At 39.3% G+C, this 60,948-nt stretch overlaps 1 protein-coding gene across 1 annotated transcript; it reads left to right on the top strand.

Annotated features, from left to right (window-relative positions):
• Positions 1-2,621: 2,621 nt before the first annotated feature.
• Positions 2,622-23,466, top strand: LOC139741875 (coiled-coil domain-containing protein 39-like). Its single transcript, XM_071652450.1, has 21 exons — positions 2,622-2,808; positions 3,350-3,469; positions 4,030-4,176; positions 5,048-5,206; positions 5,683-5,775; positions 6,036-6,164; positions 6,791-6,982; positions 7,354-7,457; positions 8,091-8,277; positions 8,855-8,995; positions 9,562-9,726; positions 10,582-10,719; positions 12,208-12,324; positions 13,515-13,654; positions 14,370-14,445; positions 16,079-16,238; positions 17,616-17,794; positions 19,134-19,265; positions 21,850-21,966; positions 22,328-22,419; positions 23,271-23,466. The coding sequence occupies exons 1-21, from the start codon at positions 2,716-2,718 to the stop codon at positions 23,464-23,466; spliced, it is 2,877 nt and encodes a 958-aa protein (XP_071508551.1). The 5' UTR covers positions 2,622-2,715.
• Positions 23,467-60,948: the final 37,482 nt, after the last annotated feature.

Here is a 60,948-nt window from a genome sequence, read left to right as displayed (position 1 = left end):
ATATAAACGAAGTCTGGATATTACAGAATTTTGTGTACAAACAGTAATATCTGCAAAGTTGTGAGGAGATAATGACCAACTCACTCATTTGCATATTCCATTGCAGGGGAAGATCCAGGAATTCCGTAAAAGGGGGGGGGGGCGCAAACAATCTGGTGCTACTCCGGGTTTCATCTCATTTGTTCTTTTTATCTATTTTGTTTTAACAACAAAAGAGGGGGGCGCGCCCGGTGTGCCCCTCGGGATCCGCCACTGCATTGACTGTTCAAGAAGTGTTTTGTGAAAATTACGAAACTTCGTAATTTCATAAACTTCCTTAATTTTCATCCGATTTTGATCAAATTTTCATTGTTGTGGTTCTATATACATCTTACTCTATCTTATTGATTAACTTGTGTCTAATCCGGAATTCCTTTCATATGAAATATCATTATCATTTTAAACGTTTTCATCGTCATCATTATTATTGTAGATCTGGAATTGTTATTTTTTTTTTCTATCCAATAATGAATGGTGATCAATGCATTCGATTTTTTTTTTCAACAAAGTATAATACAGGGCAGAAATATGAAGACATAAATAATAAACATTTAAATCATGCCGCACCTCCCAGAACCTATACCCCCTCCCCTCCCCACATGCAGTGGACCTTCAAAAACAAACAAGACGCCGTCGTCCAGGAAAGTAAAATGCACTCAAAGAGCGCAGACCTTCACCAAGCAGCTAGCCCACCCGTCTTGTGATTTCCACTTTATACTGTATTCTCTTTAAATTCCTTATAGATTGGAAACCAATCTATATACAAGGTTGTTGTGAGGGACCAATCCAAAATTAGATATTGAGAAAAAGATTGACTTCTAAATCTATGAGATTGAGATATTCAATCTATCTTTGGATTGGTCCCTCATCTCAATCTAAAAAATTAGAGTGCATAGCAGTTGTTCTTCATTCCCATACGATGTAGTAAAAATCAATTAACCGTCATCAACGTAGTGTGGTGTATAAAAGTGATGGCGATGCTATATAGGTATATCCAACATTCTGTAGTTACTTATTGTGGAGATAATAACAACATAACTGAAAATCACCATATCTCGCAATGATGAAGTCCGATCCTTAAATAAAGAAGAAAAAAATGAACGTACGTTTCCTGGATCCACAGAAGGTGATCCGGATCACAACCAAAAATCAATCGTCTGTTCTTTGCATCATAAAAATATATCAACTTTTCTTGAAGTTTTCGTCAAAACCTGGGTACATCACTTCATGAATCAGTTTGCAAACAGACAGGCAAACAGACAAACAAAAAAAACGCCTTCAAAAATGTAACTTCCCTCGCGGAGACAAGAAGAAAATTATTACATTTGTAATCATATAATCAATCGGACCCATTTATTGCTATAGCTATATCATTACTGTTTCAAACAGAACATAGGTAAGCTGCCAAAAAAGATTTCTAATAACAGGGTTGCCTGATAATGTGCTAACAGCGTTTTGAGATGTCCCCAAGTTATCATTAGTACAAATTCATTGAAAATGGCCAAAAAAAGTAAAGTGATGATGGACTGATGAACTGTCTTGGTGACAGCTAGGATAGGGGTTGGTTCGTAGAGCAAATCTTACTGCATTGATCCTATCTCTTGCAATGACAACATCTCTTGGATATTATTTATGACCTCTTTTGAACTTTGTCTTGAACTCTTTGAACTCGCTTGAAGTCTTGAAAAACGCCATCTTTTTTTTTGGTATGTTTTATTCACAAAATCAAAGATAACAATCATAGTACAAACAACAAAAAATAAATAGATTAAAAAAACAGCATATTAAGATACAGAAAATATAAATATTGCAGCATAAATAGAAAAACGCCATCTTGCAAACTCGAACTACACAGCATGAGATTTCATTATTTGTAGACGTATGTAGAATATACTTCTAATGATCATACATACGTACCAAAGGTATGACGCAAAATGTTATTTCGTCCTTATAGGGATATTCACATACCGCTAAAATCAATAGAAAACTGAAAAGAAACAACATTGTATAATGACGTATATATAAGCGTGCAAACGTTTTCCCGAAGAGCCGTGGTTGGTATACCGACATGTGGGGCGAACAATACACGAGCCGAATTGAATTAGGAGAGCCTGTCAACATCCGGGGTTTCGGAATTTCGTTACCACAGCAAACAACGCTATCGCATACTTTCCTACAGTATCGTATGACAGCTGAATTTTATTAGTTATCATCGAAGGAAATTTCTAACTAAAATAATACGTTGGTTTACATCATCCAAAACACCATCACATCGGTTTTCAAAGGACTCTTAGAGAGACGTTTATGTGCAATAATTTTGCACACCTGATTTTGCTTTGCCGTGGCAAAGGTGGAAATAACAAGAGATTCTGACTACGACGAGTGACTGTTTTATGTGTTGTGCTGTGCCTAGGCCTACTGCCAGATCTTGCGACGTCCAGCCGGAGTAGTTGCGGTGTTCATCTCGCCGGTGATCGCGTAAGCTGGCTAGATCAACAGCTAGCTTTTATTAGATTGTTCTAGGCCTAACCGTTAGAAGTCAGATTGTCGTCGGAGATAGTGTCAAATTTAGCAGACAAACCGTTTGTCTGTATATTAACTGTTGGTTCTCGACTTGTCGATGGCTTAATCGTATTTCTCTTTCTGTGAAAGATCTTCATCAAATAATCAGCGAAGATGAGCGTAAAGAGTGTTTTGAGTGACATGGAGTGGGACAGTGGCCTGCAAATTCCTGTCGCCAACCAGGAAAACAAATCATTAGAACAGGAGGTAAGAATTTAATGTTTCTGTTTTAGTAGATTCCAGTGATCTTGTTGTCTATGCTTCTACTATGCCAATTATTCTATGAACATACATGTATGCAAATCAAAGTAAAAGAATCATGTACTGATGTAGTGTTACACTTCTTACAGTCTAGTTCTAACGTTAGAAACTTTCTAACTGTTAATCATGAAACTTCACCAGCAAGGATCTTTAATATTATTTCACGTCAAACTTCCTTTGCCCTTATCATTTAATATCAATTCAATGAGCAGTTAACAGAGTGTCTAGACCCCTAGCAGGCCTAAATAAAAATGCATATTTTTGCGCGACTAATTTTTCACGCTCTGCTGGGTAAGAAGAGTTTTGCATGTTCTTATTCTGTTGAAACATAGGTTCTATGGCAAGCAAAACTATTCGCGTGCTTTTATTTTTGTGCTACTTCCGGGTTGCGGGTGGCGTTTTCAACACCACGAAAATTGCCACTTTTTTACAGTAGTCTAGTAGATTACAGTAACCACATGTTTCATATTTTTCTCTCTCTGTGCAGGTTGCTAAAAGGCAAAAGGAAAGAGTAAAGCTGCAGGGAGAACTCACTACCAACGATGATCGTGTCTTCGCTATGTCATCCCACATGAAGAATGTGCAACAGGAGCTCAATCACACCCAGGTATGGTGGAAATTTCATAAGGTTTTCTACATCTACACTCATGTGCATTAACTATTTCTGTTTTCTTTCAGATTGCCCTGCCAGCACTTTGCTGCATTATATTTCTGGTGCTGAACAGCCCTCCATTATGGTCCCTACCTGTGTGGTACCACCAGTTTGCAATAACCTTGATACTTGTATAAACATATTATTTGGATTAGTGATTCATCGTGACAATTGCCATAAAGTCATTTAGTATAGTACTGCATTTGTGTAATGCAAGTGGACTCAAGAGCCAGTGATGACATCTGTGAAAGAAAAGACAACAAGAAGAAACATACACAATTTTTTATTTCTTGTCTTGTTTCTCAAGAAATTTTAGATACTGCTTTGTAGTTGTGGCAAAATTAGCCATACTGCATTCTATAGCTTCAGCTCCCATTGATGCTGTTGTGATTACACAATACTGTACCTGTATATTAAGTATTTCTAAACATCAAAAATGTGAACGAATTGAGGATTGGTGACTGCATGGGAAAAATGAAACCAATTATGTCTTTGTTTATTGTGTCCAATTGTAGAATCTTTGTGGAGCGAGATCCAAAGAGCTAGAGACGGAAAACCACATGAAGCTGGTAGCGCAGAGGGAGGAAGGTCGCCTTAAGCAGGAGATCATTCGCCTTGAGAACGACTTGGCAGACATCAAAGAGAGAAAGAACATCTTCCAGGTGAGGTAGTGGCCTACTGCAACCCCTGCCCAGCCCCTCCAAACTCTGCCCGGCCCCTCCCAAACTCTGCCCGGCCCCTCCCAACCCCTGCCCGGCCCTTCCCAACCCCTGCCTGGCCCCTCTCAACCCCTGCCCTGCCCCTTCCAACCTCTTCCCGGCCCCTCCCTGCTTCCAATCATGTACACTGGGCTCCCCTCACAACAAAGTCCTTGGGACCAGCAGTTGTCTATTGTTATATCAAAATTCCATTATAACTGAACAGTGATGAATATGAGAGATATACATAAACAATTTGGGACCTGAATTTTTACTTTGTTTTTACGTGAATTTCGCTGTAAACGTTATTGCCATAACAGGAGTACACTGTACAGGGAAATCGTGTTATTGCAAAGTCTCCTTAACCACCAATTTTACTTCATTATAACTGGTACCTCGTTGTAAACATAATAACAAGAGGCCTTTAAATACAGTAATGTAAAATAAAGACTGTGGAATTCACCTCATTAATAGTGGTATCTCGTTGTGAGCAAGCTCTTTGACATTATAACAGGGTTCTCCTGCATAAAAAACCTGGGTTATATTCAAGATCACATTTGAGACCTCTATGAGATGGAATGCATTCCATTGTAGGCATCATCAAGTGTGCAAAAGAGTACCCCACTACAATAGCTCCATGGTATGTACACATATGATGATGTCCTAGATGTTATGTTTTGGGACTATCTATTTGGTATAAACATAATTTCCTTAGCTGACAGTAAAAGTTTAAAATATTAGGGAGGTAAGGAGAGGGAAACAAGTCATATCGTATGTAACAATTACAAATGTTTCATCTTTATCCCTGTTGTGTTCTTTTTTTTTGACGACGCAGAACACCATCTTCAAGAACACCCAGAAGCTGGAAGAGCTGAAGTCTCAGCTGAACTGGGACCAGCAGGCCCTGGAGGCTTGGCTGGAGGAATCTGCCAGGAAGGATGAGGACTTCATGACTATCGCCAAATACACACAGCTGGACGATGCTAAGATCAAGGTACAATGGATCAGGCCAATTGCCCCCTTCATAGTTGTCAGGATTTGTTTCTGTATGTCAGGCCCTCCAATGGGGGCTGTAGATAAAGAATTTTTTACCATACTGCTGGTGTCGTTAAATTTGCATACATTGCGGTTGCAGATGGTATTGATAGTCACATTCTAGTCAATCCATATCCATGCTTACTAAAATATTAGAGTAATTTGTACAAAGTTTTTACTTGGCTTGGTGTTTTCAATTGTATTTGAATGAAGATTAAGTCTGAGGATAACGTAATGCAATGAGAAAGTTATCATCATCCTTACTGGAAGATTATGGCAGTAGTGTAATGAAATATCGTGGATGTTAGTGTGTGCTTGATGTATGGAAATGCAGTTTTGATGTATGTCTGGTAGCACACATTTCGTTTTTTTCGCTTGTTATGTATGTATCGCTGCATCAATTTTGAGTTTTCTCTTCTCATCCAACTCTTGCAGGAACTCAGCCTGCAAATGGAGAGAATGACAGAGATGTCACAGAAGAAGAAGAAAGTGCTGGACAATGAGATGACAGAGACGTTAACTGCTCAGGTACACAGAACATCCAACATTTACATTATCAGTGGAATCAAGAGTACTTGTATCCATAATGTTCAACTTCTTAGAATATGCTGTAGTCTTTAATATTTTAAACATTATTTATGTTGGTTTTTTTCATGGTATAGTTGATACAGCAAATGATTAGGAAACAATCAGGGAACTCACAACTGTCTTTCATTTTTGCAACTGATTTTTTGCTTGATTTAATATTTTTTTTCCCTGTGTGCCTCTTTGTGTTTTTTTGCCAACAGCTGGAGATGGACAAGACAGCGGAGGAGTTCCGCAAGGCCCACAATGACAGGCAGCAGCTGATTGAGCAGTGGGAGGCCACCATTGAACAGATGCAGCGCAGGGACCGGGAGATGGACAGGCTGGCCACGGTGAGAGGAACACAACACACCCCCTCATATCAGTTGCCACACCCCTGCTAATAAGGAGCTTTAGATTTTTGCGACGGGGACATTCAGAGGGAAAAAAACCTTTTCTGAGCATGCGCAGAATCGGGTATCAAAGTCAATTTATTTATAGTTCGCGCGCCTGAGTTTTCACTATGCGTTCTGTGCTATTTTTACATCCCCTCGACGAAGAGAGCTCCTTCATGTACCGATCATATAGGGGTGCCATTTTATTTTTTATATGTTGCGTCTCGGCGTAATCTAAAGCTACTTTTCAGCACGACGCAGGGAAGAGGAGAACGTCCAGCTCAAGCGTCGTCTCAAACGTCCGCGCAGCAAATCTATAGCTCCATATTATCAGCAATTCACCCTGCTAGTTTTTCCTTGTCACATTTCTTTCATAGTTAATGCTGAGATACCGGTAAGCAAAATTCTTGATAGATTCAAAAAGACAGAGAAGTCTGCGTAATTACTTATTAGAAATGCAGGATGGAAAATGGAATTGCATGGAATGAAATGGAATAGAGTAGAATCAAATGGAATGGAATTGAATGATACATGTTTTATATTCTCATGTCCACCCCCCTCCTCCCCTGTCATTCCTGTTGCAGCGTCTGGCAGAGGCCAAGGCAGACTTGATGGACCATGAAGAGATGGTGAAGGAGAAGCAGCAGTTCCTGGAGAATGAGATCGAGAACAACCAGGAGCAGACCAAGAAGATCCAGGGCACTGATCGGCTGGCCGCCCGGCTCCGCCTGGACTACCAGGACAACGAGAATCAGCGGATCCAGTTTGCGGACGAGGTCAGTCCAGAAATTAACGTACACCTGATCGGAGTGGTTTGCAACCTCTGACTTTCTTCAATCAAGCTCTCTAGATATGTGGCATAGTTCCGCACAATCTCATTTCCTTCCATAAAATTGGAGCTTCACATCACATCCATAAAACAATGCAAAGAGAATTGATGTGTCAGGTAGCACATTAAAAGAAACACATTCTTGTTTTGCAAGGTGCATTCTTTCTTGTACATGAGAAATCAAATTTGGTGAAATTGAAATTAAGCCAGGACATACATTATATTGTATCTCTCAAGTGACAAATTTACCTATGCAGTTCTAAGCATGATTCTGAGCATTGATTTTATTATGTGGTGTTGGTGTTTTTCTTTTAATAGATGGAAACATTAAAATTCACGGTGGAAAGAACAGCCACGGATCTGGAATCGATGAGAAGACAGGTCAACGAACTTAAGAAGGAGGTTGAGAACAGGAAAGATAGGTGAGCTTGTGTGAGCACATTATTTGGAATGAATATTCTAGCATATCTTACATTCTGTGTATGTATTTTCCTTAAATAAAAACAGAACAACAACAACAACAGCAACACCCAAACTATAATAAAAATACTCTTGATTAATTTGTACAAATTATGAGAAAGCTGCCAGAGTATCAAATTTAAAGCATGCAGTGGGTAAGATGGGTGTCTTTTGTTGTTGTTATTGTTGTTGTTGTTTTGGAATATGGTTTCGTTTGTGAGGGTGGAGTAGGTAGTAGCAGAGGTTGTTTGTTCGGGTCATATTTCTCACTGAAGTCTAGGCCATGTTCCCTGACAATGCATGGTCTTCAATATGAACTGCAGAGATGCCAACTGTTGATTTTTTTTTTTTTTTCAGTATTGTGTACTGTGTTTTGCCAAAAATAAAGCAGGTGTCATGGTAATTACTGATTTTCCCACATTGTATTACGACACATCTATTGCTGAAAAGGTTAAAAAAAAAAAATGTTTTTTCCACCAAATATATGCCTAAGTTGCAGCCCTGAGAATATTGCAGTGCTGTTAATACGGTTGGCATCCCCAAACCTGACATCTGCTGGCAATCCCTTGTTATCTAAACATATCTCTGTTTTACAGGGTAGAGAATGCCAAGAGGCACCGAGGCGACCTGATGTCCAAGCTGAAGGCGGCCACCGATGCCTCGCTCTCGGCCGAGGAGCTGGCAGCAGCCATGGATCAGATGCTGGAGGATGAGGAGACCACCCTACACATCCTGGAGCAGGAGCTAAAGAGGCTCAGGGACCTCCAGTACAAGAAGTCCCAGGTGAGACCTCCTCAGGATTCCCCCTAGATTGTGGAGCTTATAAGATGTTTGTCTGGTCTTTCTCTGATATGTCTGTTGCACTGAGGAAAAAGGGAAGTTATCTGATATAGAATCTCATCAAACAGCCGAATGCATATATTGAAATTTGGTTGATCATTTCAAACTTAGCAGATTCTCAGAGCTGCCAATGTGTTTGCTTTTACAATGTTTCTTATGATATTTTTTTTTTCAAACCATATAAGAAAACACGTTTTTGAGATAAAAAATGTGCTTTGAAAAAAAAGAAAAGAAATTCAGCTTCTTTGATATCTGTAATTTCCATTTCTGAACCAAAGTATGATATTTGATTTCAATATATGTTTTTTGTTTTTTTGTTTCATGTTTGTTTTTAAACTGTGCATCAGTATGTACCTTTAGATCTGCTGAGGACCCTAGCAGACCCTTGATTCTGTCTAGCCTCCTTTGCGTGAACCTGCTTTGATATTTTAAGGCTGCTGTATTTTGTGGACTTTAGATATTGAACCCATGGTAAATATGTCTATGAATTTCCAAATACACTTTTTATTCCCCTACCTAGGAATTGTACGAGGCCAAGACAGCTGAGAAGAACACTAGTGCAGAGATCCAGGGGGCGAGGGCAGCCAGCCGCAACCTGTCGAGTCGGATCAACAAACTTGACCACGATTCCCTGAAGCAGCAAGAGATCATCTACAATCAGGTGAGCCAGATAATTCCATGGTCTTATTCTCAGCATAGAAGTCAATATACTGCCATAGCCTCTACAGACCCATCAGTTTAATGTGTCGCTGTTTAAACAGTGCGGTCATCAACAATTTGTATTTTCATTCTCTGGTATGCGCTCTGTTCTCCAGGGTAACATGAAAAACCCACCCAACTAGTTCTAGTTTTAGCCAAACAGGCTATATTCTTACTTATTCTGCAATTCAGAATATCTTTCCCTCCAAAGAATGACTTTGCTCATCCAAATGAACGCATTTTGCGGGACGGGTTAATGCTACTACATGAACGGCTACTGCAGATGAGGAATGTCATTTTGTGGTGCAACCTTGCCTGCAGATTTGGCAATTACAAGGCTCATTTGTACTGCTACATCAAGGCCGGGGAGGATGAGGTTGTACCGTTTTTACCCTAATTTGAAAACGTCAATGGCACAGAGTGTATATGGACGTCACAGTTATGCTTGAATATGGACTGCTAGTGATTTAAGGTAATTACAGCATGGCTAATTCTGCTTTGCTAAACTTTATTCCTTTCCCTTGCCAGGATTTCACTGTGCAGCAGTTGGAGCGCAAGATCGCCCGTCTGGAGGGCGAGCGGAGCACAGAGGAGATGGACGCCCTCAATGCCCGCATCAAGGAGCTTACCGAATCTCTAGAGGAACGCAACACCACACATGGCCTGCTCAGCACGCAGCTCAAGCGACTTCAGGTACGCCATGTTGGCCATGCATCTAGAATATTGTGTTATCACTGAGGTGACAGATTATGGCAAGGATATATTGCCTGGGCCAGTAACATAATGGGCAAGGATTTGTCCCACTAAGGGCAATATATTCTGATATTGCCCCCCATGCTCAAAATTTGTCTGTCCAATGATGTCATATCATTCAATAATACGATAGAGAGAGACAAAGAGAGGCAAGGAGGTAACATAAAACCCTTTTCTCTGTTTCTACAGGATGGTGAAACATCTGTCATGAATGATGCTCTTATTTCCCCTTGTTTTGTTTTGTTTTGTTTTTTTTTCCTTCTTCAAATACATTTCAAATTTGGCATAATCTTCACTATGGAAAAGTGAAAGAGAGTATTTTGCAAGGAACTGCCCAAAATTTGTATAAATTCCTTTATCGCTTGGATTTGATGGCTCGTCTGTCAATGTTGCGGAAATATTCTGAAGACTAAAAGTGTGGTAACGATATCATCTGTGGGCATGTAGGACAAAGCAATGTAAGTGGGGTTATCTTCCACTCAAATTTGTACCATTTAAGTTCTTTATTTTTTTCTAGATTGGTAGGTCTTCTCACTGTTTGTATCAAAATCTTATCCTCAAATATGAGTTTATGCAGGCTAACTTCATTGCAGCTTTTACAAAGTAGAAAGAGCAACATCGTTTTGTTTGTCTGGTTTTCTTATTTGTTGTTGTTGTTTTTTTTTTGGGGGGGGGGAGGGGGATAATTTTCTAAGATTGTCAATGTCTTAAATGCTGTAGGCCAGTAAACTCTGTCCTTTGCACTTTCCACTGCTGACTGGTTGACAATTTTTTCCTTCTTCTTCTCTTGACCAGGACGACATCAGAAGGGTCAAGCGTGACCTGGACAAGAGCGGGGCAGAGAAAGCCGACCTAACGAGTAAGATTGAAGAGCTGAACCTCCACAATGACAGCTCCAACCGGGAGCTGAGACGAATCGTGAAAGACAAGCAGGTTTGTTACGCATATTATGCCTCATATTGCTGCATGGACACTACCTACAAGTATATAGATACCAATATTAGTGATGTTTATTTGAACGGCTTTGTGTTGACCCAAGCTGATAAACATGCTTTCAACAGTCAGTGATAATCTTGAATGGCATCCTATAATTTACTCAGAAGGGTGCAGGATGCTTTGTCTTTATAGTCATTAGAATATCACTCAATGTTAGTACAGTTCTGTATGCACTTGTCATATTTTGCTTCATTGCAACTGAAATACAGTCAAACCTGCCTTAGCGGCCACCTGTCTCCAGCGGCCACTGAAAAATCCCCCCGAGAAAAAAGCCCTGTTAAAGACCCTGTGTATAGCGGCCACCTTTCTAACGCGGCCAGCGGCCACAAATTTTGTTTCCCGCGGTAGATTTTAACCTGTCTATAGCGGCCAAAAACCCAATGGAGACGTAGCCGAGCCATTAATTTAGCGTGTTTTCTGCTTTGTAGCCGTGCGGGCAATGTTTAGTGATCGCCACCGCTGCATTCGTCCGTCATAATAATGCACTAGTGTTAAGCTTTCTTAACGGCAATACACATTGTACTGTGCAACAATTTCATACTCGGTATACACCGGCATGGTTAAATGCATGAAACACACTGTGTGTGCATACGTACACACATACATGTACATGTAAGGATACAACGATGATACATGTACATGTAAGCAAGGCACACAAAGTTGGATTACCCGTCTATATCAGCCACATGTCTATAACTGCCATTTTTTCAGTCTCCCTTGGGTGGCCGCTATAGACAGGTTTGACTGTAGTAGACTTGCAGAGATCCGAAAAGGAGATGTTGTAGTTCAGTGGATAAGACCACAGGTCATCAATCACGATGTCCGTGGTTCAAGTCCCCTGGCTGCAGCTGTTGTGCCCCTAGTCAAGGCACATTATCCCCATTGCCAAGTCCTTTGGAGTGGATTCAAAACTGTCAGTCCTGTGGTTTACTAGCCCATAAGCATTCAATGCTTCCTTAGTGGTCACTTAAAGATTATATTCTAATCAATAATCAATAATTAATCAGCGATGAATAATCAATCAAAAATCAATTTCAGTCATTGAACATTAACAATATACAAACAACAGTGATCTCAAAAGGAATGATCTGAATACAGAGACAGTACTTTATCAAGTGTAAAGTACAACTTTTGCAACTTAAGTGACATGTATTTTTGTTTGCTTGATTGTTTTTTAATGCAAAATTTGTAAACCCAATGATGAAAGTGGAAATAAATGCAATAAAAAAAGAAAGAAAAATAAAGTAAAATACAAAATGATGAAAGTATTAGAAAATGCCAAATGAGATATTAAAACAAGAATGCCCAGCATTGGAATAATTGTTCTTGATGCCTTGTGTGTGTGTGAACAGATTACTGTATCCTCACCTCGTGTTCTCCCAAACTCTTTTCCCCTCTCCTCATCTCATCCCGCCGTGTCTCCAGGACCAGATGGTGGAAGAAAACATCCTCAAGCTGGAGCTGAAACGTCTGAGGGACATCCTCAACTCTAGGGCTGACGAGGTGCTCACCCTGGAGAAACGCCGCCTGCAGCTCGAAACGGTGAGGCTTATATGTATTGTTGTCATGGCAACAAAATGGTTTGGAAAGTGTTCTGCAACAAGCTTATATACTGTATACGCCACATTTTCAGCGAGTCTAATTTTTCGCGAATCAAGATTTCCTGACAATTTTGTGAGTAGCTGAATTTACGATCATGGAGTACAGCAATGTACGGAGGAATGTTCACATGCATATCGCATTCATGTCAAGATCAGAGTTGATACAATTATGTTTTGTAAAATTCACAAGTAGCATCCAACTCGCAGAATTTGCAAAAATAAAAACCTTGCGAAGTATATGGCGTATACAGTAACGGTGTGCCACCCATGAAATATGGGGAATTTGTTTCATATCTGCATGTACATGATACGCACAAAATACACAACCACTGAAACTTTTCACAGTGAAGTTGAGTGACTCCTTTTACTTACCATACTACGCCTTATTGGTAATCCTTTAACCCTATTTTAACTGGGCTATTTGAGACCAAGTTTTTACTGGGGGGGTCAATTTGAACCCCCCTTAAGATCTCGGCCGCGGATCGCGCGATCGCCGCGAAATTTTGCCTGAAGATAGAGCTGGATGTCAACTACAATATTACGTGGTCATACAATAGAAAAATATTGCCTTTCTATTTTTGATAATTAATTATGCAAATTTGTGCATGAAATCGTATTTTCACTTATAACTCCATTAAAAAGACTGAAGGATTGCTAAATTTTTATGTCAGAATTCCTCAAGACACATCAAACAATTTTTGTGTAAAAGAATAGCACAATCAAAATCAATTTCTTTTGTTTTTTATTGTTTTGTTAATTTCTTATGTATTTTAGTGTTTTTTCGACCTTTTGTTTTCTTTTTTTTTTGGGCCAAAATTTGTTGCAGGCACTTTTTCAGGCTTATCTACACTAGAATTGATTAATTTCAGTTGTTAAAAGTTGAAATATTCTAATTTATATCAATTTAATCAAAAAACACAATTTGCATTGGATTTGCACACGACATCATGAAATTGAGCTGTTTTCGGGTTGACATGCATATGCAAAACATTACGTTACTTCCGAACTGTCACAATTGAGCCAACAGCAGTATTATGTCACATTGTGTCAGTGCAGTTTCTGAGGAGAAAATGAATTGATGATCAATATTGACCTCTCTGCCCTCTGCTCCCCCCCCCCCCTTCCCGGCAGGCGATGAAAGAAAGACGTAAAGAGATCACCATCCATAAGGAGATGTTGAGGGCGCAGATCAAGTCCAGTGACGAGGAGAGAGGCACCGTCGGCGCCGAGCTGCAAGATCGCATCGCTAAGATCGACAAGCTGCGTAAGAGGTACGTAGGACCCCCTTTCATTCTTTGTTATGTCTGTGTCATCATTCCCTCCCATCTTGCATCACAAAATGGCGAGTCGATTTTCTGTCCCTAGACATTGGACTGTCTTATCATGTGTGCTATCTAGGGTAGTACGGGTGGTAGAGAACTTTTGATTTGATTTGCACAACTGCCTAGAAGTGTGCGAGGCAAAATACCTTTGGTATGCAGACCATTGTGCCTCTCCTCACACAAGTTTTCATCTTACAGGAAAACCGTTTTGGTATCGCATGCCACAAGAAGGGCTCGATCATGTGATTACAATCTGGAAATGTCCATTTTCACAAAGATGTAGCAGTACCCTAAAGTGGATTGCAGGGCTTGTGGGCCAGTGTGATCCTCTGTCCGATGCATCACGTGAGGAGATGTCACTGCCAATTTCACACTGCAAATCATGCTGGTCGGACAGATCAAAAACTTAGCATTACTAAATTGACTATACAGTTCTTGTTTCCATAGAGACAAAGCGCATTCTGGATTTGTATTTTCCAAAAATGATGTTACAGCCATTCTGTAAATCATCTTTGTGCAGTCATAGTTTTCGTCAAAGTTAAAATAATTGCTCTGTTATAGTAAATGAGGTAACATGCACGTTCTGCGCTCTTTCAAGAAGATGACTGACCGACCCAAAAAAGTCATAGTTTTACCATGTTCCTTTCTTCCAATTTCTTGGTAGGTATGAAATTTTGATGGTTACCATGGCACCACCAGAAGGCGAGGAAGACCGATCGCAGGCATACTATGTCATCCGTGTAAGTATGACACTGGAGATTAAGATTTGTGGATTATGTGACATTGATGCAAGTTATGATACGAACCCAAATTCTCTAGTGTCATGTTCTGTTGGGGAACCGTTTCCCATTTGTCTATCAGATTTTGTGGGAAGAAAGAAATCCGGAAATAAATATTTTATCTTGATTTTGAAGTTATTAATTTTCTTGATATCAGTCATGTTGGATACATTTAAAAGGTACAAAAAGAAAAGGAAAGAATACAATTGCTCTCTCTTCATACTCTTTTTAATGTGATGAAATGGGCATTCCTGGTAATCTCATTATAATGGGGGTTCACTGTACCAAGATTAGTTCAAGTGCTACGACATTCAATGATATCTGTCACTTTCAAAGAGATTTTTCTGACTGCCTAAAGAGGGCAAACTATATAGTAATGATCACAAGGAGCTGCACATCTCCCCTGCTTTGAATAATAATGGTGTACTTCACTCCACTTGCGTATGATGTGCACGTTCAAGTATCATTGTTACAGAGCGTACTTGATCCATCGCACTATTATGCAAATCTGCACTCCTTGATTTGGCTGCTCCTTGGTTGCTCATATGCTAGCAAACTAGCCGCAAGGGGTAATCCTAGCTCCTCCTGTTTCTATGTGCAATCATAGAGTTGTTATACAGTATGTCCCCCCAAAATTACAATCAGATTTTCACATTGATAACTTCCAATATGATTAAACTGTCTGAATGCTATATCTGGGTCTAGAATATAACATCATACCTATATTTTGCAGAAAACCCCATTCAAATTGGTCAAGTGGTCACAGAGAAATGTGGATTGTTGTAATGCTTGTCACGGGTCTGATTCTTCCAAGTTTAGCACTTGGATGCTCTTGGAACTGCATATTAATGTGTGATCGCAGTGAACAGAATTTGGAGAGAAGGAGTCCTGACATGCTCAGCTCAACAAAAATCCTAATTTCTCTTTGACCATTAAGCAAATGAGGTGGGGTTTTCTGTAAGATGTGGGTAATAATTATAGTGTCATATCCTGAAATTGTATTTGGATTGATCATTGCGGAGGGTCCTGTTGTATTTTTTGGGGGGACATATGGTACAGGGCATATAGCGAGTAGGCACTCTAGTTTTAGTCATATACCGTATGTCCCCCAAAAAATTACAACGGGGCCCCTCTGCAATGATAACTTTAAAAATAGTGAATCAATCCAAATACAATTTCAGGGTATGAAACTAGAACTCATTGCCCACATCTTACAGAAAACCCCATTCGATTTGCTTCATTGCTTGAAGAGAAATGAGGAATTTTGTAGAGCATGTCAGGAATCTCTTCCCTCCAAGTTCTGTCTATTGTGTTCACACACAAGAGCATCCAAGTGCTAAACTTGGAAGAATCAGACTCATGATAAGCTTTACAACAATCCACATTTCTCTGTGACCGCTTAACCAAATTGAATGGGGTTTTCTGCAAACTAGAGCTGAGATGTTATATTTTAAGACCCTGTAGTAGCATTTAGACAGTTTAATCATACTGGGTGTTATCGATGGGAAAATCAGATTGTAATTTTTGTTGGGACATACTGTATGAGCTCTTTGGTCACTTTTCTCCTCCTCCTCCTCTGTTCTGTGTTCTCCAGGCTGCCCAGGAGAAGGAGAGTCTCCAGCGAACGGGAGACGAGCTGGACGCCAAGATCCGCAAGGCCGAGAAGGAGATCAAGGCCCTGGAGAACACGCTGCGCCTGATGAACGGCCGCAACGAGCAGTACCGCAAGAGCTTCAACCGGGTCACAGAGACGAGTAAGTGACTGCAGTAACTCAATTGAAATATACATGTTATGTGGTGTATTATTGTTTGTATGTGTTTTAGTATGTATGTGTGCATTTATGGTACAGTGCAATCCTGTTATAGTGAATTTCCTCGGGACTAAAGCTGGCGGTTTTCTTTTGTTATATCAAAATTTGTTCATAGTTGAACAGATAAGTTTATAAAGACAATATAGATGATAATTTGGGGACCTGAATATTTACCATGTATTGAGAATTTTGTTATTACCGTGTTAGATAAAACAGGATTGCTCTATGTATAGGATCATATGCATGTATTTATGTGTGTAGGTATGCATGTATGTATGTTTACACAAGGGAATCTTCATTGTAAAACAAAGACCTAAAAAACACAACAATTACCTTGTTATAAAATGGTTTGAGTTATATATGACCTCCTTATAAAGAGGTTCCACTGTATGCATATTATGTACGTGTGTGTGTTTGTATGTATGTACAAATGTGTGCATAATATATGTGTATGCTTTTATGTAGACACTTTAAATACATATATATAAATGAATATACACATGTGTTAAGCAGCTTAAACATTTTTTTTTATTTCTCTATTTTGTCTGTCACTCCTCCTCTTCCTCCTCCATTGCTCCCTCTATCCCTCATCTTCCTCATCCCTCCCTCTTTCTCCTCCTCTTCCTCCTCTCCCACCGCCATCCTCTCCTCTTCCATCCCTCTCTGTCCCTCATCTTCCTTTGCATCCCTCCATCCCTCCCTCCCTTCCTCTTTCCTCCTCTTCCTATTCCACCTCTATTCTCTGTCCTCCCTCCCTCTTTATTTCTTTGTCTTCTTCCTTCATTCCTCCATCCCTCCCTCCCTTCTCCTCTCTCCTCCTTCTCCTCTCTTCCACCTCTAATCTCTCTCTCCTCCTCCATTCCTTCTTCCCTCCCTCTCTCCTCCTCCTCTTCGTCCTCTTTCACCTCCATCCCTCTCCTCCATCTATCTTCTGCATCCCTCTCTATCTGCTCCTCTTCCTAATCTTCCTTCTCCATTCCTCCTTCCCCTTCCTCTCCTCCTCTTCTTCTTCCTCTTCCACCTCCATCCTCTCTCTCCTCCTCCATCCCTCTCTATCCCTTATCTTCCTTCTCCATCCCTCCATCCTTCCCTCCCTCTATCTCCTTCTCCTCTTCCTTCTCTTCCATCTCCATCCTCTCTCTCATCCTCCATCCTTCTTTATCCCTCATCTTCCTCCTTCCTTCCTTCATCCTTCCTTCCCTCTCTCTCCTCCTCCTCTTCCACCTCTATCCTCTCTGTCCTCCTCCATCCCTCTCCATCCCTCCATCCATCCTTCCCACTCTCTTCTTCCTTCTCCGTTGCTGTATTCTCCTCTACCAGGTGAAGAGTTTGAGGAGAAGCAGAGACTTGAGGAGCAGCTGCGGGCGGCGATGGACAAGTACAAGTACAAGCGTCGCCAGATCAGGGAGCTCCAGGACGACCTACAGACCATGGGAAGTACCATGGAGAACCTGGGCAGAGACGAGCGGGCCTACGAGGACATGATTCAGGAGAAGGAGGTGAGAAGTGGGACCTCTTATTTCATTATTTTTTTTTTTACCTTTGCCAAGGAGGCCATGTGTTTGCCGACATTGCTCTGTCTTTGTGTTTGTTTATTTGTTAGTTTGTTTGTTTGCAAAATAACTAAAAAGTTATGGATGTATTTGGATGGAATTTTCAGGAAAAGTTGATAATGACACAAGGAACAGATGATGAAATTTTGGTAATGGTCAAGATTACTTGCTGGATCCAGAAACTTTGAATTTTTTGAAGGATTCTTTGTCATTAGGAAATAGGGCTGCTTGATTGAGGTGTGTGCTCTACAAGCGCTTTTATAGTTTTCATTTTCTGAGTGAGTAATGGTATTGGAATGGGGGAAAGGACAGAAATTATGTGAGGGTGGTAAAAAAAGGATGGGAGAGAAACACAACTTGTTCCCAGTTAGCCCTTTGTGTGTTTGGAGCACTGACTGGAACATGAAACCCCTGACTGGCACAGAAATACCCGATACTATCCAAAATCCTTGGGAGAGAAGGGATTAACCCTAAAAAGACTGGGGGGGGGGGCCTAAAAGGCCCCCCTCTCGACATTTCGCGCAATTACTCTGCAACACGCAATGCTCTCGCCGCGATGCTCTATGACTTTTTTCTTTCGAGTTTCCCGCACATTTTGACACCAAATTTGTGACGCCAGAGGGTACGGTTCTGAAGTTACATAACTTTTTGTACATGCATGTGAGGCCGAAAACGGCTCAAAAATGTGATTTTGTGTACAAAGTCAATGCAAATTGGTTTTTTTTTCACATGGTTCATATAAATATGCTTATTTTTACTCTCAATGGCTAAAATTAATTTGTTTTAGGAGTATTATGCTTCAAAAAGTGTCTGCCACAAATTTTGTTAAAAAAAACAGCAAAAAAAAAAGGTAAAAAAAACAGAGAAATACATAAGAAATTCATGAAACAATAAAATAAATAAGAAATTAATTTTGATACCGAATTTTTTTTCACGTACATTTGCTAAGAATGCCACAAAGAATAATAAGACCAAAAATGATCACTTCTGGAGCTTTATTTACTGATTTAGATCAAAGAGTCTGATATCTCACATATATTAGCATAATTAATCAAAATAAAATAAAAGAAGACTATTTCGGAAAATTTAAGTATACGATCTTGTAGATTACATCGCACACTACCATTGTGCATTTCCGCTGCGATCGCGCGATCCACGGCCGAGATCTTAAGGGGGGGCCCTTTAGCCCCCCCCCCCCCCCCCCCCCAGTCTTTCGAGCTACCAAAATAGCCCAGTCTTTTTAGGGTTAAACACTCTTACCTTTTTGAATGTTCATCTTTTGCAGAACAAAAAGCAGCAGCTGACCAAGGAGCTGGAGGATCAGAAGGTGAAGATTGAGCGGGTCATGAAGCAGACTGCGCGCTACGCCAAGGAGCTGCGGGTCAGCCGAAAGGTCAAGGGTGAAACCCACGAAGAGGTATGCCCATAAGATGCTATGCAGTAGTGTTCCCAGTCCATTTTCTGTTCTGAAGCTGTTTGTGATGAGTGATACTTCAAGGAACAGAGAGGAAAGGGAAAAGGGTTTATGAGAAAGATAAGTATTAGGAAGCCAAAAGGATACATGTTAAATTCTGCTGGAACCAGCTGGCCCTTAGCTTGCTCCATAGGAGATAGCTTATAAGCCTGATATGAATATAACAAAAAGAAGGAAGAAATTAGGCAGTTGTTCTATTGCATTTTTTCTTTCTTTAAGAAATGCATGATTTGTGCATGTTGAGATGCGAGTTATATAAAAGCCTTCTCTAAACTTTAAGTATGCAGTGAATTTTGCCTGTTGTGCATTGTTATCACACCTAATTGCTATCCTGGGCCCCATTCCATGAAAAGTTGATATGATAGCAACTCCTGCTAGAATGGCAATTGTCATGGTAACAACAAGAATCTAGTTTCCTGATTGGCTGTTGTGATTGGAAGTTGCCATTCTACCGAGAGTTGCTGTCCCAACAACTTTTATGAAATGGGGCCCTGGTCTATCGGTCTAAATTATGTTTCAATTAGTGAGACTTTTCTCTTCCAATCTTGTGCTGCCTGTTACTCTTACATAGCATTCCTTGTCACAAGATTCATTCTGTTTGCTGGAGTGAACAGCATCAAAGACTGCAATCTTGTTTCTATGCGAATATATGCCCAAATTTTTCTGTCTTAAAGCAAATTTAAAAAAAAATTAAAAAAAGGAAAGAAAAAAAGAGAAGAAGATCCTTGAATAGCCAGAGTGAAGTCATATACTGGTGTGTGCATTGATGTAATTTGTGACGTCAAAGGAAATGCATTTCCATAACTTCTCCTTGTTATTGTGTTGTATATTGTGTGGTTTCTTTTAAGCACACCCAATTACTGTCATTAGACGAAATGGTAGTTGTCATCTCCTCGCGTGAGAGTATACACCCTTGATGATAGGATCGAGAAGCCCCACAGTGTAGCCATTTTAAAGCGGATTTATTTCATGACTGTTCTTGATATGTGACCTGCTACAACAAAAAGATCCAAATGTTGGGGGAGATCGATTTTCTGAAAGTGACATGACATTATTCCTTTACTCTTCCACTTCAACTTCATATATAACATAACTCATAAAAGTACTCGGTTGTGGAGATATTGATGATTTTATAAGAGCATGTTGACTGGTCTAGGAAATCAGCATTTCGAGAAAACCCCTCCTAAGTTTTCCTTCTGACGCAATTGTGATCAAGGGGAGGTAAGACAGTTTTCACCTCTTGACAATAGAAGATATGCTGTTAGCAACCTCCATGATGTTCATTCAAGCTTAGCGCCTGCGGTCCACGCACAACCAATCAGTAACCAGGATGCCACGCACTGACCAATAAGATCACTCCCTCGTTGCTAGGGGCCGAGTCTATCTGTTGCGCTACATCCAAATCTTCGGACATGTTTCTGTTCCGTTGAAAGTCAGAAAATCAGAAAATCATGGCCCAGAAAAAAATGCTAATTTCTTGCCTTTCTTTTAATCATTTAGCTTTGAAATTTTGGCAGATGATGGACAAAATATCAGACTACAAAATTATGTAAAAAACAGAAATTTGACTGTTTGACCGATTTTGATGACCTGACTTCAAACTCAATTTCTCTGCTCAGCCGTCTGCAACTTTTGGATCCTTTTGTTGTGGCAGGTCGCATACATATTTACTTTAGATTTGTCTATCCGTGTGTCTGCTACAGATGTTCCTTCATTTTATATGTCACAGGTACAAATTCACTTAAACATCGTTATGGCAGTGGTTCATTGGTATCATATTCCTACCAATCAAACAGGTTGTAGCAGTCCCTGGAAGAGCTTTTTAACAGTCATTGTTCCATCTTATTTTTTTTTTGAAAGTGAAATTAAGTATTTCATTGGCTATCTCTTTAACTTCATGTTAACTTGGCTGCTGTCCTGAATTTATTTAAATTGAAGCCAACTCTATCTATATCAATTGCCCTGACCTGTATTGCAATGGAATGCCCACACCATAAGAAAGGTCACTCAAGAGGTAATCAGTCAACGCTTTTTCTTCCTTTTTATCGTTTCTAGCCACACATTAATGAAAGCTGATCCATGAACCGATAGGTGTGTCCCTTACATTTTTGTATGGTCTAATATCACAAGAGAAAAGAAATAGAAATTCTTTGTCTTGTACATTGCAGTGATGTATACAGTAGTTGCCATAGCAACAACTCCACCTAGATGTTTTTTCAATGACAGTTTTTCCACTGCATGGCTTCTTATTAATTGTTTTTACTTACCTGCATGCCTTCATCTCATCCCTCCCTTTTCCCCCTTCCCCTTCTCCTCCTCCTCTTCCTCCTTCCCTCCCCCTCCTCCTCCTCCTCTTCCCCCCCTCCTCCTCTTCCTCCTCTTTTCCCCCTCCTCCTCTTCCCTTCCTCTTCCACGTTCTCCTCCTCCCCTCCCGCGTCCTCCTCTTCCTGTCGTCGTCCTCCTCCTCCTGTTCTTCCACCACCTCTTCATCCCGTCTTTGCATTCCGTTTCTCTCTGGACTTCACAGAAAGACTTTGAGCTGCGCGAGCTGCGGGAGTTCAACAAGAACGTTCTGAAGCTGATGGGGGAAGTCATCCACTCCTACCCGGACATCGCTCCCACGGCTCACATGCTCTTCTCACAGGCAAGTGTTGCGACCCTTGACCCTGTGGATGGGGTTGGCAGCTATCTTTAGGAAAAATTTGCTTATCCCAACATTGTTTTGTGTGTGTGTGTGTGTGTGTGTGTGTATGTGTGTGTGTCTGGATTCATTGCATCAAGGGGAAATTTTCAAGTATGGCACCAGAAGTGCAATATCAGGGTATGAAATGGATTCTAACATCTGTTTTCAGAATGTGTATGTGTTTGTGTGTGTGGGTGTGTGTGTGTGTACAACGTGTATGTGGCTTGCAGGAAGGGGCAGATAGTCACTTTCGTGTGGCAGAACCGTGTGCACATTGTGCATAGATGGTAATGACACCGTTCTTTTGTTTCTATCAATACAGGCTGGTTTGCCAGTACCGCCCCCTCCCAGCGCGTCCCAGCGGTCCTCGAGGCCGGGGTCAGCTTACAGCGCACGCAGCTTGTCATCACCGAAGTGAGTTCTCAATTTGCTACAATTCATATTCCTTGTGTTCTCTGCAGTGGTAGTGTGCAAATTGTTTGAGATGACATGCTGAGCTCTGTATTAAATCCTAATTCAAATTCAAATTTCAGTATGTTGCACACACTTCACAATAAGCCTTCGATTTGATAAGCAAAGTTGTAGAAGTGGAATTAAAGGGAAACATGAGAAAAAGACAGTGGTTGGCAGGAATATGTGACAGTGAGGGAGTTCTTGGTACGACGTGCAAAATTTTTCATACATGCAAACTGACTCCTGGGCCCCATTCCATTAAAGATGCTGGAATAGTAACTTCCAGTAGCATCAGCCTATCAGGAAGCGGGATTCTTGTCATTACCATGACACTTGCCATTCAAATAAGAGTCGTTATCATCATAGATAGCAACTTACATGGGTACACTTTTGTTTTCAAGACAGTTGGCTAGCACAACTGATGTGCCAAATGACCTTCCTTTGATAGTAATGCCCATTTGTGGCAAATTAGATCTACCTAACTCAGTTTCTTTGAGGGCAACAGGAACTTATTCGATTTCTCTTGTCAGTAGATTATTTGAACTTTTTTTGAGAAAGCAGCAAGTATGTAATTATACCGCTGAGCCAGACTCATTTACAATTTTGAATTTGTTTTTCAGACGGGCTGATAAAAGCTTACAAAAAAAGAAAACAAACAAACAAAGAGAATGACTGGGGCTGATATGTGTGGGCTTACCTAGCTCTCATGTTTACACACTTGAGTTTAGATTTGAAGTTATCTTGATGTGTTTTGTCTCCTTTCCATTCTCTTTCCGTTCCACTCACCCTTCCCCCTTCCTTTATGCCATCAGGACCCCTTCCTCTGGACGCAGTGTGGCCTCGAGCCGGGCCAGCAGCATCGGTATCAAAGCAGTGGACATTGGTGGACTGGGTGGTGGGCTGACCGGCAGCCCCGCGGGCACGCCGAAGAGTGGACGGTCACCCGCTGGCTCGAGGGCGGGCAGTCGTGCCAGTAGCCAGGGTAGTGTGCGGAGCGGCAGATTCTAGTTGACAAGATTCAAAGAGTCTTGTCCTCTTGCAATGAATCTGGCAGAACCTTGAAACTGCTCTATTGAGAGATGGCTTAAAGAAGGTTCAACGTTTCAAAACTATCTCAGCTCTTTTGGAGAATCAGAACTTCAGCTACAGGTGAAAGAGTGTGACAGCTTCACACAGAATGCTCAATGTTTCAAACATGAAACGTGCTGACAAAAAAAAAAAGACAACCTCACTGTGCATTGTTCTGGCATATGATAACAGATTTTGTTCATTACGTGCTCTTTTATGGAGTGAATGTGTAAAGCTGGAGTAACAGTTATTTGCAAAGGATAGTAGGACTTCATGTGTTTTGGGAATACAAGTAGGTTATTATGTCTTCAAAACAAGTCAGCCACATAAAAATAGTAAAGGAGTCATTCCATGAGCATCATGCAACATTACTGTGTATATCTCTTTCTTATTCTGTCAACTTATTGCATGAGCAAGTGAAGAAAATGAAAAGACTGAGTGAATTTTTTTTTTCTTTTCACAGTTTCCACTTGAGAACATGTTATTGATAAAGTGATTTGTCAGTATTTGATTCCAATGCCAGTTGTCATCTGTTGATGAAACATTTTTGAAGATGTTAGGGTAGACCACTACCTGAACGACTCATTCCAAGGAAGAGAAATATATTTATTACTCTTACTGCACAACTATTGTCTCATGAACCACGAATGCCTTCAGATATAGTCAGTACCTGAGAAGATCAGTAAGGATGGAACTAGAATCTGATACAAACTAGGAAAGACATCAAGAAAATACTTCTTAAATCAATGTCTTATTGCAGTGAGCACAAATTACCATTGCCAATGACCTCATTGTAAAGAAGTATTCCTGTGCTTGGGATTTTTTTTTTTCCCAATGTCTATTTAAAGAGAGTAATGACAATCTCTCAGAGAAATGTGTACCGTATTTCATTCAACATCACAGTACAGTGGAATCTCGTCATGAAGAGGTCCCATATAACAAAACCCTCTTACAGCGAGGGAATTTTGCAAATTTCAACTCTTTGTATTTCTTTGTTTTGGCACCCTAATATAGTGAGAAACCTGGGGGTGTTTCATGAAACTTTTTGTCAGTGATTTACACTGACAACTGTTAAAAGCTACTGAAATCCTTGCGTCTGATTGGCTGATAGCAAATTTGTCGGTGAAACCTCCGACGAACTCGTTGATGAAACGCCCCCCCCCCCCCCCCTATATAACAAGTTCATTGTCATGGTTTTTAGGTCTGTGTTATAACAAGGTTCCCCTGTATTCAGTTTGTCAGACGTAGTATGTGTAATTGAAACAACATGTAGACCTTGAAAATGGTGATTTTTAGGTTCACTGTGCACTTCCGTCTTCAAGGGGAGAATATCCAGAGTGTACTGTGTATTATTCTGTAACAGAAACTGGCAGGCGTGAAATTTGAGCATATAATTACCGGCCGTGAGTAAACGTGTTTTTCATAGAGAAAAAAGAAAAGTGATTTTCAGTAGTAGAGCATGTGTATATGAAAGCGAGAGATTATTACATATACATGAAGTATTTGTTATCACCTTGATTTGTATAGATGTATTCATGACTGATATTTGAACGTGTAATCACTATAAATGCAAAAGGTATATGTGCTTGTCCATGTCAGCATATGCTTTCAATTATTATGTTTCTGATAGGTCGCAGACTAAAGGGATAGACCAAACGTGTACAAACAGAGGAATATCTATTTGTAAATACATATGTGAATATGCTGTGTGTACTATTCATTCCTGTCAACCCTTTTCTGACTTCTCGAAATTCTACTTGACTGTGAAATATATAGAACGATATAAAGTTTGCAAAAACAGCAATATCTTCTGTTATCTTGTGTCTTATGTTAGTGTGTGTAACTTCTCTGCATAGTGGAAATTTTGACCAGCGGATGTTGCCTAAACCGTCGCCTGATATCTATGACCATATGCTCCATGAGGAAACAAATTGAAGTTAGGGCAAAATGTGCAGGCGTGTGCAATTATTCATTTTCATGTTACAAAATTGTGGCAGAAGAAGCCAGGGAGGGCGCTACAGTACACTTCAAGTATCAGTGGACTTAAGTGCTAAGTACAATCATTATTCTACTGCATGTTCGAAGCAGAGTGCTGTACTTGTGTTACATGAAGAAAAAATAAAAAAATGCAGAATTCCATGTTCATGTTCCTCTACAGATGTCAGTATCAAAGGATACCATTTTTATTTTGAGAGATACTGTACAGGCAACTCCCGTTATAACAAAGTCCTTGGGATGGCCTGTTTTCTTTCATTACATCGAAATTTCTGTAGAACCAAACAAAGTTCACAAAATTTTATAGATGATAATTTTGAAAACTAATTTTTACTTTGTAGTAACAGAAATTTTGTTATAAAAATTAATGCATGTACCTGTTCCATTATAACCGGAGTGCACTGTAGCATAAGAACATGCGATAACATAACTATGTGTGAAAGGTAAACATTCAAATTTGTTTCCTTCCTGTTTATTGCAGGAAACTTGAGCATGGAAAAGGGTTTCTATTGTACTTGTAGGAAAGATATGTACATGGCAGCAAGTTTTGACTTTGTGAAACTGCCTTCTACTAATGCCTCCATCAATCCATGCCTCCTCATTGTATGAAGAGTTACATTGCAAAATGTGCTAAGCTTCATTTTTCGATCAACATTTTTAGTGGGGCAGATATGTGAAAAAAATGCTCACATCCGGCGGAAAGTATGAAATTTTGCACATGGTGCTATTTTGGGGCGCTGATTTAAAAAATTGCCGGATCCAAGAGATCTGGCCATGGGGTCGGCCGCCATTTTGAATTCCAATATGGCCGCCGTCAAAGATCCCTATCTTCAGTTCTGAGTGACATAAGTCATTGGAATTTGATACGTAAACGCATGGTGATATGGTAACTTCAATAACAGACTTATTTGACATGTCTGACAATCTGCAAGGCAGCTAATTTGAATTTTCCTACATAGTTACCATGTTGGAATGCTGAAAATCTCTATCTTGGGTTTGTAAATTAGGCTACCTGATTGAGCGCGCGTTTGTAACTGATTGAGTGCGCGCTGCTGCATTTACATTGTGACGTCAGCGAAAGGTGCATTATGCTTCATTTTTGCTGCACTTTTTGGCATGCCCGTGAATGTTAGTCGTGATGTTTGTCTTCGCAACCATACTGGAATTCAAAATAGCGGGCATTGCGTTTGTCAAACACATCACATCAGTCAATTCTTAAACTCAGTATGTTGATATACTTGTTTGCACCTAATTTCAGCACCACTCACCACTTAGAACTCGAGATAATGATTTTGAACATTTCATCGAGGTGGCCAAACTGGAATTCAAAATGGCGGCTATTCGATATTTGTCAGACATTTCAAATTAATCTGTCATCAAATTCAATATGTCAAAACGCTCTTGTGTACCAAATTTTGGTACCACACGTCATTCAGAACTGAAGATAGGGATCTTTAAATTTGTTTTGTAATGGCGGCCATATTGGAATTCAAAATGGCGGCCGACCCCGTGGTCAGATCTCTTGGATCCGGCAATTTTTGAAATCAGCGCCCCAAAATACCGCTATATGGAAAATTTCATACTTTCCGCCGGATGTGAGCATCTCGACCAATTTTTGTTACATATCTGCCCTACTATTTAAAGTATGTCCATTGTCAGATAGAGCAAAATAAAACCTTTCAGTTGATTCCTCACTTGTAACATAACAAGGAATATTCTAGAAGTCATGATTAGAAATATCCCATATTTTCTTATTATTTTCTTTGTTTTCTTAGCAGCTTTAATCACAAATATCTCAACTTAACAAGAATGGAGTTAGCTTGTTTTGCAATAAAGCTCTTCATGTTTAATAGCATTGAGTTAAGTCAGATGAGATAGTGTTCCCCTGCCCCCCCCCCCCCCCACCCCCTCTTTTTGGCAGACTCCCTGTAGTGCTTATTGATTGTCCATCAAAAAACAACAACAACAACAACAACAACAAAGAAAACACCACGGCCACAAAACAAAAACGTCTGTAATCTTTAAAGTCTACGTGTTGTAAAGGGAATTTTGGTTGTTTTTGTTTTTTGTTTTATGCTTGTAACGCAGACAAAAATGAGCAACAGTGCCATCTACGGTGTTCAGGTGAAAAGCATTCCCGCGCCGACTTTGCGATGTCACGATAACAATTACGTACGTATAGGAGAAACTGATGACCTATGCCACTTATAACTAGCTTTTTACCTTCGCTGGTTGTATGAAACATGCCGCTGTTTTGCCCGAGAATAAAGATATCTTTTATGAACCCGGCTGACGACATAGCAAGTTTTATTTTGCTTCACCTGTACGTGACATTTATTGCTGTTTTTGATTGAAAAAAAAAATGATGGTGACACATAAAAAAAAAGAATCGACTTGACAAAACCGATGAAATGCACTTCAGAAATTTAAATACTAGTGGTTTATGGAATGATAGGGATCCAAAAGAATGAAAAGATAGTGAAGGTGCCAAGAATCGATCAATATATTTCTACACTCTTTTTGTGTACTTTATCCGTTAAGTGCAAGAATCTGATGTGTGTGTGCACATAACAGATTCTAGATATGTATGGCTGGCAATGCGCTCTTTTCCCGACCGAAAACTATTACAACAGTGAGTTACTAGTAATGTCCATGAATACTGCACCCTTGCAAGACTGACCGGACGATAACCCTTTCGAACATTCATTACTACTGTATCCAGGTCCGCCAACCTTGATCTGATTATGAAAATATTTGACTCTGGATAATCTATTATGGTTAGAGAAAGAAAGGACTTCCTCTAAATAAACACACGGCATCCACAGTGATATAAATACACTTGGTCCTTCGCGCATTGATCCGTCATATGGCATGGCGAACCTGCTTGGCGCAATTTAGAGGCAGATTTGTCACAGTTACTTAATGCTATTCTGCGTTCGGCAGTGGCATGGTTTTGCATTAGCGAGGAAAAAGACAAGTGGATCACCAGCTACGGCGTGTGCTATGTAATCCTCGGGCCGCTAACCGGTCAGGGAAGGAGGCGCTGACGGGGTGCGGATCGGTTGGAAAACTGCGAAGCTCACGTGCCGATAAAATTTAATGTGCAATGGACTGATGCAGAAGAGAAAAAGAAGGAAAGTGATCAGAAGAAGAAAAAGCAAAAGAAGAAAGAGAAGGAGAAGAAATGAAAATAGAGATAATGTCGAAGAAGAAAAAGAAGAAGGAGGAGGAGGAGGAGGAGGAAGAGGAGGAGACGAAAAAGATGATGATGACAAAGAATTAAGAAGAAAGTTAAGAACAAGAAGGAAGGGAAACAATGGAAGAAGGGAAAGAAAAACGGGATGAATAGAAGCAAAAGAAGGGGAAAAGTAGGAGAAGTAGAAGACAAAGAATGTAGTTCAAAGGCGGAGAAGGGGAAGAAAAGATGAGGAACAAGAAGAAAAGAAAAATTTGGTAGTCATTCCAGTAAAAATAAGAACAAAAAGAGGAAGACGATGAAGAAGATGTGGAAAAAGAGAAGAGAATAGAAAGGAAGAAAAAAAGGAAAGGAAAGAGAGAGGATGAGAGAAATCCAATCCAAAGCATCGCATGACCAAAATGACGAAGTAACGTCAACCTCCTTGCATTCGGTGTCACGCCTTCCGAATTCCACTGCTCATGTTTCCACCACGCCGGACCGTCATGCGACGCCGAGGATGCGGCGTGATCTCTATCTGCGCACCCGTCGAAGGCCCAATGTCAAATCAAGCTAAGTTAAACACATCGCAAAAATAGAGCCCGCATAGAAGCTAGCTCCTGGCGTGCCTAAGTCCGCGGGGTAGAACACTTAACTCCATTCCCCATTTAGTTATACATTTTCTAATGAAGCTAACCTTTCATCCGACACCTAGGATACCTGTTCTCAATGGATGAATTTACAGGATTGCCCCGCTGCTTACGTAGTACATTTAAACCAAATATTCACTCTGCATGATTAACAGCAATCCATGTTTATATGCTTTCGTCATAGATGAATTATATTTTTTACATGAGCGAGGTGCACTCTAACTCATTCTAATCTAACGAAGCAAAGATTTACTGAGCTGCAAAACAAGCAAACAAAAACAACAACACAAGTAAGGAAATGAATAAAAACAAAGAAATGATATACAGGGCAACTTTGAATTGGGCGACGGTACCCATGACTGATTCTCGAAATAAAAACATTGGATATTAATGTGTTGTTCTTTTTGTTCAGACGCGATTTTTTTTAATACGAAAGAATCGTTGCCTTCATCCCAAATCCAATTCTGACAGCGAGTGTGTGTTTTCACCATACCTAACATACTGGTAGTTTGGCTCCCGATGAACGTTCGAATAACCATGATAATCTTTAATCAAAACCTATGGACAGAAAAAGTCGAAACATATGATATTGTGGGATTATTAGGGTACATCATGCCTCTTACGCATCTATAGACTCTACACTTTCATATATGATGCAAGATTTGTTTTGCGATTTTTTCCAGTCTTGTTTTCGATCTAAAGAGAAAAACTGCGCGACTAAAACCATCGTGTACAGGCACCGACAAAGCAGTAGACGCTTATCACTGAAAGTAAGCTTTCCGCCGTAATTTCGTGAATGGATTGATGTACGGTGGCATTTTGGCCATTATCGAAATACTTAATCACCACAGCAATACTAGTAACAGGCACCATTATTGTTTTCCACATCATCAGCTCATTAATCCTAATATTCCCAAGAATGTCCGCTCAAAGATGATTATCATTCTAGCAACAGTCCTCCTCCTCCTCCTCAGCGACCTAATCATCTTCCTCGCCATGATTACGGTATCGATCATCATTGTCAACCTCGTAGTCTTCAAAAGGATCAGTCCTTACTCCTCCTTCATTACCATTAAGAAACGCAGGAATATTAAGATCCATTTACAAACATTCACTTTCATTCTAGGACTAATCGTCATAGTCCTCCTCCTCCTTTTCGTCTTCCTTTTTACCATCATCATCACGGCTGTGGTGTCGATCACCAACATCTTCATATCTGACATCTCTTTCATCCTATCAGCATAATTTCTGTCTGTGTCGTTATCATCACCATCATCATCATCACCATCATCATCATCATCACCATCATCATCACTATAATCGATATCATCGACGATCTCATTGGTGTTTCCGTCATTTTCGCCGATCGAGGAGCGCCAACGATGAACTCCGTTCACATCATCATTTCGGACTCTCTGAACGAGTCCCTCGACTAATTGGATAATTGGGCATTCTTCGATTTTCTTCCGCGGTAGAAAGAGAAGATGGAGGGGGGGGGGGGGAGGAGATGGGGAGAGAGGGCATGGAAGGAGGAAAGGGCGCATGTACGCGGACATAAATTCAACTCGAGATGAGGCAATCTTGTTAGGCCAATCTAGGAAGGATATAATCCGCCTTGGTGAATGGTCTGTCACCCGTAGCATAATGCCCTCGAGTCGGAGGTGGCGAACAAACAAGGGCCGGATCTAAAATGTAGATAATACACCCCCATGAATGGCTTATATGTATTTCTCTCTTTACCTTCTCTTCTTCCTTCCCCCTTCACCCTCCAGAAATAATGTATTTACTGTTTTGTTATTACTCCGAGCGAAGAATGCGATTATTCTATTTTGATCACTCGGCATTCCACGGGTGCGCGCGTCACCCGTCTTATAAGCCCCCTTTGAACTGGGTTAGGAGTGTGCCTTCCCCCGTCCCTCTCCCTTACCTTGCGATTGACCAGAATATGTTTTTGGTTTGTTTGTTTGTTTATTTTTTTCTCTCCTCGGAGCGGTATGAGGGCAAGCTGGCTTGCGTCTTACAGACTGGTTTGAAAGTTGAAACGTAGCAATCAATCACATCGGCAGCGATGCGAGAATGATAACGAGCAAGATAACGATTTTAGTAACACCTGTGGTGAAAACTAATCTTGATGTTGGCACGGTGAATGATGATGATGATGATGATGATGATGACGGGTATGATGATGATGATGATGATGATGACGGGTATGATGGTGATGATGAAGATGATGATGGTGATGATGATGAAGATAATGAAGATGATGATGAGGAAGAAGAAGGAGATGATGATGATAATGATGATGACGACGATGATGTAGATGATGAAGATGATGATGATGATGATGATGATGATAATGGTGATAATGATGATGAAGAAGAAGAAGAGGATGATGACGATGATGAATTCTTTAAATCGCAAACATTGGACGATATTTTTTTTTGTGTGTCATTCGTCTACCAGCTGCCTGACTTTGAGAAATTCAATTATGCCTGTTAGATGAAATATATCAATATAATTTTCAGTCAGGCTTGTATGTGACTTGTTTGAAATATAACATCAATTTGTCTCTCCATCTATAACATACAATGTGCCATATTTTCCCTTCAAAGCACACGACGGATAAATTTTAGAGGCATTAGATTGTCTCTGAATTGCACATCGTGAAATGGAAAGAGAACCAACCGATTAAAACAACCAAACAGACCAAAGAAAAAAAAAGCACTGGTCTATATGGAGATGAAGATATTTATACTTTCTTTTGTACACTGCAACCACTGACGGGGTGTGCTAAGTTATCCGTTACTATCGTATAATGTCTAATACGGGCGTGTACAGAGTACTCCAGTCTTAATTGCCATTTGCATCCTCGCTCAATTTATGTTCTTTCTCACCCCTCTTGCTCAACGATGAAGTTAGCACTGTCGTGCAGCATAAGCAATTAAATTACCCCTCAGTTCTGTTGGCTCATCTTTTATTAATCACTGTCTTTACTTTTCGGAGCTCATACAAGGAGAGAATAATTTCATCTTGTCTATCAGATATCAATGCGCAAAAATCTTCTGCGGATTCTTTGCTTCACTATCAAACAATGCAACAAAACCGTTTGACGCACGCTATCCTGTCGTCTACAAGCAATTGAACACGCAGATCTCGTCAAGGAGTTATCTGCGAACATAAGTATTTGAAAAGAAAAATTGATAACTCGAAAGAGTTTCTCATTTGTACAATTTGACGGAAAGGAAAAACGAATATACTGGCTTAATTGTGCTTGCCACAAGCTCAAAGCCTGCTGAAATGTTTGGTTTCTCTATGTTTTCGTTTTGAATCCTGGAAGACCACTTATATCACTTGGATTGACGTCGGAATCGTCCTCTGACAATAAAGTCAATTTTAAGAATTCATTAGTCAATGTTTCGCTTTGTTTGTTGAAGCACGTACCGAAGCGCTATAAACGTGACAAATATGATGTTTGTCCGATGAATCTCTAGACAATACAAACAGCCGAGCGCAACAAGAAAGAAAGAACACTATGGATGCAAATAAGTAGAAAAAGCCTGCACTACTTCATTATCTGAGATGTCTTCTTTAATAATGTATAGCAAAATTGACAGAAGTGAGTTCGCATTTGACGTATTTGACACGCTGTATAACAAAAAAGACAAACAAATCTTAATGGCACCAATTTACATGCTTCACAATCCTCTTTCTTTCTTCTTTTCATTTCTATCATTTTTTTTTTTTTTGGGGGGGGGGGGGGGGACAAACACTCATCTGTCCCTTGGTACCTCACTCTAAAAACTTTCAAGTCCTTCTTTATTAAAGCAAAAAACAAAACAAAAAACACAACATAATACAAAAACAAAACCCAAATAGGAACGAACACATTTTACTTTGCCACAGGAATGAACAAATGGATAAACAGAATAATGATTTACATTTGAATTAACTAATGAACAGATAAATGACACAATAAATAAATAGATGAATGAATATACAAATAAATTATTGATAATTGAAGATAGAATTAATAAATTGTGTCATAAATAAATCAATCAAAACATCATTAAATAAAAAATGAAGAATAAACACATGAATAATAGGCCTTCGTATGACAGATTATTTATTCATAAATAATCTGTCATGTTCATTCATTTATTCTGCAAATATTCATTTCTATTATACGTTTATTCGATTTTGGTTTCATGACTTTGCTGATAAGACAAACATAATGTATTAAACACTCTGGCCTCGTCCCTTCTACTGATCTTCTTCTCCCCTTTCTCTCCCCCTCCCCCTCCCCCCTCCCCCTCCCCCCCCCCCCCCCCCTTCGGATTCCCGGTGATGGGATTGTCTGCAGCCCCCTTGAGGGTTTCAGGATTTGGATCCCAAACCGGATTTGTGATCGAGCCTGGCTGAATCCTCTCGCCTCTCGGCCTCTTCCCGCCCATTTTGCGTTCGATGATAAAGGCTCCGTGAAAAGGACTTGATCTCGTTTGCGGATTAAGCGCGCGAAAAAGAGAAGGCGCGATTGTTCGCAGCAGACGTTCTTTTGTCTTTGTTTTCGTAGGCCGGGCAGACGTGCGAAAGCGAAGCAAGGGTTTGTGGCGCAAAGTTATCAAAGGTTTATCTACAGCAGTACTCCGTAGAGAGCTTTTCTGTTTTTTGTTTTGCTTTCCCCCTTAAACCCGGACGTGCCTTCCTGAAGACAGCGTCACGTGTACGATTTTGGCGTGCACTCTTCAGTGATATTATGAGCCTCCTGGGTCAGAGCCTCTTCGGGGTGAGCCGTGGCTCGATCTTCCGAACAGCAATTAGGCATTACCTCGCATTACCAGGCACCCATAATTTTCCCACCTGTGTCAACAGGGACGTGGTTAGTCAAAGACATCTCGTTCAGAGGCGTGGCGGGATTCGAACTCGGGACCTCCGTACGAAGTCCAATTAAGAGTCGTATGCACTCTACCACGCGTACGGTGTCCACATAAGTAGAAGTGTGCTTACTGCAGTGTCCTTCTTTACAATGTATAGGATCTGAAGTATAAGGGTTTTTTTTCCGGTTTTTCTACCGCTGTAAAAACATGACAAATGAATATAAGATCGCATCTGCTGATCTAAGTTTTTAGCAAGCATGTCGGAAAAAGGGGGACCAGCCACCGGGAATCGAGCCTGTCATCTACGGCTTTAAGGGCAGCGACACTATCACCAGGCTAGTCCTGGTTGCATGTGATGAACTTGGAACATATTGATATCCAAGCTCCGAAATTCCGATATTGTAATGTTAACATCGATACTATGACTCGTACAATGCATTGCAGTGTGTGAATCCATCACAGATCAAGGTTATATTCTTTGAATTAAAGAGTAGACCTTACAGCCTTATATACTTACTTATACAATGTACATTCACTGAAAAGAGAAATCCTCAACAAAGCCATGCTTTCCCATCTATATCATGTTCCTGCAGATTAAATCATGACCTAAACTGACTCTGCTTTGTTTTTGCCATTAGCTGTTATACGTCACATTATAACATGTATAACCCGTCAGTGTTTTTTCTTTATTTTCCCGAGAACACAGTGGCTTGTATATTTCCTTTTGTAAATTTCTGTGGGGACTTCTCAATAGGGAGCGTGGTTGATGTCAGTCCACTTCTTTCTCAAGCATCAAATTGGCCAAAATATGTCATTATAAAAAAGAAATTTGATTTGGCGATCATGATCTTCCTACAGTCTGTGGATTTATGATAATTAACGTGCAAAATTATTAGATTAAAATTGCATCAGTAGATAAGGCGTTAAGCAAAAGAATGGAATCAGTTAACCACTCAGTCGGATATTATTGGATTATACCGTCTCTGACTACAGCACAGCGCAGCTAACCAATGTAATCACTCCTCTGAAATGTGGTCCCCAACCTTTTACTTTACTTGTCAACCAACGAGTCTCATGAAATTAGAGCCTCGGGTACAGAGCCCTTCAGGTCATAAGGAAGGGCGCCATTATCGTCAGCTGTTTGCCAATCACAGCTATGCAGCTGTACTACCACATCGAATCGGGCTATTCTGGTGCCTAGTATAATGTCTTCCTATACCACTTTCGATGATAAAAATGATCTCATCACTAGTGTAATGAATCCCACAGCACATCAGGATTGGTCAGCGCACTCGAATCAATTGCATTTTCCTAAATAGAAATGAAATAAAGGAGTAGAACATAGCTCCGAGTTTGGACACATGTTCTTTCGGCGCCGAATGTGGTTCCTTCGGTTGCTTTTAAAGAAGAACTGATCTGCTGGTTGTGCAACATTGTGTAGCATTATTTTACTGTAATTGAAACTGAAATATCGACTGTTATGTTCTATGTACGCCTTATGTATTTTTCTTGTATAATCTAAGCTGGATATTATGTACATGTATTATCATATTTTGTTATACCTCATGTATTTTCCATCGAGAAAAACGAAAATAGATATTGACATTGTAAACACCAAGTGTGCCGCTGAGCAATATATAGACGAGGTATTGAACTCAAACTGGCCGAATGTAACTTACTTATCACACAATTCATGAGATAACCATCATGCCATCATGAATATTTCAATGATCTATCTTTGGTAATATATAATGTTCGCGTTCTCGCATTTTCTTATGTTAGAACAGAAATAAATGCGCGAGATGAAATTGTCACGGAAATTATTTAAAATACATCACAATTTGGCTATTGTAGTTTATACCAGAGTGACATCAAGGTTTAATATACATGTATTCTTAGCTGATGGGCTGTTGCTCAGTTGCATGAAAAGCACTGTAATTAATTTATAAACTTTATTGTGCAGTCATTGCCACGTTAAAGTAAGAGGAACAAGGAAGAAATTCATGGGGCACTATATCTTCAGGTAGTACTTTGAGCGAATTTGATATATTATCAATACCTCTTCACACCGTATACCACATTTTGATAACGTTGTCCTGGTCGGTATACAGTCGTTTTGACAGATATAAAAATGGTACAAAAAGAGACTAATTGAAAACGTTCTTGAGTAGTTTGCTACTAATTGCGCGCTTTCGCCCCCACTTCTACCATAGACCCTGTCTCGCCTTTCGATTGCCTATATACTCAGGGAGGTCCCACCTCCCTGGTATAAGCTGCGAGCACACAATTTAATTTTCGCTGTTTTATTAATGTCTCACCGTGCGCTTCTCTCTGTAATATCCGTTGTTGTTGTTGTTGTTTTTATAGGTCTATAAATATTAATGTGTGCTCGTTGTTTTTTTTTAAATCCGTGCGCATACATTATGATTGTGTGTACGCGCGTGTGTGTGCGTGTGTTTCTGTGTGTGTTAGTCAGAGAACCGTAGAGAGAGAAAAAATGTGTATGTGTGTGTGTGTGTATGTGTGTGTGTATGTGTGTGTGTGAGAGAGAGGGTGTATGTGTGTGTGTGTTTGTTGTTGTTGTTGCTGTTACAAGCGCGAATTTGTAAAAAAAAAGTGAAGAGATTGATCAGATTCTAGTACAGTATTCAGGTGCAATAAAATTCGATTGGATATGAACAGCGTCGCCCTAGAGTCTCATTAATCCACAGCTCCACTGATCTAATCAAGATCTTATTTAGGGGTTATTACCAAAAAGTACTCAGCACCTAATGGGTTCATAGAAGCAGGGAAGGAAAATAAAATGACTTAAGACTATCAGATAAGCGGTATTAAATCTAAATGTTCACTATCGCAGGCCACACTAATAATCCATCTAGACCGAAAATAAAAATATACTTTATAGAGAGGCGAAGTTAAAATTAACTTCTCTTAGAAAAAAGGTGAATATTCAGTGATATAGAAAAAGAAAACAGGCAGATAAAATGGAAAGCATTAGAGAATGATGGGAGTGAGGGAGAGAGAGAGAGAGAGAGAGAAAGGGAGAGAGAGCTTTCAATGAGTTAATATAATTTTTAAGATATTCATGTTTCGATCAGTATGCTATCTAATCAACTAAAAAAAGAAATATATATCTTAAATCGAGCGCAATGTGTGATTAAACCTATTACTTACGGCAATCGGGAGCGCCATATACTAATCCAGTTAAGAATCACGATATTTCGGGAACATCAAGATAAAAACAGAGGATGATGTGTTCGTGATTATACATATTTTTTGTTGCAAATGAAGATTAAATGATATGAAATGAAATGAATGGGAAAAAAAGAACACGGAAGGAAGCATAATTCCGTGATTAGGGCAAACTCGTGCTACTAGCAAAAGTTGAATAAATGCAATCCATTACCATCGATACGAGTGAAGGAATTGAACTGATTCACTATCGCCCATATCATTATGTTGTTACCATAATATTATACTTTCAGCATTACTATGCTTTAGTTTTCCCAGGCATTTATTTTGTTTGATTACAATCAAAACGATTACAACAATGACAGCATCCGATCAATATGCCACGTGAATGAAACACTCATTGCATAGTATCGAGATACAGCCATACGAACCGCTAGCTATGGATTTCAAGCTTGCAACAGTCTCGGAACAAGCGAACCCATCGACGATCGAGACCCGGGAGCGGCCCGCGGAGCATGCACGCTGCTCTCACGTAGCAGCGAAAGTCGCTCAGAAAGGAAAACATAATGCGTGGAAATCAAAGCCGATAGCGTCTTGTAGAAAGGCTATGGATGAAAAGATGCTTCACTATAATACCACATGTTGCAGGCTGAGAAAAGGTGAAATATCCGAAAAAAAATCGACAAATATCAATATTAGCAGTCCCCTTCCTCCCAGGGTCTTATCTCTTTCGAGGAATATGTTTCGGGATCGACTTAGGTGAACGTTGCATGTGTTTTGTGGTACATCATCCTAACCACTGAAAGTGTGTATGTGTGTGTGTAGGCATACGTCTATGTACCTACCACTTACTTAGTATATGTAATTGATATTACACACACAAATACACATTGTCTTGAGTGACAATTACTTTGTCACATTCCTTTATTGTCCCATCTGTGTGAAAGAGTGCCCGTTGTGATTGTAATAAACTCCAATGTTTGTATAATGTTGTGTTACTTTCATTATACACGTCTATGTGTAGGAGAGAGGAGGGGGAGTGTATGTGTATGTGTGTGTGTGTGTGTGTGTGTGTGTGTGTGTGTGTGTGTGTGTGTGTGTGTGTGTGTGTGTGTGTGTGTGTGTTTGTGTGTGTCCGACATGCATCTTCTGACACACAGTTGACCGCCATTTTGGGCTGAATTATATACCATGGAGATTTTCGTTTACCGGGAAGTCCCATCTCGTTTTGGGTGTGGCTCTGAGGAATGTGGGGGTAACTCCCGTGAGGGCGTGAAGACCAATCTTTCGGGGAGGGGTATATAAACGCCAAAAAAAAAAAAAAAACCCTCCAACATCTTCCAGGTAGTTAATGAGTAAGCTGCATGACCGAACGCAATTGTGTCTTGCCTTTACAATAATCTCAAAAGTGACTTCGTTGTACAACAGAGAAAGTAATGCCTAATGTATCTCGAGAACATGGACACTGCATGGCAATAAACTAGACCTTATCGCAATTCAATTTTTTCTTCACATTAGGGAGGGAAAAGTCTCAACAAAAAAGCAGCATAAATCGGATCAAGTTAGTAGCTCTACTAGTTGTCTACGGCTTGTCCGTGTGTTTCTGTTTGTTTGTATACGTGCGTGTATGCATGTGCATGTGTGTATGATTTTACACGGCTGCAGGTTTTTGCAAAAATATGCCAACATTTTTCAAAACGGGGTTAAATTTGGAAGCACATCATAGCCATCTGAGCTGCATTAATGCTCTGAGCTTGAGATAAGCCTTGAGCGAGACACATTATTCTTGTTTGCTAGACATCTAGCAAGCGCAATACATTTGTACTTAAACTGGAGGAGGAAAAAAAAATCGCCGACACCTACCGAGCAGGACAATGTGTAGTACGGTTTGTCACTGGGTAACACCAGCGTGTCATGGGTTGATTCTTCGGGAGTTTTCTGTTTTCTTTCGCCGTTTCCCGACACTGCATCAGGATGAATAAAGGCGGAAGCCTAGGGGGTATAGAGGAAAAAGATGAGAGAATGATATCACACATAAGAACACTAAGGGAGAGAGGGAGGAAAGAGAGAAAAAACAAAGAGAAAGAAAGAAGAAACAGAGTTGAAGTCATCCTATTCTGCAGCCGAGCGGGGTTTTGGCTCACGCGCGAAGGGGGGTGCGCCGGGGAAGAATGCCCGACTCGCCACGCTGCTAACCTGGTTGAACTTCGCCATTCACGGCGATTTCTGTCGAGAATTAGTGACTATTTCGACGATTGGAAATTAGCGTATTTTTGCCGCAGAAGAATCAGAGGGTATGTGAGGGGGATGAAATGGGTATGTTAGCGGAGGAAAATAGACACAAAAACCCAGTGGGAGGCGTAAAACAAGGCCGCCTGTAAGAAGCTGGAGTATCAGCGGTGTGTTTCCCCTCGGGGAAGGAGAACCTACTGAGTATTCTGACAAACAGCAAGAAAACTTATTCAAAAATTTTCTGACAAAGGATGGTAGCTGGGGGAATATATGAATAATGCCTCATGATGAAAGAAAATATCATGGTCCCCATGCACCTATCTCACAGAAGGAATCAGAAACTAAAAGACGAACTCGATGCTGCATTGTGTGTAGGGCCCCACAATGACAGTGTGCTTTTTCTAGTTTTCTTCTTCCAAGGAACTCCCAACTTAATTCTGCAACCTATTCCTGTAGTTTTTGGTATTCTGGCTAAAAAGATAGTCGATGGTTTTGTTTTATATCTCTCTATGTATATATCTTTCTGTACACATACATACATTTTATTATGTGTGTATACGCATATCTGTCTATCTCTTCTCTCTCTCTCTCTCTCTCTCTTTCTATATATATATATATATATATATATATATATATATATATGACTATATATACATGCCTATATTATAGGCATATACATATATACATATATTTATACTTGTATATATATATATATATATATATGATATAATTCATGTACAACATGTAATTATAATACATGCCACATTGTAAAACTTAGTGTGTCGTTTGTATGTATTTATGTGTACATGTACATGTATTTGTAAGTATTTAATTATCATCATACCAGAGATGTACATCATTACCACGTAGCATCATCACCAGTGGATAGAGGCAGAACACACAAAACTTGTTATTTCAACACTTCTACAGCAATATAGAATACATGCATGTACTGGTACTACAGACACCTTATCATGATTATAGAATGTATGTTTATTTTATGTTCTCCTGGCCAATCTCGCAAAATTGTCATCCATTTTCATTTTGTATGTGCATTCAAATTCGTATACTGTATACGCTGAATATTTCGCGAGGTTTTTATTTTCGCGAATTTCGCGAGTCAGGTGCTATTCGCAAAATTAAAGACACGCGAAAATAATGACTCTGATCCCGATATGAATGTGACGCACACGTAATACATTTCTCCGGTACAGCTGCCCTCCATAACGACCGCGAATTTAACCACTCGCGAAATCGTCGGGAAGTCCTGATTCGTGAAAATTTAGACTCGCTAAATATATGGCTTATACAGAATGTATTTGAAACGGTGGAGTAACTTTGGTTAAACGATTTCACGTTGAGTGCTTTCAAATTATTGTCTTCTGGCACCCGAATGATCATAGATTCAAGATCGGATATAAGCATTAATTTTATTTCGTGTTTTGGCATGATTTTCTAAATGTGTGCATTCAAATAAGTGCGATGGGCTGGGCAAGCACTCCAATTACTTTCAATTCCTCGATTTTGAGCGATCGATTTTTCACAACAGACTGAGCATTCAATTTTGTACTACGCACAATCATACACAAACATATTGAGCAAGAGAGATGTCCAGCTCATTGGACGCGACCTTTATCTTTAATCCGAAATGTCATCATGATAATGAGAATTTTTTTTTTTTTGAAAATCCATTCTTTTTTCTTTTGCTCAAAATTTTATGTGAACGTCAATATAACGTCGGTCCAATGCCAAAAGGCCCTTAACACATATCAGACTTTGTACAGAGTTAAGGGCCTTTTGGCATTGGACCGACGACCCTTCCCTTCATCATGGTCATCACATGGTTTTGTATATCTTTAATTTACATTATTTACTTTCATCATGATCTGTCCGCATATTGTATTTATAATCTTTAATTGACATCTTTATTTCCATTATGATCATTATATTGTTTCTGTGATCTTCATTTTTCCATATTATTTTCATTACCGTGATGTGTGATCCCTATAACAGACGTTTTTTAACATTTCATCTCAAATACAGAAAGAGTGATGTACTTTTTAATGGACATCGTGCATGTATTTGGAAGGAGCTGGCGACAGGTTGAGACGAAGTTGAATAACCATCGCCGAAAATGTATGTGCGTTTATTATTACTAGCAAATGCGAAATTGGTTCCCACATTATTTAACTGAACGACGAAAAAACGATTTTTAATGCGTGATACCTTGATGTCTGAGCGTATAGTCGAAGAAAGTGAATGCTTCTAATATGAAGTTAAATGACAAACACTGAAATTGGCCGGGAAAATGCATACTTAGTATAACCACACGTATTGTATATCTACTGTTCACCATCAGCATCACCATTATGTACCAAGTCTCATGCACTGCTACATTCTATACGTGACAACTCCCCCCCCCCCACACAAACAAACAAACAAACAATGTACTGACAACACTCTTAGGGTTGTTCGTTCTTCAACTTTTATTCTGTTCTACGTCTCAAATAACTCATTGCAAAATGAAGGAATGACTTGTGAAATGAAGAAGAGTATAATATACGCTTAATAAACGCAGCTAAAATGAGTCCACGTTCACCAATAATATTCAATCATGTACACGCATTCGTAATTTACATAACAATAAGCCATTTTCGTAATGTATTCAAATTTATGGATGCTTCATTCCCGAAAACATAGAGACGAGTTATTCAATTAACCTGCTCTTCTCGAATGAAATTCAAATGCTGGAATCCAGTTTGCATATATTATTTGTTGCTACGTCGGACAAGCCTCTGACAAGCTTTCAGATTGCCAAGAACAACCTCTGTTTAAAAGGTATACTGTACGTAAAATTTGAATACGTTACGAAAACCGCCTATTGTATAACATAGAATAATCACACATTACGTCCTTTCTTCGGCATATATTTCAGATACACACAAGATACATAAAAGAGGACAAGCGAAGCGAAGCGAAGTGAAGTAAATTTTAACAAATTTCATACAAAGAGAATTACAACCGAACAAAATAAAACCGCTGGGCTAGATAAAATTGACCAAATCAAAGTTTGAAAATACAGCATAGAAACCTACCCTGATGTTCTCTTTTTCTTGACGTATTGTTGGGATACAACTATGCATGAGTCATTTAACTGTCATGACCTGAATATACATGTACTTCTCTTCTTCTTAAAACTAAACAAAATCCCCGTCTGAACAATGACAATTACTCCTCCGCTATGTAAAGATTCCAAGCAATATGCATAATGCACCATCAGTACACTTTGCACGCACTGTACAAAAGTATGGATTTTTTTTCTTAGATTATACAAAGCGGCAAACTACACGTACTATCCTGATGAGGAAATTTACTTTCTGAATTCTCCACAACCATATTTTATGTATATCTGGAGGCTACTTTTGCTTCAAGCTATCGCTTTCGACGGTATGGCCTTCTGCATAATACTGAAGAGTGGTATTATTATTATTATTTTTTAATCAAACAAGGTTTTGTACATATAAATATACTGCATAATTAGTTTATCACCCGACTTTATCATTTATGTCACATTATCATTAACATAAAATATTTTGAAATAAAGGCAGAAAAGTATCTGCAAACAGAGCAAATATTTATCATCTTATCAAATAAGTACTGCGAATCTCCATTATTGTATTGAATATAATATTTCACACTCTCTACGTAATAATACATGCACTGCAAATACTAATACTAAATACTATATACTGAGGAATAAGGACATTCACTGATAAATATACGTACATAAATACCTGCACTGCGTCAATATCTATATTTTGGCCCTCGTTGACGTCTCTGTTACTCCATCTGTCAAAAAAAGTGCTCGAGGTGCGGAGAAAACTCATCTCACTGAAAAGAGAAAGGTAGAGACAGAAGGTGCACGTCACGAGACCGACATCCACGAGTCATACAGCCCACGAGTCATACAGCCCACGAGTCATACAGCTCACAAGTCATACAGCCCATGAGTTATACAGCTCACGAGTCATACGGTCCACTAGTTTGACACTACGCTAACAAGGCCTACGAGACCGACACATTAAGCCCCGTGTTGTATCTGTCGAACTCGTGGGCTGTTTTTACCTAGTGTCGAACTCATGGGCCGTATTTGCCTGGTGTTGAACTCATGGGCTGTATGACTCGTGAGCTGTATGACTCATGGACCTGTTTCTAATGTCGAACTCGTGGGCTGTATGACTCGTGGGTGTCGGTCTAGTGGGATGACCCCGAGACAGACGGTGAGCAGGAACCTCAGAAGAAGAAAAAAAAATTGTTGGGGGATGTTCCATGAATCTTGCAAAATATCTATTCATCCTGCTACACAGAGTAGTCTCTCCTGACATACAAGGTGTCTGTATCTATACTTATACTGATCTACTAAGAATGATCGACCAAGCTCCAATTAGGTTAATTGTAACTCAGGCGAAAACTTCCAAGATCTCCTTATACGCCATTTAGTAACAGCCTCTGAGTACGACAACTAACATTCCTCCTCAAAACAAGCACACAGGTCAAACTCATCTTCGTGATGGGCTGAAAAGCCCTTTGAAGATTAAAGAAGAAGAATAATGATAATACACAAAGTTTAACACCCACTAGGCCTATGTACACAGAGAGCGTACCTATGCATCGCACTTTACGGAGTTTGTATTTATACATTCCTCTACACTGAGTGTGTCTGCCACACAGGTTGCGTATGTAGGCCTACTAATCCCACAGACTGAGCACCTCATCCCATCACACACACTGTGTATCTATACTCGTCGAATTTCAAAGTGCGTGTCTATATTACACTCATTCCACTACACAGAGTATATATCTACTCATCCCACTACACAGTGTGTATCTACTCATCGCACTACACAGTGTGTATCTACTCATCCCACTACAGACAGTGTATCTACTCATCCCACTACACAGTGTGTATCTACTCATCCCACTACACAGTGTGCATCTACTCATCCCACTAAAGACAGTGTATCTACTCATCCCACTACACAGTGTGTATCTACCCATCCCACTACACAGTGTGTATCTACTCATCCCACTACACAGTGTGTATCTACTCATCCCACTACACAGAGCGTGAATCTACCCATTCCACTACACAGTGTGTATCTACTCATCCCACTAAAGACAGTGTATCTACTCATCCCACTACACAGTGTGCATCTACTCATCCCACTACACAGTGTGTATCTACTCATCCCACTACACAGTGTGTACCTACTCATCCCACTACACAGTGTTTATCTACTCATCCCACTACACAGAGCGTGAATCTACCCATTCCACTACACAGTGTGCATCTACTCATCCCATTAAAGACAGTGTATCTACTCATCCCACTACACAGTGTGTATCTACTCATCCCACTACACAGAGTGTATCTACTCATCCCACTACACAGTGTGTATCTACTCATCCCACTACACAGTGTGTATCTACTCATCCCACTACACAGAGCGTGAATCTACCCATTCCACTACACAGTGTGTATCTACTCATCCCACTACAGACAGTGTATCTACTCATCCCACTACACAGTGTGCATCTACTCATCCCACTACAGACAGTGTATCTACTCATCCCACTATACAGAATGTGTATCTACTCATCCCACTACACAGTGTGTATCTACTCATCCTACTACACAGAGCGTGAATCTACCCATTCCACTACAAAGTTAAAATCTACTCATTCCACTTCAGAATGTGTATACATGTATACTCACCCCAATACAAAGAGTGTGTGTCTACTCATCTCACTACACAGAGTATATCTACTCATCCCACTACTGAAAAGAGTGCCTATCTATTCATGACATTCTGCTACAAAGACGTTTGGAGCCCCCCCCCCCCCCCCACACCCCCCGGGACGTGTCCTGCGCAGCTCCTCAAAATGGGCAAGGTCTCTAGGCACTTGAAACTCGGTACCACGACTTTAAGGCTCGGTGCAATTTACTCCTGACTGTGTTGATCGATAAGCTCCTTTGAGGAACCAACTTACGCGTCTTTCAACCTCGGCAGTGGGTAATACTCTGCGAGGAATTGTGAGATATGTGTAAATACCACTTTATGGACTCAAAGAGGAGAGAAAGAGAAGAAAAGAAAAGAGCGAGCCCCGGCTAAACAAGCCCTCGACTCTTACGGCATGAAAAGGGCCGGAGTTTATTCCCCAAAGAAATGAAACATGGTCCCGACATTGATTCTGACTTCTATGTCAAACAATGCACTTTTTAACATGAAGTGCAACTTTCTAAACCGGGAAAGAGGACACTTTTTTTTCCCTTCTTTCCATCAGTGTTGAAAAAACAAGCTGGACTGAAGAAAAAAAAAAGCTTTTCTTTGCGCATCCATTCTCATCAGTACAGTTGCAATAAACTACCACGGGAAAAGTGTGCGCCGCATTTGAGTGAAGGCGTCAAAGGCAGAGCCGTTTCAAGACGTGTTTTAATTTCCTTTCACAGGAAAGATGAAAGAGTAAGACTGGCGTGTATACATGCACTTTTTTTTCTCCGTTAATGTTTGCAGTTGCTTTACACACCCGCTGTTCCATGACAACGTGTTTAAGACGATTGTGTCTGTGCGCCTGCAAGAATTGCTGTCTGAGTGCGAGTGATACCTTTTATTTTGGAACACTCGTCGCTAAAATGAAAAGATCCAAAAACATTTGAAAGTTTCTTTTTCTCTTCTCTCCATGTCTCTTTCTTTTCCCCTTTTAGTATCGTTACTCTGTCTTTCAGATGAAAATGTCTCGCTATTGATTGGCAGTGTGGGAACGACAGTAAATATTGCCCGTAGGAGCTGAATACCGCCCCCAGAGGGAGCTCTTGCATATGCCGCTAACCGCTCGTCTGACGCCACAAGATTCCGCGATCTGGGAGAATGGGGAGGGAGGGTGTAAAGGGTGCTTCCTTTTACTCATGCATCGTTCTTTTCTTTATTTTACCTTTTTTGTCCCCCCCCCCCCCTCCGGTCCAGCCGATCAATGACCATCTTGCCAGCCGCTTCTTCAGCCGCCTCATCACTTGCCGCAGTGTCAACACTGTGGATCACCTTAACACATTTGTAAATTATTGGGAGTCGCGATGAAAAGGGTACCAATTGTACCGACGTACAGGGAGAGGGGTGGGGGCCCAAGGAGAGAAGACCAAGCGTCGATCAATGTCATGATGATATGGGACCATGGGACAAGTGGAGGTAGAATAAATGGAGGGGAGGGACAGGAAGACGGGGGGGGGGGGTTGGCTGAGAAAGAGAGAAAAAACACAGGGTAAGCTTTAAATTAGTTCGCACAGCAGCTGGGCGAATGTTGCAAAGCGGGGAAACGGAAATCCAAAAGGCGGCGAAACTACCGACGCAAAATGCCCATAGATTGATTTCTTTTTCCGCCCCTCTAATCAAAGGCAAATTTACCTTTATTTGCGATGAAAAGCGCGAAGGAGGAGGGGGGGGGGGGGGGGGGGGGACAAAGAATGAAGACTATTCCCAATGACCAGTTAAAGTGTGCTGGTGACGTTTGCATGAAATAAATACACAGTGGCGCCCGGAAGACAGGTAAAAGTTAAATAGACAGATTGCAACGAAACACGCTTTTCCATTTCCGAGCCTTGTTGAACGAAGAATTGCGTCTTTGGCGCGTTTTTTCCCCTCTTCTTTCTCTCCACCCTGTCCGAGTCATCAGAGATTAAACACCCACTGTTTACCGGGACATCCCTCGCCAGTGTTTATGGAGAAGGAGAGATAAAGGCGGGGGAAGACGAAGAAGCGATGTACTTTTGTGTTGCGTGTGATTCTTGACCCTGCCTACATTCTCTCACACCTATAGCTTGCAATCAAAGTCAAATGAGAGCCCGACATCAATCTCCCGTTGAATACCGACATCATTGCTTAGTCCGATGTTTTTATCTTGAATGATAACGACTACGGTCACAACGATGATTACAATAACGCTCATCTACAAATGATATAAAAAGGTCCGTTATTCCGAGGGTTCGTTTGTACATGAACATGTATACGTATTTGAACCTTTGGAAGTTCAGAGTAACGAATCTTTGAAATAACAAACCTACGTAATATCGCCACATATTTTCGGATTAACGAACCTTATTCATTTTCGGATTAACGAAACTTCGGAATAACAAACATCACACTACAACAGCATCGACAATTTTGATTTATGAACTCAGTTTTCAAAATTAAACATGACTATAATTCACGCTGTCGCATGATCAGAGGAAAATACATTTGGTTATAATCATTACATAATAATAACAACAATGCTACAATAGTACCGAACCCCCCCCCCCCAAAAAAAAAAAAAAAAAAACCCAACAACAAACAAACAAACAAACGAACGAACGAACAAACAAAGAAAAACAACAACAAACAACTCTGTATTGTACGTAAAGAATCTAAAGTCCCGCTCGTTTGGGAGTGTGATTACGGACGGCTGCTTTCGGAGTGAAATTCCTGGCTGATTTAGCTCTTTCAGACTGAATTCTAAGGGCTTTTTTTTGCGTTAATCTAACTCTTCCTAGAGCGAATTTAGCTCTTTTTGCAAAAGAATGAAGTTTAATTTTAAAAAGAGCCGTCCATATCACACTTCGACACGAGCGGGAAACTAGCTCCTTTTTAACGGAGTAATGCCGCTCAACTCCCAAATGATGAAGTACACAGAGATGATATAAAAAAGGCAACTATGATGTCAGTAATTACATCATCATGACGTTGTGTCATACAACACCACACTTGGTGATAAAGTATCTTCATCTGCTGCTCCCAGACTGTAGAATCAACTGCCCCAAACTCTCTCTCCGCAACCAGCAGTCCCTCAACGTCTTCAAAAAACATCTAAAAATTACTTTTTTTTTTCCATCAACGATTTTATTGTAAAGCACAATTGAGGTAGGCTTCATGGAACATGCGCTTTACATAAATTTATTATTATTATTATTATTATTATTATTATTATTATTATTATTATTATTATTGTTGTTGTTGTTGTTTGTTATTATTATTATTATTATTATTATTATTATTATTATTATTATCATCATCATCATTATTATCATTACTATAACATCATTGATGACAATGACACTAGATGATTTGATATATAAATACACTGTAGGTATACAGATAAACAGTAAGATAGACAGATCAAGATATAAAACAGGATATAGGCCTACTATTATGCAACATCCATTACCCATACACTACTGAAAACTTTCAGCACAAAAGCAATAGGACAGTTTTTGATGCATTAAGTATTTTGTTCATGGCGTTGGCATCCATGAGATGAGATGAAAACAATTTTGGTACATTGATTGAGTGAAGTTTGTTATTCCGAAGGTTCGTAAATCCGAAAATGAAATATGGTTCGTTATGTTCCAGACGCTCATAAATCCAAAAACGGTTCGCAATGCTGAAGGTCTGTTATTCCAAAACACATACAGACTCCCTATACCTAGATTTTCACTAATTTGAACATTTGGTGGCGTTTTCCGAAGGTTTGTTATTCCGAAGGTTCAAAAATGAAATAACGTCCATGATTCCGAAGATTCGTTTATTCGAAAATAAAAAGAGGGTACGTACTAACAATCCTTCGGAATAACGAACCTAAGGGAATAACGAAATGTAACCTATATGGACTGCCTATAGTCCAGTCAAAATATGAAATGACCCACAACTAATTGCAACAGAAACGATTCCACTTGCATTTGACCCGAAAGAGCTATCAAAATAAGATATTAAAAGTTCCCTAAAATTCGAGTGGTGGATCAGTGTCTAATTTGCATAAATTCAAAATGGCCGCCATACAACCTATTTATGCCTATATCTGGGGATATATAAACCACAGAAAGTAAATTCCGGTATCTAATCCTATGTTTTTTAGGTCAAGGAATACAATTATGTTATGTATAGCAACTTTCAAACATCCTTTTATATAGTTTTTGCATATATTTGCATATAATTACATGCAAAATGGCCGCCATATTGCCTGCGCAAGCCCGTATCTTCGTATATCATTAATGTAGTACACTCAGGAATAAGTCGCTATATATCTGGACATAAAACCCGCAGAAAATAGATTCTGGTGTCTAAACCTATAGATGTTTTTTAGGTCAGGGAATACAATTATGATATAAGCAGTAACTTTCAAACTTCCCTTTATACAGTTTTTGCATATATTTGCATTCAATTAAATGCAAAATGACCGCCGTAGTGCCACTACAGGCTTATATTTCTATCTGTAAAAGGTGCCTAGTGATGGTGTCTGTGGTCTTAATTTTACTGCTGAGAATCACTGATGTAGAATACGTTCCACTCAGGAATAGTTACCTATATTTCACTAAAAATTTGCATATATTTATACATAAATCTATTCAAATTACTACCGTGAATATGATTTCAGATATACGAATACAAGCTGCAGAACGTTAATTGTACTGTAATGTCTCATCCAAGATATCAAGGGAAAATTGTTATAATACCATTTAAAACCTTGATGATTATCCTACTCCTAGTGTGTATATTCTTGCATTTATCAAAAGTATTGTATTACATTGTACTCACATTTTCTTGAGATACAGCCTCAAAACAGAAAACAACTGTAAGTAGCATTGAACAGAACATACCTTTATTTAACTGTAAATTCAACTTATATTCCAAAGTGTGCTCAATAGGTACACAAATATTAAAGTCTGAAATTATGTAGTAGGAATCGTTAAAATATTTCATGATTGCATGATATTTAATGTATTATGTTTTGTAATTTGCCCTCATGTTTACTGCTTATTACTCGTGTCTACATTGCAATTCTTTATTTCTTCTCTCTTTTTTTTTTTTTTTGGCCAAAGGGGGGGGGGGGGGGGCATATCATCAAGTTCATGATTATCCATAAGCTACTCTACAAAAGTTTCATGAGTTTGGACATATCTCATATAGCTTTCAAAGTGTGCTTACGGTACACAAAAATTGGTCTTAAATCATTCAGCAGGGTTTTTTTTTTCAAACATCTTTTTTCTTACCTGCGATGATTTACATCCATGTTTAGTTGATACTTGTGTCCTTTGTTGCAAAACTTTTGGTAAAGGCATGTTTATCAATGAGAAGCATATGATCGTGATAATTTGTATGGAGGTGGATTTTGTCATATTTTTGCACGGTTTCACCCAGTGACTCACTGAAAATGTAAAACATTGTAATTTACAGCCAGATACAAAGAGAAAGAAAAAAAAAGGAAATGCCTTAAAAGGAGACCTCCGGATGACTTTCAGATTTTTACATTTGAAAAACTATAAATTAGTTATACAGAGGACAGAGTTTCAGACTTTATGATAACTGGGTTGAAGAATAAGAATATTTTCAAAATTTAGAACAAATTGAAATGAACAAGGATGATGACATGGCAGAATCACTATAAGAATGCTTTAATTGGGGCTCAAGGAAGCAGAACAAAAGAAGAAGGCATGCATAGATTATACACAGGTGAACTCGCAAGCAAGTGGTATTGTAATGGAATTACACTGCTACATTTCTTAAATATGTGAACCTCCAATGTCATCATCCTTGTTCAGTGTAATTTATCTAAGGTCTTTCAAAGTATTGTTTCTCTGATCAAGAACCACAATAAATTCCACAAATCTATACATGGAGTTGTCGATTTATGTACTACATGATGTGAAATTATGAAAATCGTCTGGAATGTCCCTTTAACATTTCTATTACTGGTACTCTGGATTCATCAGTCGATCAACACAAACAGCATCCTTCTCATTGGCTTCACGCTCATACAACACATATAAATTCTTATAAGTCCTACTTTTACCATTTTTCGTGTTGTATCTGCAGCTTTATTAAAAGAGATGTTTCCTATTGCATCGAGGCTTCGCACTAATAACATATTCACCAACACACAGTTGTTGTTTTTTAGAAATGCGAGCAGCATGAAGGCTGAATTCAATTTTGCTGGCGAAAAAGCAGTCTTAAGTCAGATAAAAAAGAAAATACATAACATGATTTTCTGTTCCTAACCCTTCCAAAAGGTCCCTTCCCTCCACCTCGGTAGCAGCTTTTCTTCAAGTTAAACAGTGGAAGGGAAATGACATACTATCATTGGAATTGGGACGATTTGAGGAAGATGTTTAATAAAAAAATCAAATATGTTCTGATCACTATAGACAAAGCTGCAGCTATTAAGGAACTCCTGAAGAAAGTCTGATGCAACTGCAAGACAGGATGTTAGCAACTGGCAGTGTATAGTTGCAGGGCAAGCAGATTTGACTGCACACAACCCATACCAGTGTCAGATGCGGGCCATTATATAACAGACACTTGTAATGTTGTATTTCTAAAATATGTGAGGAGTGAGATTATGCTGTTCTAATTGGTGACTAGGAATAAGAAGCATTCTCGAAAGACATCGACACACTTTACAACAAACGTGAGACTTACCACGCTTCAGTATGAAATGGAGCCGAGATCCTGTTTGCTTCAAATTAATCAACTGCAATTTCACACCATCCTAGTCCAGAATTTGTGGTAAACACATAAAACACTGTGAGTTTAAGCTATAGTTTTGTATACTCGTTTTTCACTTTTATCATTGATCTCTATTTTGAGAGATCACATTACATACCTTAGTATCTGTATTATCACAAGCTAGAAAATGAAAATAATGTACAGGAAACGAAAGAAAGTTTTCTTGAAATCAAGTGACTTTGATCCATTAGATTTTAAACTCATCTTAGCCAAAGGTTCAAGACAGCAAAAAGGGTTCAAGCTAATATTGCAAATAGCCATCATTTATATTCTACTGTCCGGTCGTCGGTCATGCATACATTTTCAAAAACCATTTCCAGGTTCTCTTTAAAAAACCCATGTAATGACAGATTTTCAACAAACTAGGCAAGTAGCATCCCAAGGATGATAGATTTTCAAGGTGTTCAAATAGACACCATGTCCAAAAGGTCCCAGAACCCCGAAATTAAGGAATCTATCATAAAAAAAAAAACTTCCCTCACACTCACACACCCTCACACACACATGCACACACACACACAAAAGTAGAACCAAGTGTAACAGAGCTAGGTATAATGTACAAAGTTGAATATCTTGGAGATTGCATATAGATTTAAGTTTACTTTCGCAGTTTAACTTGTTTTCGAAATATTACACATTGTATATATATATATATATATATATATATATATATATATATATATATACTTGTAATCCATGTGTTGGTACCAGTACAGAAAAGATGACGAATTAGGGTGGTAATGCATTTCAGTCCAACAGTGCTATTTAGTCAGACCAAATTTTCGACGAAAACATTCGTCTTTCTTCACAATTGTCATTGTCAATCCTGAGGAAGACGAATGTATCCGTCGAAAATTTGGTCTGAATAAATAGCACTGTTGAACTGAAATGCATTACCACCATACTTCGTCATCTATTATATATATATATATATATATATATATATATATATATATATACCCCAACCCCAACCCCCCCCCCCCTCCCCTCCACCCCAGGCCACAGGATGCCCAAAGGCACCTTAAATATTACCTATAGGTGCGGACGCCTTGGGGCTGGGACCAAATTATTGGGGGCCACTTTTGATTTTTTATCCTCTTTTTGAAAACATATGGTCAAATTTTCAACAAACTTAGTACTGTAGGTGCTTTTATTGCTAGTGTCATGAATATATGAACATCATGCCTCCCTGGAACATGGAGGTCCCTAAAGGCTTGTAGATATGGCCCTAGAGGTTCCCAAAGTCTTCCAATTTCCTCTCTCCCAAGTAATAGTCTGTAAGAATGGATGGAAGGTGAACTTGAGATACTCAGTGAGGGCTGGACCCCTGGGTCTTTTATTCAGAAAGTGAGTGAGTGACATGGTACCCTGATATGACAAGAACATTCTCTAAACAAATGTCCAAACTCATGAAACTTTTGTAGAGTAGCTTATGGATATAAGCTACTCTTAAATTGAATAGATTTATGTATAAATATATGCAAATTTTTAGTGAAATATAGGTAATTATTCCTGATTGGAACGTTTTCTACAACAGTGACTTTCAGCAGTAAAATTAAGACCATAGACACCACCACTGGGTACCTTTTACAGATAGAGATATAAGCCTGTAGAGGAATTATGGCGGCAATTTTGCATTTATTAAATGCAAATATATGCAAAAAATGTATAAAGGGAAGCTTGAAAGTTACTGCTAATATCATAATTGTATTCCGTGACCTAAAAAAAACATAGGTTTAGACACCAGAATATATATTTTTTGTGGGTTTTATGTCCAGATATATAGCGACTTATTCCTGAGAGTACTTCATTAATGGTATACAAAGATACGGGCTTGCACAGGCAATATGGCGGCCATTTTGCATATAATTATATGCAAATATATGCAAAAACTATATAAAGGGATGCTTGAAAGTTGCTACAGATAACATAATTGTATTCCTTGATCTAAAAAACATATGTTTAGAAACTGGAATTTACTTTCTATTGGTTACGTATCCCGAGATATAGGCATAAACAGGTTGTATGGCGGCCATTTTGAATTTATGCAAATTAGACACTGATCCACCACTCGAATTTTAGGGAACTTTTGATACGTTATTTTAATAGCTCTTCCGGGTCAAATGCAAGTGGAATCGTTTCTGTTGCAATTAGTTGTGGGTTAACCCACTTTTTGTCGTATTTTGACTGGACTACTATGCAGTCAACCTTATTGGCCAGAATTCACGAAGGCGGTACAAATGAAACCATGGTTTAAACCATGGACAAAAAACCATGGAGCGCCAAGTATCGCACGGAATATTTCGTTACGAAATCAGTCTTTTCGTCGATGAAATGATTATTTTGTAACGAAATGACAACATTTTGCAACTAAATGAACATTTCGTCCGCGAAATGATAATTTCGTTAACGAAACGGTCATTTTGTCAACGAAATGACTGATTTCGTAACGAAATATTCCGGGCGACACTTGGCGCTCCATGGTTTTTGTCCATGGTTTAAACCATGGTTTCATTCGTATCACCTTCGTGAATTCGGGCCATTATGACAATAATTAGAACCTATGAAATGAAAAATGAAGGTGAAAGTACATTGTAATATACCATCAGTTACAACACAGTTAAAATGCGCTAGACCAAACCAGCTGTGGCTTGGGTGTAATAGTAATGCATGGCAAGAATTTCCTTAATCTTCAGAGGTCGTTAAGAGTTTATTTCGTGGGGGTGAGAACAATATCTGAGATTTCTTGGAACCGAGTTCACGATGGACAAAGATTGCTATAGCAGCGCTGGTTGTGATGTGCATCTTCCAAAGGTAGTGTTATCTGTTATCTTTTGTACTAACTGACTTTACTAAGATTCCACTTAAAGAAGCAAACACGAGAATTATACTCAGAGACTCCATTAAGTCAGCACATTTTTCTGATCTTTACGAATCAAGACGTAAAAATAACGTCAGATTTCTTGGATTAAATCGGACTGGATGTCAACACTGCTTAAATTTTACTTTACACAGCGTTGATGAAAATCTGAACATGGACAATGGCTGTCATCAGCATAGCGAGTACAAACGACAAGAAAATTCATTTAAAACACACTAGAATGTTTGCCTCGAAATGAAACAGGAAACACAATTGACGAGAAGTCATTCAGCTTATTACCAATCTCTTCTTCCTTTAGAATGTCTCTAATATTCAAAGACACACACACACACACACACACACACACACACACACACACACACAAATATGCACAGAAAGATAAACATGCAATAACAGTTGATTACGCTTTCTTCTTCTCTTAAAATGTATCTAATATTTAAAGATACACACACACACAAACATACACAGAAAGATAAACATACAATAACCGTTGAAGAGTTTTATTGCAAAATGGTACTACTATAGTAAGCGCCATTTTTAAAAAATGTTAAAGTTACTGTAAGTCCATCATCAGATAGAGCAAAATTAAACCTTTCCAGTAAAACCTCACTTGTAACAAAACAAAGAATATTCTAGACGTTTAGATTAAAAATATCCTGTACTTTCTTATTATTTTCTTTGTTTGCCTAGCAGCTTTAACCACAAATATCTCAACATAACAAGAATGGATTTAGCTCGTTGTGTGATAAAACTCTTCAGTTGATTAAGCTTTTAAACCTGAACTCCCACGTTCTTGAGTGCAACCCAGTTTGGAGGTTGTAGCTGTAAATCTCAGAGAAAGAGAGAGAGAGAGGGGGAGAGGGTGGGGTAAAGAATGATGATGAGCAAGGTGGCAGGAGATGTCCATAATGCACAAAAATAATAAGACATTGATCCCCACCAAATCTAATCTGAGAAAAATGTCCCACTCGAGCGGGGGATGATTTGAAAGAAAACAAACAGGGAAGCGACCTTTAGTGGATTATACTTGACAGTAGGGGGCAGCAAAACCAAACCCCGTGCCTGGTTATAATTAAAAATCAATGCCGATGACTCCCGGCATTATGCGGTTAATTTTTCCCCCAACGCTGTGATCCTAACGGATTGAGGCCAACTTCGACCTGCTACTGTGCCTACAAAATAAAGAGAGATAGAAACAGAAAAGGCACAAGGTTTTGTAAACTTGTCTTGCAATTATCTCATAAAAATGCTTTCCCTGACTTAGCTTCCTTGTATACAATTATGGCCAAAATGTAGAATACCATCCCTAAAATCAAATCATGAAATGAAGGAATAATAATAACTTGATTGAATTTTGCTGTTGGGGCAAAATCATCCAAGTCCCGCTGAGAAATTGTGAATATTATATAAAATATACATAAATATTTGTATACCCTCTCTGAAAAGAGTAGCTATTAGGAGCTCTCCTGGTTTTTATCGACTGACTATATGTACAGCCTTAGGCTTGATAGACAGCAATAAATTCATTAGCCAGATTCAAAATGGATTAACAAGTTAATTTTGAGTTCTTTGGGTACGAACGATGAAGCTGAGATGTTCCATTATGATAAAAAAGAGGACATTTATTCTACTACAGGATCCTCTTCTTTTTCAGAATCTTATGATCTACATTTGCAACGGTAACAAGGACGCTTTACCTAATTAAAAGAAAAAACGGGAAATGTCGCTATTACGACTAGTATGCCTCCGCCAAAATGCCTGGTTCTCCAAATAGGTCTATACACTGCAGTAGGTCTTGACAATGTGTGACGACAGTTTTACATAAATGGCAAAATATCAACATGACATGTTTGTCACAAATGTGTTGACTGTTCACTTTCCTTGAACTAGGTGTAATTGGATGAATGGCTATTGGTTGATGAATGGTTTGTGTGTGTGTGTGTGTGTGTGTGTGTGTGTGTGTGAAATGAATATTCCGTCACATATTGTCTAAGAGAGCAGTTATTTGGGGATTTGAGGATTTTTACTTGACTTTTGATCCTTTTATAAGTTTACGCATTAAGTAATTTCTAACGTATGGAGAAAAAGTGTACTTACAGTATTAAAGAGTAAAATTTTAGCATTTTAACCTGGCCTTTGACCTTTGACCCTAAGACCCTAAGATGATTATGATACTGATAATGCAGATGATGGTGATGGTGATGGATGATGATGATACGATAGTTTTGATAGTGGTGACTATGATGATTATGATTATGATACTGATAATAGTCTGGTACTGGCAGATTCAATGTTGATGACAAGGACCACTGCACATAATGAAAATATACAATTGCAGAAGACAATTTAAGAAACATTTACGAACTTCTACACTGAGACATGGAGGAAAAGATCAAGAGAAAAGGAAGAAGAAGATGATGATGAAGAAATGGAAAGAAAGAGAAGAATAAGGAATTAAAAATGAGAAAAATGATATTCAAATCTTAGAATCACTGTTTGTTAACCTGTCACTCTTACAAACATGTCATTATCTCTGGTTTGTGTGTGTGTGTGTGTGTGTGTGTGTGTGAAATGAATATTCCGTCACATATTGTCTAAGAGAGCAGTTATTTGGGGATTTGAGGATTTTTACTTGACTTTTGATCCTTTTATAAGTTTACGCATTAAGTAATTTCTAACGTATGGAGAAAAAGTGTACTTACAGTATTAAAGAGTAAAATTTTAGCATTTTAACCTGGCCTTTGACCTTTGACCCTAAGACCCTAAAATTCCCAAGAGAATAGCTGACAAGCAGTACATGCATAAATATGTACTAAGCTTCATGATCATTCCTTGAGCCACTTCCGAAATACGGATGACAAACTGAAACATTTTAAGGTAAGCCATCACCAGATAGAGCAAAATAAAATCTATCCAGTGCTCACTTGTTGTATAACAAGAGACATTCTTAAAGTTATGATAAAAGATATTGCATATTTTCTTATTATTTTCCTTGCTTTTAGCAGGTTTAATCACAAGAATGGAGTTAACTCCTTTTGCAATCAAACTCTTCAAATGAAGAGTTTGATTGCAAAAGGGGCTAGATCCACTTTTAGTGCTTTAGAGAAAAATTGGTTTGTTTGACAGAATTTGTACAGAAGTGTATGGAAAATCACATTCTAATTTTGCGATAATTTCTATTCAAATGGTTGTCTGGTGGGGAAATTTTCATTGTAACTAACTCAAATGGAATTCTGTGCAGTGATGCTAATAACTCAATTTTCATCAAAAATGGATCTAGCCCCTTTTGCAATCAAACTCTTCAAATGTAGATGCTCTTACTGTCTCTCATCACAAGTCCATTTCTGTCCTCTGAATAATGCTTTCTCATCCCTCTACAGTATGTCCCCCCCCCCAAAAAAAAAATTAAAAAAAATAAAATCTGATTTTCGCATTGATAACTTTCAATATGATTAAACTGTCTGAATGCTATTTCAGGGTCTAAAGATAAAATATCTTGATTATATTTTGCAGAAAACCCCATTCAATTTGGTTAAGTGGTTACAGAGAAATGTTAATCTTTGTAAAGCATGTCGTGGATATGATTCTTCCAAGTTTAGCACTTGGATGCTCTTGGAACTGCATATTAATGTGTAAAGATAATGGACAGAACTTGGAGGGAAGGGATTCCTGACATGCTCTACAAAAATCCTCATTTCTCTTCGACCACTGAAGCAAATCTGATGGGGTTTTCTGCAAGATGTGGGTAATATGTTATAGTTTCATGCCCTGAAATTGTATTTGGTTTGATTCACTATTTTCAAAGTTATCATTGTGGAGGGTCCTGCTGTAAATTTCTTTTTTGACATACGGTACAATGGGGATGTGGTGTCCAAACCTAATTCTGTCCCTGACCAACAATACCACCATTTAGTCAGTCCATAGACATGGTTACTGCTCCAAGATAGGAGTTACAGCTCCTTTAAGATACAATCCCTCACCTCTCCCTTGAGTTAAAGGGGCATTCCAGACAATTTTCATAATTCACATCATGTAGTACATAAATCAACAGCTCCATGTATTATAGATTTATGGAATTTATTGTGGTCCTTGAGCAGAGAAATCAATACTTTGAAAACACAAAATAAATTTACACTGAACAAGAATGATGACATAGGAGCCTCACATATATTTCAAAAATGTAGCAGTGTAATTCCATTACAATATCATGTGCTTAACAAGTTCACCTGTGTAGAATTTATGCATGCCTTCTTCTTTTGTTCTGCTTCCTTGAGCCTCAACTCATACATTCTTATGGTGAGGCTGCCATTTCATCATCCTTGTTCATTGTGATTTGTTACAAATTTTGAAAACATTCTTATTCCTCATCCCAATCACTATAAATTCTGAAACTCTGTACTCAGTTTATCTAATTTATAGTTGTTCAAATGTAAAAGTCTGAAAATCATCGGGAGGTCTCCTTTAAGAAGGAAGCCCCCTTTTTTTAAGAATGAGGGATGGGGGGGGGGGGAGGAGGAGGGGGTTGATTGTCACCTTTCAGTCATTGGCAATGATTTCCTTTTTCCCCCCTCCTCCTCTTCCTTGATTCTTTACTGTCTCTTTTTTGGTGTTAGTCTTTCTCTAAACTACAATGTGGAACAATCTGAGACACGCGCCGCTGATTAGGGTCTTTGACGGCGGTCGTAATGAGACTCGTTACGCTGCCTTTCACTCAGATGTGCGCCGAACAATGACCAATCCATGCAGGGCTCACACCCGGCCATTTCCGGGGGGCCGCACACTGCTGCTGATGCACCTCTGAACGAGTCACGATGACCGAGTCCTCGAAATGTCTCTATCTTCATTCATACTTGTTGACAGCACCGCAGGGCTAATCAGGGCTTGCAAAGAGGAAAGCTAGGCATCATTTGTGTTCCCTTTTTTTTGGGGGGGGGGGGAGGATGAAGGAAAACAAGTCAAATGAGAAAGAGAGAGGGAGAGAGAAAGAGAGCAAGATGAAGAGGAAGATGATGAGGAGAAACAAAGAGATAATCATAATGATGGTGACAAATAGTGATGATGATGACGATGATGACAATGATGACGATGGTGATGGATGATGATGATGCTGATGGAGATGCTGCTGCTGATGATGGTGATGATGATAGTGATGATGATGATGGTGATGATGATGATGATGATGATGATGATGGTGATGCTAAATGATGATGATGATGACGATGATGATGATGATGACGATGGTGATGGATGATGATGATAATGATGATGCTGATGGTGATGCTGCTGCTGCTGCTGCTGATGGTGATGGTGATGGTGATGATGGTGATGATGATGATGGTGATGATGATGATGATGGGGATGATGATGATGGTGATGCTAATGATGATGACGATGTTGATGATGATGATGACTATGATGATAATAGTTATGATACTGATAATGAAGATGATGATGGTAAAGGTGATGGTGATGATGATTATGATGGGGATAACGATGATGAGGTTGATCATGAAGATGGTGATGACTATGATGATGATTATGATACTGATAATGCAGATGATGGTGATGGTGATGGATGATGATGATACGATAGTTTTGATAGTGGTGACTATGATGATTATGATTATGATACTGATAATAGTCTGGTACTGGCAGATTCAATGTTGATGACAAGGACCACTGCACATAATGAAAATATACAATTGCAGAAGACAATTTAAGAAACATTTACGAACTTCTACACTGAGACATGGAGGAAAAGATCAAGAGAAAAGGAAGAAGAAGATGATGATGAAGAAATGGAAAGAAAGAGAAGAATAAGGAATTAAAAATG

This window comes from Diadema antillarum, unplaced genomic scaffold, assembly GCF_040938485.1.
Source record: "Diadema antillarum isolate AM-2024a unplaced genomic scaffold, OU_Dant_1.0 seq00000960_RagTag, whole genome shotgun sequence".
Lineage (NCBI taxonomy): Eukaryota > Metazoa > Echinodermata > Echinoidea > Diadematoida > Diadematidae > Diadema > Diadema antillarum.
This window is presented reverse-complemented; position numbering and strand designations above follow the sequence as displayed.

What these genes read in the sequence shown, in the direction of transcription:
- LOC139741875 (XM_071652450.1), top strand. Translation starts at nt 2,716, where the DNA reads ATGAGCGTAAAGAGTGTTTTGAGTGACATGGAGTGGGACAGTGGCCTG. An exon ending in TGGACGATGCTAAGATCAAG is followed by an intron (nt 5,207 to 5,682) that starts GTACAATGGATC and finishes CAACTCTTGCAG; the next exon opens with GAACTCAGCCTGCAAATGGA. An exon ending in ACATGATTCAGGAGAAGGAG is followed by an intron (nt 17,795 to 19,133) that starts GTGAGAAGTGGG and finishes CATCTTTTGCAG; the next exon opens with AACAAAAAGCAGCAGCTGAC.